Here is a 63143-nt window from a genome sequence, read left to right on the forward strand (position 1 = left end):
CACCTGTCTACCCTCCCCGCCCCAATTATCGCATTGCAACCCCTATCGTAGCACACTGAATTTCTATTGTGACTAGCCTTGAGTATAACAAAAAAATTGTATAGTTTCTATCTGTCAAGCCCCGAAACTGTGGGGCTATAATAAGCCCCTTATTTGTTTCCTTTTTTTTGGGTTTTTTTTTTATTTTTTTCCTTTGTTTTCTTTTGGGTTTCTTTTTCCCTTCCCTTCTTTTCCTTTGGCAGTCTCTCAAAATCTATACTTTTTTATTCCTCTATAATTGAATATGATTAGCTTAGTTTTGGGTAGCAATAAACTGCATTTGCTCCTTGTTCTACTCTTTTCTTCTCTTTGCTTTAGTTAAAGAATCATCAAGAGAACTTAACTTCTATTAGATCCCAAATGTGGCCACCTAGAGATTTGTAGGATTGTTTGCAAACTTAAGCATGTGCCTGCATTCTCCCCTTGTTATTTTATTGCTTTCCTATTCATTTTTCTTGCATGCTTGAACACTCACAATTCACACACTCTCATGTAAATAGAATTAGAATCTCAGTTTACTTATTAAGGGAATGATAGTAGGTGTGTGCCTCTAGACTTTGATTCTCAAAGGCTTCACTAAAACATTCAAACTAGTAACCAACCAAAGAACCCCATTTGTCCATGGGTGGAGGTTTGAAGGCTAGCAACCTTGTTGGAACCTCAAAGTCTAGAACCCACCTAACAACTTCGTGCATTGCACCTAGAGTGCCCATATATAAAAGCCTTAGATGAAAGTAGGATAGAAAAACAATAGTGTAATTAGGACTATGACACTTTGAGTGTTGCACTATGTGATTGACATCCTTAGAAGTAGGATAAAAAAAATGAAACTAAAACTCTTTCAACCCATTAAAAAACAAACAAAATAATAATAATACCATTAAAAAAACAAACAAAAAAATAATAAGAATCATAATAACAACAACAACAACAACAATAATAATAACAGTAATAATGCAAAAATCCAAACTGATTAAACAAACCAAAATAAAATGTGCAATTTTCATTCAAAATTCAAATAAAATCAACAAAAAACAAACAAACAACAAAAGGCAAACAAACAAAGAAGATTTGATTTTCCCTTAGAAGACACTAAAACATAATAAAAGTCACTGAAAGCATCACCTAGGCCTAAATCTCCAAATTTCATCCATGTCTAAGCTAGATCCCAAGAAAGCTTCAACATATCAAAATATAAAATCAAAGCCAAATAACAATAATAATGTAAGATAAAAAAAAATTGAAACTAATTAAACAAAATAAATCAAACTCAAATTTGCAAATTCAAACTATAATAAAAGATCATCAAAATCAAAACTACCATTACCAAAATTTAAAACCCTCAAATCCTAACCAAGTAGATGCATGACTCTATGAGCTCAACTCTTGAGAAAGCATTAAAAGACCATTTTTTACCCCTTTCATCATTTGTCTCTTGGATAAGTAGAAGCATGACTCCAAGAGCTCAGCTCTTGAGAAGTAGCATCAAACAACCATTTTGACATTTTCCATTATTTGTCCCATGTCCATCTCTTGGATAAGTAGATGCGTGACTCTATGAGCTTAGCTCCTAAGAAGTAGCATCGAAAGGCCATTTTTTTGAGGCATCTTCTCTCTTGTGACCATCTCTTGGCTAAGCAGGTATCTAACTATATCAAAATGCCACCTTGACCCATCCTAAGTGTTCAAAAGGGTCTAAAACCCTCCCTTGACCAGTATCAAATGATGCTTCATTCCCTTAATCGAATTTAGGCCGAGTAGACCTTTGGCTCTATGAGCTACTCTTGAGAAATAACATCAAAAGGCCACTTGGACCTTCACGTTTTCGAAACTCCAAGGTGTCAAATAGGTATACATATGGTGTAGGGGTTGATATTCCCCTAGCCAATATCGAAAGGACATTCTCATGATCCTTCATAAACTTTTGAGCTCAAATATCTTTCTTGCTCTTCTCCAAACTGAGTAGATGTTTGACCCAATGAATTTGCTCTTGGGGAGCAACATCAAAAAGGTTGTTGTTTCATAAGCATGGTACAAAAACTAATTATTCTCGACATTTCCTTCAAGCCTTGACTTTTTCAAAAACCTAAGAGTATTTTCTAAATTAGAACTTGGTCCTAATTACAACACTATTTGCCAAAGTCCCAAAATTAATAATAAAACAAGGGAAAAGAACAAATGTACCAAATATCATCAAATCCCAATATCTAACCCATAATAAAAATCTATCTATCAAGTTAACAAAAATAAAGGAAAGGCCCATTATCAAATCATGAGATTCTATTATCAAATAAAGTCTCTTTATCAAATCCTAACTCACATAATTTCAAGTCAATTGCGAGAATCAACATTCCACAAGATGAAGAAAATACCAAAGTCCATGAATGATCTTTCAAATCTTAATCGAATTCCCCAAACCCCAAAAGTTTTTTCAAAGTTTCTTTAACATTGTATTTGTTTGCCAACTACAAGTTCTATCTTAGTTTTAACTTTCTAAATGACTTTTTTTGTAATTTTCGACAAAGGTCCACTAATTTAAGGCATTCCCCTGGCATCACCTAGTCTAGTTGACCATAGATTCTTGCACATTTTTTTTGCACATTCTTGCTAGGTTTCCTTGACCCACTCTAAGGAAGCCATCCTATCTAATCACCTACACACCTAGCCTTCTTAGGATTCATTCAATCAGTAGCCACCATATAATCGACACCTCTGGAATCACATCAACCCTAGCACTTCACACCTAGTTTATTACCTCAACCTCATCCATAGCACCCGACACCTTCGCAAGTCAGGTTTAACCTCGAACCATTCTTGCTTAGGATCAAAGATCTAGTTAGCCTAGTCCCGGTAGCCTCGATAGCTCTAGGTGCATACTAGGGGCAAGTCGGTTGTGTTGTGGTTTTCCATTGTTTTAGCCTGCACTTCATCATTTGCATGAACACATTGCATGTCATCACATGTTGCATCCCTAGAACTAGTCCTTAGCCAACACCAATTTAGTCCGACCCATTAGATGCCTACAACCTAGATTGGTACCTTTGTGAAGGCCACCGGTTTAGCCAACCTTGCGAAGGCCATCAAGAAATTAGAGTCTCTCATGGAGAAGTGTGGGCAACAATGCAAGGTGGTTTCCGAGTTCGAAGTAGAGATCAAGGACCTGGATGCCTTTGAAGTCTAGGGGAAGGCTTTGGAAAATATTGTTATAATGAGAAAAGAGTGGGCCAATGTGTGAGCAATTGTAACCTTTTGTGAATTGTTTATGAACAATGATAGATTGTAAAATTTTTTCCTTAAATGAATGCCTTCGTTGCCTCACTTATTTTGTACCAAAGTAACTTTATCTCAAACTTTCGCTGGTTCTTGGCCTCTGCGTAGTACCATTGATCTTTTTTTAAGTCAACCATTTGGAGGAAAGTTTCTTAGTGTTTTAGGTGCTTTCGTTTGTGTAGAATCTCTATGGTAAGAGGCGCACAAAGTATTGTTCCCACTTCTACATAAGTGTTTGGGCATCACTGATAAGGAAGAAATTTGTAAGTGAGTGTGTGACCTTCTGCTAAGTGTGAGGCCTTTTGCTGAGTGCAGGTTTGCTGAGTTGTGACCTTTTATTGTTTCCACCCTTGTGTGAATAGGAGGGTGCTGCATGGGTGTTTTACGAATTTAGCACAATCAAATAGCACTAAGGTTGGACTATAAACATGAATTGACATAAGTACAACTCAGACTTTAATCACAAACCTCTAGGGAAAGAAATCGAGTGTTATATCGACTCCCGAAATATACTATATGTATGTTAACGTTGAGCCATGCCATCCTAAAAGAATCGAAGACTAAACATTATCACACCATAGATACTTATCAAAACATATTGGGTGTGCTTTTCGGGTTAAAGGCCTAGCGCGATTGTTGAGTAACATGGTGCAAGTAGGTATCAAATAAACCCAAGTAATCAATGTCAAATATTTTGTGGACCTTCACCGTGAGTGAACACCTCTATACGTTTCTTGGTGATCATAATTTACCTCTAATTGAAAATCATTAAAGAGAAGAAAGAAATCAACTATTTTTCATTTCTCAAAACATCGCTAGGTGTGATAAGGTTATCTCAGTATAATGCATATAGCTTAGCATGTGCATAGAAAAGGGGAATTGAACCTTTTCGTAGGAGGGTGTGACTTTTGTAAGTCTCTGTGTGGGCGATATGGTTAGGGCTCGAACTTGAGTCCTCTGTTGCCTTTTGCAATGAATTTTGGTCGTCACGTGAGAAAACTATTGGAACGAGTGTTGTTCTTAGCAAAATATCATCGTCTACGTGTGGGATGGCTTAAGTTTGTGTTTTTTCTCAGATCAATGCATTTGTAAGTTGGACAAAGTATCTACATTTGTAAATTAGGCAAAGATCATACCTAATGTCATTGAAGTCTCCCTGTGGTTGCCAGGGAATGTGAGCGCACCTAGGGTTGCCAGGGCCTTCTTGGAGTTTCTAAGGAAATCTAAGTGCAAGCCTGGGGTTACCAGGTGATGTGAGTGTGCTTGGGGTTGCTAGGGCCTTCTTAGGGTTGCCGGGGGAAACTGAATGCGCCTGGGGTTGCTAGGGCCTTCCTAGGGTTTCTAGGGAATCTGAGTACGCCTAGGGTTGCCAAGGCCTTCGTGGGGTTGTCAGGGAATGTGAGTGCCCTGGGGTTACTAGGGCCTTCCTGGCTTTGCCAGGGAATGTGAGTGCGCCTAGGGTTGCCAGGGAATGTGAGCGCCCTGGGGTTGCCAGGGCCTTCCTGGCTTTGCCAGGGAATGTGAGCACGTCTGGGGTTGTCAGTGCCTTCCTAGGGTTGCTGGGGAATCTGAGTGCACCTAGGGTTGCCAGGGCCTTCCTGGTGTTGCCAGGGCCTTCCTAGGATTACCAGGGAATTTCAATGCGCCTAACTACATGTGGCCTAAGGAAGTTGGCTATGTTCTCTACACAAATCCTTCATAAGGGTATAGCCTATGCCCACTTGGTGAAGTAACCTGTGGCTAGGGGTGCACAAAAAAACTGAAAAACCGAACCGATCGAAAACAAATCGAAAAATTGGTTAACCAAACTGGTCGGTTCAATTTTGGTTTGATGTTTTCAAAAACTGACAATTTCAGTTAACCATTTAAAAAACCGGTGGCTAACCGAACCGACCGATATATATATATATATTATTAATATTATATATTATATTTTTTTAAATCTACTAAGACTTTTCAATTCACCAGTCTGGCAGACTGGCAACTAGACTAGCAAACAGCCTGTCAGACACCCGCGCCTTTACCTTTTCCCTTTCTTTCCCTCTCTCTGATCTCTTTCTCCCAGACTCTCACTCTCTCAGACTCCCACTCTCCCAGTCCCAGTTCCCTTCTTTGTTCTTCCCCAACAAAACGATGGGGGATGGCCTTCAGCGCTTCGCCCTCAGACCGAATAACCGACGGCCTCTGATATTGGCAATCCCTCCTACTTCGGTGACACTAGCCATCCGTCATGCTTCCACAACAGCCTAACACCCGTCATGCCTTTCCCTTTTTCCCTTTCTTTCCCTCTCTCTCTGAGCTCTCACTCTCTCAGACTCCCACTCTCCTAGTTTTCTTCTTTGTTCTTCCCCAAAAGACTGATGGCCTTCGGCACTCCGCCCTCCGACTGAATCACTAATGGCCTCCAACACTGGCGATCCCTCCTACTTTGGTGACACTTTCCCTGTCTCCTAGTTCCCTTTTTTTTAATTTGGAGGGCATAAAAAAACCAAAAAACCGAACTGCAATTAACCGGTCCACCGGTTAACCAATCGACCGATTAATCGATTGCATCAGTTTGGTTAAATGTAAAAACCGAACAAGTTGGTTCAATCTAGAAAATCCCCCCATGGTTTGGTTAACCGAACCGTGGGCACCCCTATCTATGGCCACTATAATGAAACAGTATCCTCTGGAGGGGGGATGGATTTTGCTTATGAGATCTAGTCCTTGGGTGTGGAAGGGCCAAGGTGTGATGATAGGATGAAGGCTATTGGCAGGTTTGCGTAGCCTTTCAGCATGGATCTGGCACCTATGACATCTGCGAACATGTTTTTGAGAGTCTTCCATCAGAGTGGGCCAGTAGAAGCCCATGTGCAGGATGTGATTGTACAGGACTAATTGTCCTTGGTGTGGGGCTGGCTCAGAACTGTGGGCTGCTTCTAGTACTTCCTCAATCTCTTTGCCAACCAGGCATTGCAAGGGTTTTCCTATATGGGACTTCTTGTACAATACTCCTTGGAGGTAGAACCGCTTAGCTTTGGATAGGATTTTCCTTCTTAGTGTCGGGTCTATCGACAATGTGTTGTCTTCTAAGTAGATTATGTACATACTCCTCCAATCCTCCTTGCCCACCACGAGGCATTCTCTCCCATCCATCTCTGGGATACGCTTCCCGCATTCATGCTGTACTCTAGTGGAGTTTGACTTCATCGTAGGCCAGTAGTAACCCAATCTTTGTAATTTTCTATACAGGGTGCTAGTGATGTCTCCACAATGGGCTTTGTGGGTCGCATTCAAGACTACCTCTGCCTCTCTCTTCCCTAAGCATCTTGTTCTCAGCACGTTTGCTTATCTATGGTACAACACTCCATTCACCAGTTGAAACCTCAAAAGCACTTTGCCATCTTGTGTCCCTACTGTCGGGCTGCTTAGTTTCTGAATTATTTCGTACCTCCAATCGTCCGACATGATTTCATCCTCCTTTTCCACCCAACCTTCTAATGTGACAGTCGATGGCTTGGCAAGTGTCTGGATGGTAATTTCGATCAAGTCTTTGTTGGACTAAACTTTTGATCCCAGGGTAGCCAGTGCATCGACCAACCTATTTTTGGCTCTATTCTGGTGTTCAAAGTCTACATCCAGGTCACGGGTTAGCCTCTGGATCAAGGTCCTATATGGCAGGATGGTCAACTCTTTTATTGTCGTGCTTCCGTTAAGCTAGCCTATTACCAATTTGGAATCACCGATCACTTTAATCTTCTTTGCTCTAGACTCTATTCCTTAATCAAACCCAGAACTAAGCTTCATACTCAGCTATATTGTAGGAACAAGGAAATTGGAGTTTGAAGGAGTAAGCGGAGGTTTGACCTCTAGGTGAGGTTAAGGTGACTCTAGCACTGGTTGAGGTACTAGTACTGCTTCTGTCGAAAGTCAACACCCACTTTCTTCCTTCGGCTACTTTGATCATGGGTATGTCTCTAGGTATTTCTTTTGATATGGTAAAGTCACCATTGGAGGGAAAGACGGCCAAGAGGCCTGCCACTGCTTGACACTTAATGGCCCTAGGCTGGGTATACTCTATCGTGTACTCACTCAGCTGCATCATCCATTTGACAAGTCTGCTAAAAAGGAGAGGTATGTCCATAAAGAACCTGATTGGGTCATTACATGCAATGAGTCTCACCTTTTGACCTAGGATGTAATGTCAAAATTTTTGTGTAGTGAACACTAGCACGAGGCATTGCTGCTCCATGTGAGAGTAATTCTTCTTGGCTGGTTTAAGGGTCCTACTAGCATAGTATATCAGACATTCTACTCCTTCATCGTCTTCCTATGCCAGCAAATATCCTATTGCCTCCGAACCTAATGCGATGTATATCCTAAATGCACAAGCTTCCTTGGGTGGTAACATGGTTGGGGCCTTAGCAAGGGTAACCTTCAACTGTTCAAAAGTATACTGGTGCTCCTTTGTCCACTTGAATTCTACAAACTTCACTAGCTTCATTAATGGCATCGCCGCATGTGCAAGACCGGGGATGAACCTCCTAAGGTATGAGAGTTTTCCAATGAAGGTTTTTAATTGGGACTCATTGACTGGAGGCGGGAGATCTAGGACTGCTTTCACCTTGCTCTCATCTGGGTGTATCCCTGTTTGATCTGCTCTGTATCAATTGCACTCCGAATGTACATTTCAACAGATTAAGCCTTAAATTAAAAGTCCTGCATTGATTGAACACATTCCTCAACACATCGGATTGGTCTTTCCACCTCTTTTCTTTGACCACTATATCGTCCACATAGCATTTGATTTCCTTGTGTGGCCCCAGTGTTCTTCAAGACAAAGGGCATCATCTTGTAGTGGAAGCTCCCTATTGGTGTTTCAAAGGCCGTGTGAGGTGCATCTGTCGAGTCCATGAAGATTTGGTTGTAGCCACTGTAAGCATCTAGGACAGAGAAAAGTTCATTCTCTGCTATCGAGTCGACACAGGGCTTATTTAGGTCTCTAAAGTCGACACAACACCTACAATAAGGTTGGGATAGGTTAGTTTCCGATGATGTACTAACACTAGGTAACTAAGCTAGAAACACTAACCTGAGCTACTCGTTCTTCTTCTTCACTGGTACTATGTTGGCCAGCCACTGAGGGTGTGCTATTGGTTTGATGAATCCTACTTTCAAGAGTTGCTCGACTTTCTCTTTAATCTTCAAAGCTACTTCTAGTTTAAAGATCCTTTGTGGTTGCTTTACTGGTCTGAACTTGGGATCTATGCACAATGCATAACTTTCGAGGTCCAGGTCTAGGCCTGGCAACTGGTCATACGACCAGGCAAAAATGCCTTGAAATTTTGTGAAAGTACACACAGATTAGTCTTTTAATAGGTTTTAGTGGTTTGCGATAAAGAAAGGTCTTTACCTTACAATAGTGCAATCAACTTTTCTCTATCTTCGAGTCCTCACCTAGTTGATATGTATAGCGGTTTCTTCTTTGCTCCTTCTACCGCAAGGTTTATCTCCTCTAAGGGTTCTTCCACCGTATCAATGGAATCTATCATGCACTTGGGAGGTGTTTGGAGTTCATCGCAATATTCTAAAGTGTCCTTTCTCATCTTCTATCATTGTAAGCGTATTAGTGTCCTTTTATGTGTGTTACTAATCATGAGTCTATTACAGTTCATTGAAGTACCTCTGATGTTTGTGATTCATGTTTGGGTTGCAATTTATTGTTTAATGATGAAATTACAGCAACATCATTTTGTGGAAATGATCCATCGAAGTAGTTCTGGTTGAAACGTTACTTAGAGTTTTGTCAGAGAGGTAATCATGGTTGCATTACTTATGTTATCAAGAGATAATTTGGCCAAAAAGAAAGAATTCACACATTTTTCTGGAAATAGTGTTTTGTGATAAACTCAACATATTTTGAAGTAAACCATAACTTATATAATGCTTGATGGGCACATTCTAAAATAATGTAAAGTAAATCATAATTGGAACTCAAAACCAACTCATACCTCAAGAATGGCCCTCTTACTTGTCAGTGGCTCCTCACCATCGCAGTCAGCGACGATGTGTAATAGCTCTTCTCGTCGTCGCCAGTCACTCGTATGCATTTTGTTCTCTTTTTCTTTTCAGGAGCTGCTAGAGGCTTGCTCTATGCAAGGTCTAGTAGATTCATCCCTTCTACCATGGCTATCCTTGTTTCCCTTTCATTTGCCAATTTTGTGTAATAGATCGCACTCACAGGTGTGTCTCTGACTTATCGAAGGGCACTCTGGTAGCTAGGATTCTGATCACGCGCCCCTTGTGTTTGGCTTTAATGCATTGGTGATATGTTGATGGGACGAGAGCTAGGTTGTGTATCAGAGGTCGTCCTAGGAGGACATGGTAGGTGGTCCTCCCCAAGATGACTTGAAATCACTAGGTGATGGAGAATGGCCCGATCACTACTTGTAGTTCAATGGACCCCTCTATTACAGACACGTTTCTATTGAAATTTGTGACCTCCATCGATAGTCCTCTGACGGACTCTTGCTGTATGTTCATTAACTTCAACATATAGATGGAGATCAAATTAACAGAACTCCATGGATCTATCATTGACCTTCTCATTTCGAAGCCCCCCACTCTCACTGAAACATACAAGGGCCGATTGTGATGGGGGTCGGTAGCTAATATGTCTTCCACTATGAATTCCACGCTATTGTGATCAGGCCGATAAGGTTCTAATGGCCTCTTGAAAACTTCTGCCAGCGCTTTGATAGCCAGTTTCCTTGTCGATGTGCTTGCTCCCTATTTACTAAAGAACTATTGGAGTTCCTGTCTTTGCTCGAGTCTCTCTATCAGGGCATTAGATTGATATTGGCTTGTTGCTCCTACCACATTGACACTTCCCCCTTGGGTATGGGTCGGGAGGGGGTCAGTTTCCACTCGCACTAGGTCTCTTTTCATGAACTCATCCAATTTTACCTTCTGTACGAACAATCTTCTTAATGAGAAATAGTCCATCAAGTCATGGTATGGTGATTGGTGATAGTTGCACCACCTTTCGCCGCATTTATCATTCTTTGGGTCTACTCCTGCTAGCAGTGGTGGCAAATTGATCACCCTGTCTTCAATCAACTTATTCATTATCATAATCAATTCTTCTTTTGTGCAGGGGAAGGGAGGAGGGTTTGGCAGATCATTTCTCTTTCCTGGGGCAGCGTTACGGTAGTAGGGCCCCTATCGGGGTCCTCCATTGTTCCGAGGCTTCCAGTCGACTGCGTATGCTTCATTCCTTCCATATGGTGTAGGATGGTGTGAGGTGATCTTAATCATGTGCGTTGTTCTTTCTACACATCTCCATAGTTGGCTGAACGTCTCAACCTCCATGTTTTAGATGCCTATTCTATAAGCAGACCGCATCCCTTGTATGCATTGTTCGACGAAGCTTTTCTCTATGGCATGCTCGTCAAAAACGGAGTCAGTTTATAGAACCTCATGACATACACCAAGAGGTCTTCTCTCAAATCTTGTTCTATATTTCTCCATCATCCATCGTCAGCATCCTTTCTAGGGTGAACCATTTTGACAGGAACTTTTTGGCTAGTTCGCCCCATGAATCAATGCTTCCAGCGGTGAGGCTGACAAACCAGGTGTGCGTCGGGCCAGTTAGAGAATTTGAAAACTCCCAAACTTTGACATTCCCATCGAGAACAAAGGATCCAAGGATGTCTTCAAATTTGCTTATGTGTTCTTGCAGGCTGCCCTTCTGGCCATAATACTATGACCACTGTTGTAGAGGAACGTATCCAACGGGGTATGGCTTGTATAGGATCCAGTCAAAGTAAGGTTTCTGTAAGATTACGGAATCCTGCGCTCGAGTGCAACTTTCTACCACTAGTCCTTGGGCATTCTCTCTCATCTCATTTTGACTAAGTGGAGTCTCTGTTACTAGATCTACTTGGGGGAAGGTTCGTGGCTGGTTGATGGGGTGTTGCCCTGTTTGCACGGGCGTGGGATTTGTTTTGTTGGGTTGTTCTAGGGCGGCGGGAATCGGATTGGAAGCGTAACGGCTGGCAAGGACGCCAGCGGGAATGGCGGCTGGGGTGAAGGGAGACTATTCAACTTGGGCTTATCGTTGGAGGAGGATCTAGAGGGAGTTCCTTATTTCTTCTTGCATCTGCTTGAGTTTTTCAAACCGAGCCTCAAAGCGGGCCTCGAACTCATATACCTTGTTAGAGAGTATTTCGATGTCAACTTGATTGGTTGCCTCCATTTCGAATTGATTCTCCACCCCTGGGTTGGTATTCTCAAGGATTTTGTCAGGTTCTTCAGAGATGGGTGTAAGGTTGATTCTACGGGTTGCCATTCTTTATGATCAAAGATGGAACCAGAGATTCTACTGTAGGTAAGGTGGTGGTTAGGCTAGGGAGGTGGTCTCTTTGAAAGACAAAGAAAGCCGAGAACTGGGAGTCAACCAGGAGGTTAGGGCCAAGGGGCATGGTGAGACGGTTAAGTAGGGAAATTAATGATAAGGGTAATCAGTGACTGAATTAATCCTCTTCAATGTGAGAAGGATCTCTATTTATGGGGAAGATCTTGAGATCCTAAAAGGAAGGAACAAAAGGTGTTTGTTTTCAACTAGGAAAGGGAATATTAGATTTGTTGTCAATCACTAAGGAGCATTGCTAGGGTTTTGCAATGTGTCCCTATGGTGATCTTTTCGAGGATTGGCTTTCCTTTCACTCGGAGATCCTCATAACCCACGTGTACTACTGACCTTTTGTGCCTTACTTAACTGGCATGGCGTTAGTGACGTCACTGTCTAGCAAATGACGTCTTATTAGACCCACACAATGCCTTGTTACGTTTGTTACTTCGAAGTTATACGTGTATAGCCAATACTCGAGTCTGATTCTTGACGAACTGGAATCCCGTAACAGCTTTAGGGTTCATTGCGGGCAAGGTACGTGCAAAGCCTCATCTCTTGAGTTCATTTTTGGCTTGTGCTAAGTATAGGTTCATCGCAAGCGTGTGGCGAACCATGGGTTCATTGCATAGGAAATATAAGCTACTAGCCGATCACGAATGTCCATGTGGTATCAATCTAATGTCTACTGTGTTCTAAGGAACTGTGCGAGCACTATGTACCTACACATTTAATTTTTGATAAGCAATTTTAAAAAAAAGTACACCCTCCTTGTTAGTAACAAGGAAAAGAATGGAAAACTCAATTATTTTTTTATAAGCAAGTTACCATATAGCGCCCTTTCTATTTATACAAATTTCCACTATCCTATATTCAAATTTGTATATATTTAAAATAAAATACCCTTATTTTGTTGTTCTTTGTCTAATTCATTAATTCTAACCATTGATTCAGACTTTCATATATTATTTGTTTTGTAGATTTATAGCCACGCTTAATTGTGTTTGATATTATATTTTTTTAATCCATAGCAAAATGTGCTAGTATTTTAATTATAAAAATTTAGTCAATAGTAATGAATTGATTTATATTTTTCTTAGGTTAAGATATGATTAAGAGAAAAATAATTGATTCGTTCTTCAAGAGGAAAGAAAGAAATGTTGATAACAGACATTCACAAGAATCAAAATCTAGTAAACCAACTCCTACATCTAATATTAGTACAAGTCTTGAGCAACCACCTACCAATCAAAATTCTTCAACTCTAAGAACTGAACAAGAAAAGGTGGATATTACTTCTTTATTTCGTGATCTAGGATTATGACCTTAGATTTTAGGTTATCCAATTAATCAGCAAGATGAAATTCGAAGGGCATACATTAAGTTTGGGCCATATCAATTTCTTCAATCTTAGTATCCATTATTTGGTTCAAAAAGTCATCCTCATCGATTTTGCTCTAAATGGTTCAAAAGTTTTCCTTGGTTAGAATATTCCCCTACAAAAGATGCTACCTTTTGTTTTCCATGCTATCTTTTTGCAAAGGAACTAATTGGAAAGGTTGTATCAGATGCATTCACTGTTAAAGGATTTAAAAATTGGAGAAAGTTAATAGTGGCAAACATTGTGCTTTCTTAGATTATATAGGGAAAGTTGCTAGTTCAGCCCATAATTATGTCATTAGGTGTTATGAGAACTTAAGAAACCAATTGTGTCATATTGTAAAGGTGATAGAGAAGCAAACTTCAAAACAAGTTTTGAACAATCGATTATGCCTGAAAGCTTCAATAAACGTTGTTCAATGGTTAACATTTCAAGCATGTACTTTTAGAGGACATGATGAGCATTCAAATTCAAAAAATCTGGGTGATTTTCTTGAAATTATCAAACTTTTGGCATCATACACTGAACAAGTGAAGTTGTCTTGGAAAATGCCCCCACAAAATGCTAAATACACCTTACCAATAATTCAAAAGGAATTTTTGCATATTTTTGCTAGAAATGTGCAAAGTGCAACTCGCAAGGAAATTGGAGATGCAGAATTTTGCTTAATCGTTGATGAAGCTCAAGATGAATCTAGAAAAGAGCAAATGGCCATTGTTGTGAGATTTGTTGATGGAGATGGATATGTATGAGTGAGGTTCTTAGATTTGGTGCATGTCAAAGATACAACTGCATTAACTCTTAAAGAAGAGATTTCATCTATTTTATCTCGTCATAACCTTGATATTCAAAATATTCGAAGTCAAGAGTATGATGGAGCTAGTAATATGCATGGAGAATGGAATGACCTACAAGCTTTATTTCTTAAAGATTGTCTGGATGCATATACGTGCATTGATTAGTGCTTCCTGTAAGCATAATGATGAGTTGCAAGCTATCCAAGAAGTTGAAACTGCATGTCTAATTGCAATTAATGATCTTGAAACTAGAACATGGATTAATCAAATTGGCACTTCGCAACGACCTGGAGATACTAGGTGGAGCTCTCATTTTAATTCAATTTGCAGTCTAATAAGAATGTTTAGTGCAACATTCTCAGTTCTCAAAAACATAGCTACTAAAGGATCCACACATTCTCAATGCGGAGATGCTACTTTTGCTTTAAAAATGCTAATGTCATTTGATTTTGTATTTATTCCACATGTGATGAAGGAGATAATGGGAATCACATATGCACTTTGTCAGACTTTGCAAAAGAAAATCTCAAGACATTCTCAATGCTATGCATTTACTCTCTATAACAAAATTGTTGATATAGAAGTTGAGAGATGATGGCTAGGAAGCTCTTTTGGAGAGTGTGACATTGTTTTTCCAGCGCCAACATATTCAAGTTCCTTATATGAATGCTCATTTTTCATATATAATTCGATCTCATTGCCATAAGGATATTGTGACAAGGGAGCATCATTATCAAATAGATATATTTACATCTGCTATAGATCATCAATTGCAAGAGTTAATAATAGATCCAGTGAATAAGCAATAGAGTTTCTTATTTTGAGTATATCTTTGGATCCTAAATGCTTCTAAATCCTTCAAAGTTGATGATATATGTAATTTGGTTGAGAAGTTTTATCCTCTAGATTTTTCTGATCAAGAAAAAAATCAGTTGAGATATCAATTACAGCACTATAAGCTTGATGTGCCCAACCATCCAAATTTGCAGAATTTGTCTACCATTGGTGATTTATGTCGGGGATTGGTGGAAACTAGAAAGTCAAAAGTTTATCCTTTAATTGATAGATTGATTTGACTTATTTTGACTCTCCCTGTTTCAACAACAATTGCTGAGCGAGCTTTTTCAGCCATGAAAATTGTTAAAACTAGGCTTTACAATAGAATAGAAGATGACTTTCTGATAGACTATTTGAATGTCTACATTGAGAAAGAAATTGCTAAAAGTTTCACGGTAGACATGATTGATGATTTCTACATGGTGAAAGAGCGACGAGCCCAACTTAAAAAGTGAGGAGCTTTTTTTTTTTTTTGCATTCATTATACTCTCAGTCTTTCATGATAGAATATATAAGTTAGTTAGAAACCTAATTATGTATTTTATAATTGATAAATAATAGAATTCATTATTTTGATATTTAGAATCATGTATTGGATTTATTTGGATTGGCATTTAAGTAAATCATATTGCCCCCCCCCCCCCCCCCCGCCCAAGAAAAAATCTTGGCTCCACCCCTAGCAACAATTATGTGAATCTCCCTCATTTCTTGGGGAAACGGCAGGTGGTCAACTTAGTGACCATTCTCGAGTGTTCCCAAAGATTCTGGTGGTTGAGGCCCATAACCTCCATGATGTTCTATCCAATCCTAGAGACCTATATAAGGGCATCTCCTCGCCCTCAAACGGTACAGTCTTATAAACTCTCTAGCTCTAATTCTACTCCTCTCTGCTCTTAGCTCTCTCAGCTCGGTAGTAACTTGATCGTTTGAGCCCCCTTGCCTAGGTCCACAACCCGGGCTCTTTGACATCTATCCTCTTTGCAAATATGAGGCACTCCTCATCCAACTCACCACCCTAGAAGGGACCGATGCAGATTGAGCTACATCAATCTCCATTGTTCTCTACCTATGAAACCATCTATTTTGAGAACAAAGGAAGAATAGAGTTTTCTAAATAAACATGCAAGAAGACTCCCTTGGACTTCAAAGATAAAAAACATACATACCAATCATTTTTGTGGTCATTGCTAGAGGTAAGTTACCAAACCTCTCTCATTATGGTTTTCTTAATGTCATTTACATGCTAAGAGATGCATGCTAAGAGACAGGTTGGAGGTTTTATCAATTTGTATCAGATTCAACCCAGTCTCTAACATGCAATCAATGACTATAAGTTGGTATAAGGCCATGTTTGGGAGTGCTTATGTTAAAAATAAGTGCTTAAAAACAAGTGCTTATTCAAATAAGCACTTATTTACATTTGGTACCCAACTTTTTCAAGTACTTATTTTAAAAAGTAAGCACTTATTTCATATTGGGCGTTTGGTAGTCCTTTTTCTCTAATAAGAATTTGTAACTATTTTTGTCCATTTTCTTTCAAATTTTATGAAAGCACTTTTATGAAAGTACTTTTGTGAAAGAACTTTAATATAAGCACTTTTACAAAAACACTTTTATAAAAGTACTTTTACAGAAGCATTTTTATGAAAGCATTTTAATATAAGCACTTTTACAAAAATAATTTTATAAAAGTAATTTTTTAGAAGCACTTTTATGAAAGTACTTTTATGAAAGCACTTTATGAAAGCACTTTTATAAAAGCACCTTTACGAAAGCACTTTTAGGAAAGCACTTCTATGAAAGTACTTTTATGAAAACACTTTAGTAAAAGAGCTTTTATAGAAGCACTTAAAAGTACTTTTACGAAGGCACTTTAAAGTACTTTTATGGAAGCACTTCATGAAAGCACTTTTATAAAAGCACTTTTACGAAAGCACTTTTAGAAAAGCACTTCTATGAAAGTACTTTTATGAAAGCACTTTAGTAAAAGAGCTTTTATAGCACTTAAAATTACTTTTATGAAGGCACTTTAATAAAAGCACTATTACAAAAGTACTTTTATAAAAGCACTATTACGAAAGTATTTTTATAAAATTCAACTATGGATAGTTTAATAAGTGGAATTTTAAAATTCAACTAGGGATAATTTTGGAAGAAAAAAAATTGAACAAGTGCTTATTGTATAAGCACATAAAAAAAGCTTGAAATTTAGGCTTAAAAAATAAGTCCTTGCTTTTAAAATAAGCACTTATTTCAGACTTATTTCCCAAGCAACAATAAATGCTTAATGGTGTGGTCCTGGCCCAAATAAGCACTTATTTCGACTCTAGTACTCAAAAGGAAAAGGATCCATATGAGAAATGTGAGTGTGCAAATCGTTTAGGTTTAATACTTATGAAGACTTGTATATATAGCAAAGTACATTCGAGGTTCTATCCCTAAGTGTTCTAAATCTAAAGTCTTTCTAAATGTCATTGAGGAACAATTTGAAAGCTTAGAAAAGGCATTAGCTAGAAGGGGTGCAACTTTTCCGGGTTAGGGTTGGGATTTTGTCAAATTTCAATGGACCAAACCCCAAGTCCGGGCCCAAAATAGTGTAAATTGTTAACTTGGGGCAACCCAACTTGCACCCCTATAGCCAATACCTTGATGAACAAACTGTCCTCAATAAAGCAAACTCGGAATAGGGCATATGCATGAACACATAATGAAAATGAGAGATATAGTTTCTCAATCAAAATCCTTAGAGGTTAATATTTTGAAAAACATTAGTGAATATTGAATATGGGCCATTCAAGATTTCTTATAACACACATAAGGTAAAATGGTCAGTTAATTAATTACTAACCATGTGTGTTCAAGAGGAGGGGAAATTGTGCTAGGAGAAACTGGAAAGTGCTTATTTAATAATTCATGGAAAAAGACTCAAGAGTAAGGGGAAAGGTATGTCCTTCAAAGGGAATCAAAAAAGGAAAACAGGAGTAAGGGGAAAAGCTCAGCTCGGCTCGGTTTCAACCGAGCTTTGAGCCGAGCTCGAGCCCAATTTACAAGCTCATTTAACAATCGAGTCAAGCTCAAGTCTAATATATCTCGGCTCGTGAGGCTCGTGAGCCAAGCTCGAATAGCTACATATGTATATATATACGTACATACATACATATAATAATAAAAATAATAATAATAATAATAATAATATAAAATTATAAAAAATAATATATATAATAAAAATATTATATATTTTTTTATATATAATAATAACTAATTAGTATAATTCTTAATTTTTTAAATATCAAAAAAAAAATATTTTCATATATAATTTTTTATTTTTATAAAACATTTTTTCTCAAGCCGAGCTCGAGTCGAGCCAAGCTCGAGCTTACGAGTTTTTGACTCGAGCCGAGCTCGAGCTCAAGGTTCTAGCTCGAGCCTTGTACTACCTTGGCGAGCCGAGCTCGAGCCTCATACTATTTGGCTCAGCTCAGCTCAGCTCGGCTCGAATCCACCCCTATCTCCATATAGAGAATCAAGAGGTGCGATGGCATCCTTAAGGCACTTTACTTCTCTGACTTCTGTTATTGTATAGACCGAATAAAAGACAAGTAGACTAACAAGAGCAAGAAAGGTGCTAGGAGGAGTAGAGAAACATTAGAAATCATATACATTAACATTTGTGAATACTTCATCTCATTTATTGATGATCACACATGATTTATATAGCTCCATCTTCTATTTGAGAAAGGTGAAGCATTAGATGTTTTTAAAACCTATAATGTGGAATTAGAGAAACAAATAGGGAAAATATTAAAATTGTGAGATTTGATAGAAGTGGAGAATTTTATGAAAAGTACAGGTTTCATGACAAAAATAGGGTATAGTTATGTAGTGCACAATGCCAAGATTACCGTATCAAAATAGTGTGGCAAAAAGGTATAATTATACATTAATGGATATGGTGACAAGTATGATCAACAATTCTTCTCTACCATTATCTCTTTGGAGTAAAGCCTTAAAAATTGTTGCGTACATCCTTAAAAGGGTAACACCCTTTGAGTTATGAAATAGTTGGAAAGCTAATTTAGGGCATGTACACATATGGGGTTGTCTTGTTGAGGTTAGGGTGTACAATCCACAAGAGAAAACGTTGGACTCAAGGACAATTAGTGGCCATTTCATTGGCTATGAGAAAAGTCCAAGGGTTATAGATTTTTTTTGTCCTTCCCATAATGGGAGTAAACAATCATGGTTTTTAAAAACGAACCGGTGACCAAACCGGTCAGGGGTCTGGTTACCAGTTTGAACGGTTCGACCGTTTGACCCGAACGGTCAACCCATTCTGACAAAAAAAATTTAAAAATTAGAAAACGGTCAAAACCGTTCAAACAGTTAATCAGCCGGTTCAACGGTTTGCTGACCAAAATCAACGGTTTTGGAGGAAAAAGCGGTTTTGGAGGAAAATGGAACCGGTCAAGTAACCAGTTCCCGGTTTTTCTGGTCTGACCGTCCGATCTGGTCCAGTTTTGAAAACAGTATAAACAACAACAAAATCTAATTTTTGATAAAGTGTAGATTCCGGTTACTATACCTGCACATGTAGAAGAATTACTTGTTCTTCAAGATAATCAACAAGTTGTCATAATGGAAGAACAAGAAACTCGGAATGGGCACTCCTTGAAGATCAAATTGTTGTTGAACCAATTGATTAAAACCCACCAAATGTGGGTGAATCAATTAGATTAAGAAGATCCTCAAGAGTTAGAAAATCTGTAATTTCTGGTAACTATGTAGTGTACTTTCAAGAGTCTGACTACAAATTTGGGGTCATAGTAAATCCAAGTTCATTTTCACAATGATTAGGGGAAACTCCACACTTTGGCACCTTGTCATATTGGATGAAATGGATTCCATGGCTAAGAATCATGTTTGGGACTTAGTAGAGAAGACAAAATAATTGGTTGTAAATGGGTTTATAAAACTAAAAGGAACTCAACTAATAACACAAAATGATATAAAGCCAGACTAGTAGTCAAGGGATTCACCCAGAGAAAAGGCATTAATCATCATGAAACATTCTCTCCAGTTTCTAAAGGATTTATTTTGAATAATCATGGATCTAGTAGCTCATTCTAATTTAGAGCTACATCTGATGGACGTAAAGAATATTTTTCTTAAAGGTTTTTCATCAAATAAAGGAAGTCACCTAGTAATGTAGACTTAGAAAATCTATATATAGGCTAAAACAAGCCTCCTGCTAGTGGTATTTAATGTTTCACAATGTAATTTCTTCATTTGATCTTACTGAGAACATTGATCAGTGTATATACCCCAAGGTCAGTGGGAGCAAATTTATCTTCTTAGTCCTATATGTAGATGATATTCTACTTGCTAGTAAGGCTCAGTTTGGAAGGAGTACAAATACAAATATGTACAGTACAAATCTATACAAAATAATACAATATATAAGGTTTTTCACTCTACATATTTGTATTTATACTCCTTCCAAATGGAGACTTAGGCTTAGTTTGGAAGGAATACAAATACAGACAAAATAATACAAAATATATGATTTTGCACTCTACATATTTGCATTTGTACTCCTTCCAAACTGAGCTTAATGATTCGAGTTTGATGCATGAACCAAAGCAGTTTCTCTAACAAAAATTTCATATGAAGGATATGGGTGAAGCTTCTTTTGTCATTGGCATAGAAATTCACTAACATAGACATCAAGGAATATTAAGCCTATCTCAGAGAACCTACATTAACAAAGTTTTAGAGAAATTCGGCATAAAGGATTGTGCATCAAATATAGCACCCATTGTTAAATGTGACAAATTTAGTCTAGATCAATGTCTGAAAAATGATCTAGAAAGGGAACAGATGAAAACCATTCCTTATGGCTATGGGTGTTAATGGACCGGTTTTGGGTTGGACTCCGTCCAAATCAAAATCCATTTGGACGGATTGGACGGACCAATAAGACATATTGAATTTGGATGGATTGGATGGACCAATATGACATATTGGATTGGACTTGCTCCATCCATAATGAATTTATATTGGATTGAGCCAATATCTGGTCCATTGGTAGAAGATAAAAATATAGGTGTCAATGGACCAGGTTTGAGTTGAAACCAATCTAAATTAACAGGAATTTGAATATATTGGACAGTCTGGACCGATCCAAAATGGTCCAAAATATTCATTGGACTGGATTGGACCAGGTCCATTTGTAATGGACTCACATTGGACTGGACCGGATTAGACCAAATCCAGTCCAATTGACACCCCTACTTATGGCTATGTTTGATTTGAAGGAAAAAGTAGGGAAAGGAAGGGAAACCTTTACAAATCTTGTATAGGTTTCCCTGTATTTCCCTTCATTTCCCTATTTTTTCCTTCAAACCAAACATATCTACGGTGGAAAACTTAATGTATGCTCAGCTTTGCACAAAATCGGACATCACCTTTGCATTAGGAATGTTAGGTAGATGTCAAAGTGATCCAAGCATAAAACATTGGAGAGTTGCAAAGAAAATCATGTGATATCTGCAAGGAACGAAAGATTGCATGCTTATATAAGAACCAACCATCTTGAATTTGTTGGATATTCAGACAAATTTTTTGGTAAGTTATTTACCTAGGTAAATGCAGTTACCTGGGTAAGTTTTTCTTGGGAAACACTTACCCAGGTAAGTGCATTTACCCATGTTCTTTTATTTCTTATGCAAATATGGCAATGACCATTTTAGCCATAAAAATTCATTATTAAAAGGGGCACTTTTGTCCCATTTAAGTGTTGGAAATTTCCCCCTAGGTGGGAAAATTATTTATCCACCTAGGAGATGGTTATCACTTACCCGGATAAGTAATACGCAGAAAAATAAAATTTCCCTGATTCCCACATAAATCTGAAAAAAGAACATGGGATTCATGGTCAATGGGAATCAAAATCCCATTGACTGACTTTCCCCCCTCTCAAAATCCGAAAAAAAAAGAACACCCCTAAGTTTGTGGCATGCTATTAAGCAACTACACAGGCATTTGTGGTTACGGAATTTTATCCAGTGGCTTAGAGTTGTTGATTCTATTTCAAGGTTGTTGAGAATCTACCATAATAATTCTTCTGCAGTTTTTCTCTAGAAACAACAAGAGTGGAAGTTAAAATAACTATATCAAAATCAAATACCTTTGTTGTTAGAGAAAGTGTTCAAGATCATCCAGTAGCTATTGAACACGTTAGACTGAGCTAATGATAGTGGATATCATGTCAAAAGGGTTGATACCTAAATTGTATAAAGAGAATATGGGACTCATTAGCAAATCTTGTATTTGAACTGATGATATTGAAATTTATAGTTATGATGATCCTTAACATAGTTGTCTCTCTAAAGTTTGTACACATAAGGATATAATTGATGGCAAATTATCTTTGTTTGGATCTGAGTAGGCATTTGACAGTTTATTTATAAAATATTATACCACATAAAATGTTCAACTAGAGAGAATTAGTGGCATTGTAGTGCATGGAAGGTGATACTTTATTCACTAAGATGTTTGCCACCATGACTCATGCATTGAGATTTTAGACTTTTTGGTTGAACATCAGTTCTTTACCTACTAGAGTGGAACAAAAGATTTTATATGGTCATACATCCAATACTCCCTAAAACCCATAAAATTATCTTATATTAGTTTGGATCAAGTGGGAGAATTTTGGTTTTTCTTTTTTTCCTCTCTTCAAGAGAGCTAAGTGGTCCAAATTAATATGTGGGTCCCACCTATATAGCTAGTTGGGGTTTTAGGATAAAGTCTGCTCTCATTCAGAAAACCTCTGATTGGTTAGGTAGTTGTCCTTGGGGAAATTACCCATTACTTCCCATTCCATGTAGATGCAGTGCTTTACTTGATTGGAGGAAACACATAGAAGAAGAAATTTTCAAGAGTGTCCCTTGTCTAACAGTCTTTGTCCGTTATATGTCTGTGAATCCATTTTGAGAATAAAAGAAGAATAGAGTTTTATGAATAGACAAGAAAACTCCCTTGGGACTTAAAAAGACAAAAAAAAGGATGTACCAGTTATTCTTGTGGTCATGGCCGGTGAACCAAGCTTCTCTCATTTTGGTTTTGTTAGGCCATGTTTGGGAGTGTTTTAAAAAAAGTGTTTATTTAAATAACTGTTTATTCAGACTATTAAGCACTTATTGGTATTTGGAAAATAAGCCCGATATAAGTGCTTATTATAAGTGTGGTGGTCAAGCTACATTCAGGGATCTTCTTGAAGGACGAAGGAAGACTAGGTGCAGGTTTAGGGTTTGGAGATTAGGGTAAATGGAAGTGATAAGGGAGCAGGGTAGGAAGATTGAATGACTCGAATGAATGATCTCGTCATGGGATGGACTCTCATATATAAGGAGGGATCCCGAGGTCTCGAAAGGAAGGCATTGAAAGAGTTTGATTCCCATTAGGAAAGTGAATATTAGATTCGTTGTCGGTCATTAAGGGGCACTACTAGAGTTTTGCCACATGTCTTATGAGATCTCTCAAAGACTAACTTTCCTTTTGTCTGAGGATTCTCATAATCCATGTGTGCTACTTCCTTTCGTGACCTACTTAACTGACGTGGCATTGGTGACGTCATCATCCAACAAGCATGTTCTACTAAACCTACATGCTACATTATCACGCACGTGATCCTGAAGTTGCACGTGTAACCAATATTTATCTCCAGTTCACAATAACCCACGGTTCTATAATGGTCTCAGGCTCATTGCAAAATTGCGCATATCCAAAGTTCATTGCAGAACCGCACACATTCAAAGGTTATCGCAGAACCGCATACATCTAGACTTCATTGCAGGTTCACATTAGCTAGTGTTTACTCTGACTTGTGTCAAGTGCAAGTTTGTCGCGGGCATGTGATGCGTCGAACGTCCATCGCAATCGTTCAATGAGTTATAAGCTCATCGCAGGTAACCGATGAGATATGGACTCATCGCAAGTGTCCATGTAATGTCAGTTTAGTGTCTTCTGTACTTTGATGGTCTGAGCGAGCACTATGTACCTACACTTATTTTAAAAATAAGGGTTTATTTTTAAAGTCCAAATTTTCATCTTTTTTAAGTGCTTATTGTATAAGCATTTATTCAATTTTTGTCTTCCAAAATTATCCCTATTTGAATTTTAAAATAGCACTTATAAAATTATCCCTAGTTGAATTTCATAAAAGTACTTTTATAAAAGTGATTTCATAAGTGTTTTTATTAAAATACTTTCATAAAAGTGTTTTTATACAAGTAATTTAATAAAAGTGCTTCCAAAGGGTATATTTTGAAAATTTGAAAGAAAATAAAAGACAAAATAGTCATAAATGCTTATTTAAGTACTTATTAGAGAAAAAGACTATCAAACATCCAATATAAAATAAGTGCTTATTTTAAAAAATAAGCACCTGAAAAAGTTGGGTGCTAAATGCAAATACGTTTATTTGAATAAGCACTTGTTTTTAAGCACTACCAAATATAGCTTTAATGTCTTCTGCATGCTAAGAGAAAGGCTGGAGGTTTTATTAGTGGCATCCAAACTGTTTCCAATATTATCATTACAATCGTCCTGGTGAAAAAGGTCATTGGTACAAAAAGAAATAAAAGAGAACAAGAAAAATTTACCAAAAGCTACCTTTATTAATTTGTTATACTTTCTTGAAACTCTAGGCGCATCACAGTTTTATGTCATTCATCCTCAACAACATTAATCTCATGTCTTTGTTACTAGCAGATCCGGACTTAGACATTTTCTATCACATATGTTTGGCAAACGTATGTGATGAGGATTGGGGAATACCATACAGATAATAGGTGAAGTTTGAAGTCTGAACCTAGCTTTTAGAATTTTCGGCTAGAATGAACCAAAAGGAATAAGAGCAGATATTACTGGAGGGGAGTTCAAATCAGCTCCCCACAAGACTGCCCCTCACAACGTCCCACAGCACATCTTCGCCGTGTATTGGAAACATCTTCTGATGATAATATCTAGAATGATGATGTCATCATCGGGAGATGTTCCCAATACATGGCAGGGATTTGTTGTGGGCCATTGTGGGGGACAGTTTTGTGGGTGGCTGATTCGGTCTCACTAGAGGGTGGCTGTTAAGTTGTAATTGTAGTGACAAAGGGAAAATTCCCAATTAGTATCCTATACTTTGGGTCTAGTGTCACTTTGGTCTCCGAACTTTAAAATGTGATAATTCAATATCTGAACTTTCAAAATGTGTCAATCCATTACCTGTCATTAAATGACATTTGAAAAGATATAAATACTCTTCGAGTGTCATCTAAAATATAAGAGGAGAAAATGTAGTCTACAAGTTGCAAACCAAGCTGCAAGAACGCTACCGGTTATATTTGATTCATGAGCAAGGAGCATCGATTATTTGATTCATAGCCATTATCAATAAACACTCTGGGTGATGCCCCTGGCGTCCATGAAATAATACGGGCTACGGTACCACATCCCTGAAGCAGGGATTCAGACCTCCTACCAAGTACCATCTTCTAACTTTCAATCAAATCAGCCCCCAACAGCACATCCCTGCCGTGTATTGGGAACATCTCCCGATGATCATTCCTAGTATTATCGTTGGTTTACAAGTACATTTTCGCTTGGTAACTTGGTCACTCACTGGAGTTTTGGAAGGCAAGAAGACAAGAATATACACCATTCCCAAAAGGAAAATTGTAAAAGGTATATCACATCAGCGCCCCACATGCACATCTCAATGTGCATTTTGAGCATCTCTCTGTATTTATGGAGACCAAATCAGCCCCCCAGAAGACTGCCCCTCATAACGTCCCACAGCACATCCCCACCTGTATTAGGAACATCTCCTAAAGATGACATCATCAGGAGATATTCATAATACACGGCAGAGATGTGCTGTGAGACATTATGGGAAGCAGTCTTGTGGGGGGCTCATTTGAACTTGTATTTATCATTGGGAGATATTCCCAATACAAGGTTGGGATGTGCAGCGGGGAGTTGTGGAGAGCGTCCTGTGGGGCGCTGATCTAAACTCTTCTATGAAACCATGTCTTGAAATTATTATATCTTGAACTAGATCTTTTACATTTAACATAGATTGTCAACTCAAGTGAAACCTCTCGGAAAATGATGCTCTTGATCACCCAATCGAGGTTATTACAGTGGAGAGGCTTGGTAACTTGATCCAATGACAATATGTGAAACCCATCTTTTTTGAAAAACATATAAATTGCATTGCAGGAGAGAGAGAGAGAGAGAGTTAACTTCCTCTTTCAATTTACTGGAATTCTGATGTACATACAATAAATTCAGTAGAAAATTCAACAGTTCATAAAATGGCAAAAGAGAGAGCAGTACATGCTCGACGAGTTCCAAACTCCTTGGTTACAAAACCTGGACTCTATCCATTTCCCTATCTTCTGTACAGTAGTTTTAAACCGAAGGAAAAGTTCAAAAAGGGAAGATACATATATTTTTTTGATGGGGGGAGGGGGGAGGGGGGAGGGGGGAGGGGGGAGGGGGGAGGGGGAGTAGAAGAAACATAGAAAAATGGATTCCTAAAAGTGCAAATAGCTCTTCCGACATTTGTCTTTTTGTGTGAACTGAAAATGTACAGTTTTTTTTCCTCAAGGAATATTTTTCACTGCAAGGGACTGCAGAGTTTCTGATCACTGGAAGCCTTCTTCCCTCTGCAAAATCAAGATTTAAAATCCTGCATTAGTCTAAACTGTGACAAAGGCTTAAAACAACTGAATTTCATAAAAATTAATAAGAAAAATGCAATAGCTTTGCATGTATGAAATTTATAGGCAGGATCAAATGAGTTTTACAAGAAGGAAATTTGATTACTCATGAGTAAAAATTCCAGCCATATGCAACTGCAGCTTAGTTGTGTCCATACATGAATATAGCAAGATGACTTACCATTTTAAAGAATTGAACACTCAAGGCAGTAATGAGACTTTTATCCCCACAGTTACCAGCTTCAAAGATCCAGGTTTTATTTCACATATTTCCACCTTTGCTCCTTATTATACAAATGGGTTTCCTTAACCAATAATATGTTCATAAACCAATGTTGCCAAAATCAGGAAAAATAATCTGATATGATCAACAGCTTTTTCAAACGATCAGGTATACATGAAGTTAGATACCATTACTGCGGCCCAGCATTGGAGAGACAGGGCTAAGGTCTAGAGATGGCTTCGATTTCACATGATCTTTCAGAAGTTGCTGAGATACACGATCAGCCAACACTGACTGTCCATCATAAAATTCCCTTGAGTCCCCATGGGCATGTCTTCCAAACTGCATTCCAAGAGCATCACTTTCAGATGACACTAAATCACGAAAGACCTGAGAACCTGGCTGCATTCCTCGAAATAGATCTTGTCTGGGGTCATGGAAAGTGGTGGAACCATTGACATACATACTGTTTGGGGACCTAGGCATGCTTCCAAATCCATCATGCATGTAAGCTGACTGCTTCAGATGATGAAATGGGATGGCACCATTTCCACCAGTGAGAGGTGTGGATGAGCCAGACATAGTATGAGGGCTGGATATCGGAGAAGGAGACATCCTTGGTGACCTTGAATGTAGAAGTGGGCTTCCAATAGGAGAAACTGGACAGGAAATGTTCCTTGGCATATGGCTATCACTGAAAATCAAAAGAAAGAAATGAGAGAAATACATAACTCCTCATGTAGATCTTAATACAAGCTGATAACTATCACAAACTTGACAATTTAAGTCTTAAGGTTTTCCTTTCTGATGTTCAAAAGAAAACTGGTCTGTTAATCAAGATAGCAAACACAAACAAAGACATTGACTGAAAACGACAACTCAAAGTACTAGAATTTAAAAAGCACATCATCACACATCATAATCTATCTAGCACCAAAAAGCCAACTACGTGAAACAACCAATTGAGACCTAACATTTGAAATTTCTATCACAGACCAGTGCTAAGTTGTTTAAACAAGACACGCACATTGCAATCTTCATCTTTCAACCTTTTTTAGGGGAGGGAGTTACAATTTCAGAGACAGACAGAAACAGAGAAATACCTGAATGTTGAACCATTTTTCACACCTCTGGACTGATGAACCCCCATTCCTTCTGAGTCCAAGGAGGAAAGGTTTCTTGCATGACCAACTCCCTGAAAGATGACCACATGTCACAGAATCAGCCAAAAAGTTCAAAATAAACCACACAAGCTGCAATAATCTCCACATGAATGTAAACACATGCAAGTAATAAGAAATTATATTTAAATGAAATATTAGATAACCATATTACTTAGCACAAGTTCCATGTTGTGAAGTTGCAGTAAACAGGGCATGAATTGCAGGAGGAAAAAAAAGGAAGTATTACTTAACTGCCCAAGTAGAAAATGTATAACATTATAAACAATGTGGAAACTTAGCGATTAAAAACTCTATAAAGTGAATTACTCAAACTAGGATGCATTTGATGGTCTAATCTCTATGACAAATAGCAAGGGTAGCAAAAGGAGGCAAATCTGTGGAAAACTAATTATTGAAGGGGATTACAAATTGGTTGTGGGATGGTTGTTAAGTAAGGAGGCAAATCTGTGGAGCTTTAACAATGAAAGGAAGAAATTTAAATGGCTCACACAAAATATGGAAGTGAGAGTTCAATGTGTCAAAAGGAGTGCAAATTCTTTTGATGATGCTCTTGCTGAAGAAGGGGTGGGTAGAGATCAGCTGTTTTGGGCTCAGTTGTAAAAAGAAGTCATGCTAGAATAAGAGAATTTCTCTCTTTCTCTCTGTTTTTTGTTTCTTTATTGTACTCTTGTAATCTGTTTTTAATTTTAATGAATTTTCAGTTACCAATAAATATATATATATAGATATATAGAGAGATAAAGATAAGGTCCAGTCTAGCCTAACATTTCATTTCTAATCCATTGTTTTTCTTAAATAGATACTATTTCCGGTTAAAAATAAAAACAGTTATGTATTCTCAAGGATGAAAGATGGTTTGGTGGGAGCTGGGCCGACCAATAAGTAAAAAGGATTTACAAAAGAAGAGGGGTTAAACTCAGATCTCTGAGTCTTGAGAACCCGGCCTGGAGTCGTCACTCTCCCAAAGGGGCTAGAAAGATATCCCCTACAGTGGATTCTCAAAGAGTGGAGTTGAAATAGTCTTATTATTAGAGAAAAAAAAAATCAGACTGATTCTAATTTGAAAGACGTTTCTGTTGAAGTGACATCAAGGAAATAAAGAAAAGAGGAGTGGACTTGAAGACTCTAGTTGACAAAGAGGTGGCAATCAGCAGGTCTTTGGGCTTGTTCCTTTTAGGAGGAGAGGAATTTGCTAGAAGAGCTTTTGAAGCATCTGAGAGAAAGAGGAAGGTTGAAAGCATGAGAAAGGTTCCTGAAGTTCTACGGGGAGAAATTTGGAATGAGGAAGGAGGCCCAGATGAGTTTGATGAGGTGGAAGATTGATCTGCACATAGTATCTGCTTGGCTGGAGTAGTAATTGTTGTTGTTGGAAGATTGATCTGCACACAGTATCTTCATTGATGTAGGCGGTTAGCTGAAGTTGTTGTTGTTGTGTGTAAAGGGTTTGGGGGTGTTATCGTAACACCTTTTTTTTTTCCTTTCTTAATAAAATTTTCTTGTTACTTATCAAAAATATAAAAATAAAAACAGTTATGGTTTAGTGCAACCCCCCTCCAAAAAAAAGTAATAATAAACTAAAATAAAAATAAATAAATAAAACAAAACAAAACGCATATCGTTTTGTGCATCCTTTTCACATGTACATCTTAACTCTCTTCTTATACAGTAATCGTTTTTCTAAAAAAACAGAACTTATGGTAAAGAGAAGTAAAGATAAGTAAAAAAAATACTATTACAAGAAATGGACCTACAATGCATTAACTCCTCGTTATAGCAGAACACACTGCTCCAAACAACTATGGAAACCCCAGCAGTCCTCTTCAGTCATCACATACTCGAGATGTCCTCTAAAATACCTTTGGTTGATAGGCAACAAGATTTCATTGAAAGAGAAAAGGGTCAGTGATTTAAAAGGCACGCCTCAAGCGCGCCTAGGCATAGTCCTTTCAAAAGGTGCATGCCTGGTGCACCTCGGCGTGTGCCTGATGCGCCTTGTGCCTTAGCCTAGGCATGCGCCTTTTGAAAATTTGCCACTTTTTTGCCTTTTTTGAACATAGCGTCTAGGCCAGGGGCTCCGCCTCCGGACCCCCCCATGCCACACCCCTTGAGGCAAGCCTAAACAAATCCACATTAGGTCTTAAATTCTTAGTTTTCACACAAAAAATAATGATTTTATAGTTTTACTTGCTTTTCAAGAAGACATTTTATTAGGATGAATGAATAAACAACATTACCAAATTGGGGGTTCGCTCGCTCACCGAAGCTCCGAGAACCCCCAATTTGGTAATGTTGTTCATTCATTCATCCTAATAAAATGTCTTCTTAAAAAGCAAGTAAAACTATAAAATCATTATTTTTGTGTGAAAACTAAGAATTTAAGACCTAACGTGGATTTGTACAAGGCTTGCCTCGAGGGGTGTGGCACAAAGGCGGCTCATAGAATCAGGAATGTAATATGTTTTACATTACATTAGCTATGTAAAGTAATGCAATTGAGTGAAAAAAGATATTAGAGATTTTAAATGCTTGAAAATGTTTTACATGTTTGATTTTATTTTTAAATTCTCATTTGGATATGCTTTACATAATTACATCTTATGTTTATGTATTTTAATTTTAGATAATAGGTTTTTTTAAATTTAAGTTTATATTTTTTTATTAATATTATGTTTAGTATTTTTTTTATAATTTTTGGCATTTTTTTTGAATTTTCTGACAACCTTGCTTCAAAAAGGTGAGCACCTCGCCTTGCACCTTGTGCCTTAGGCGCAAATGAACCCCTACGCCTTGTGCTTTTAAAACACTAAAAAGGGTATCTTCCCAATATGGAAACCCCTCTTCTTATATACTCATCTAGTTGAGTGGCACAACAGGGGCTCAACCGAAGCCAATGTTTGAGCCTTTTACATGGGGATCTGAGCTGCACAACAGTTGCCCTTACCATCGATGGTTGCATGGGAACTGGGAAGTGGTCGTTCAAGGCTTAGTTACTCCCTTGACAAAATCAAGGGAAATCTTGTACAGAGAACCGAACCAGAGGATTAGAGGTTCAACTGCGGACGTGGTATATATATATATGAGTCACATAAATACTATGTATTAAAGCAATATGTGCATTAAATATTCATAAATAAGCACAAATAATGAAGTGGATTAATGGTAACAAGTCAATATACAAAAAGGACATGGGTACAAATCTTATCATTTGCATTTTGAAAAATTCTAAACATTTGAGACCATAGTTTTCAAGGCGCCAAGGCAAGGCTAGGCAACAAAGGACGTCTAGTTGCCTAGGCGATGGATTTTTTTAAGTAAAACCCTAGATCCTAGGGTAGTTCCCTAGGTTCCATAACCATCTTTCCTTAATAATTATTCGTAATTTTCATAAGAAAGTATAAATTTCATGTTTAAGTCTAGAAAATCAACATTTTATGAGAAGAAAAAGAACAAAGTAAAGAAAATTCAAAAAATATAAGGGCTGAACCCCTACTTTTGTTATAGGAAAGAAGAAAAGAAAAGGTGGAAGAAGAAGAAGAAGAAGACGTGGAAGAAGAAAAGGTGTTGATTAGACAAAATTTTAAGTCCTTCCCTTGCTCATAGGTTCAGGTTTTGAAATTTTTGAGGGTTCAATCAGGGATCAAAATTTTGATACGATATGCCCCGTATCGGGTGTATTATATTGTATCTTTGGGGTCCCAATACCTGTTTACAGGTGTTTTCGGGGACCCATTTTTTTAAATAATATATATTTAAAAATGAAATTGAAAACCAAAGAAATAAAAAAATAGGGGGAGTATAGTTAAAAGTACCGATGCACCTCTGCCAATACACAGAGATGTATCGATACTGTGAACCATGGGTTCAATACAACAGTTAGCAATGTTTGCATTGATTAAACCCTAACAAAATAAGAAAATAATAAAAAGAAATTAGTATATAAACACATGAAATGAATATTCTAGTTTAATAATGTCTATTTTATAATTATAAAGTCAAAAAATTAAAAATCTAAAAGTATTTTATAACCCAGTGCACAAAACGGCTAGGCAACTGGGCAAGGCGAGCCTCCAAGGGCGCCTTGTTGCCTTGACAACTATGTTTGAGACCCAGGCAGTTTTAAGAAACCGAGACCAGTTCACCGGTTAAACCGGCAGACTACCCGGTTTTAAGCAATTTTCTACATAGTCCGGTTTCTAGGATACAACCAAACCGGACATAGGTCTAAGCCACAGTTCAACTGGTTCGGCCCAGTCCAGTTTCCTAAACACTGGTCCACGCAGAGTCCTACTAAGCAGAACTTTACCACCAATATAGACAAATTTGATAGAATTTTTTTGTAGTGACAGATCCTGAAATGAGTAGAGTTCTTTTGGTTTGGGAGGGTTGCAGCATTGATCTGTCTGGCCCATGTTCTGTATACTGCTTAAATCCTCTTATACTCATTTTTTCTTGCTAGAGGCAAATAATACAAATATTACAGTTATCCTTCTCAAAAAAGAAATCAACCAATTTTCTTTTGTTTCTTTTGATTAACTAATCAATTCCTCTTTCTTTATTGATTTCAGTCTCATCAATCCCACATGTCACTCTGAAGTAACATACCCGTGCAAAAATAAATAAATAGTCCCATTCTGCGAACAATATATACAGGATGCACAAGAACTAAAATAAAAGAACAGCCCAGTGCAAAAGGCTCCCACCTCCCACCAATGCACAAGAATTAAAATTATTCCACATGCCAAAGTAGATGTGCAACAATGCTCCATTATTATGTCATATGAATGTGGAACTGTACCAAAGTCAAAATGAAAGGTAACTAGTGGAATTTAGGTAAGCAGAATCATGTTCATACCGGAGATCTCACTACATTTGCAACTCCTGGAGGTGCTTCTGGAGGGTCCAGAATAGGTCTTTCCAGTGGCGCTGCATTTTTCACAAAAGGATGCTCTAAAAGCTTAGTAGCTGTAGGACGATCTTGCGGATTGCGTTGCAAGCATTGCCTTAAAAAATCTTTGCCCTCATCTGAGAGATGATCAGGGATTGCTGGAAGTTCCTTACTATTCCCAATCTTAAACATAGCAGCAACCTTTTGACCAGAAGAAGCAAGATGTTAATTATTAATACAGTAAAAGAACATGACAAACCCAATCTCTAAAATCCAAGCATTGTTAGTGAGATCTGTATTTCAGTTAGAAAGAAACAAGTTGACACAATTAACAAATTCAAGAGCAAAAGAAATATAAAATCATATACTGATACTAAAGTTACTTACCCCTTCATATTGGCTCCAAGGTGGTTTTGTTGTAGCCATCTCCAGAACAGTACACCCAAGACTCCATATATCAACAGCAAGATTGCAATTCGCATTCTTAATAACCTGGATGACAATGAAAGTGAGAAGGGCTACAACAAGGTGTCAGGAACCAGGACATAAGGAGCAACAAGGAAAATGCCCTGACCTCAGGTGCCATCCAGTAAGGGCTTCCCTTAAATGATAAAGGACATGACTGCCCAGCAATCTGCAAATATAAAGCGCTAGTGAGATTTGGCATGAACAGGAATGTGAAACCTGAAAATACAAGTAAAATGGATTTCATGCATATGGTATTATTCCTTTCCCCATCAAACATCTCCACAAGTAAACACCCAATCACTAAAACTAACAAGTAACTTGTTAATCAACACCTAAAACCTTCCATTTACACCAAAATTAACTAAGAAACATACAATTTAATTTAATCAACTTAGTTGTCAAGGTGACACCTAGGTGGATCACCTTAAATTAAAGAAAACAGGACTCCACCCATGTTCTTCTCTTTTTCTTTCTAACTTGAATTTTATCATATAAAAAAATGGTATATGAAACAAGGAACTAGGCAAATTTTACTTTTTTACTTTATGAAATCCTATCACCTAAGCAACTAAGCACCCCACTGACACCAGAACTGCCTAGCTGCCTTGACAACCATTAATCAACTCTTTATCGCCTTTCATTTACAAAATGTCACTCTATGCAGTTCAGAAACCAACTTACATTTGCAGTAGACACTTTTTTTTAGAAATAGGCAAAGTAACTTTTATTAAAAATCAGATAGAGTACAGCAGGCCCACCAAGGAAAGTACCCTGGCCGAGCACGATCAGCAACAATACAATAAACTATAGCTCCCACAGACTTCCAGACCTCAATACAGCCACCAGATTATGCTGCTGAAACCCCTTGGCAGCTGAAACCCAGGATACCAGCTTCCCAAAAGAAAAGGAAATTAATTCCTCCACTTCTTTAGAGGTCTTCTGGAAAAGCCTGTTTTTTCTTTCAGTGCAGATTGTGCTGATCACAGCAGCCAGAACAGAGAACCAAATACTGCTTGCAATCTTTGAAAGACCTTGAACTTCCCAGCCCCAAAGAAGGTCCAAAAATGTGTTAGGTATAGCCCAAGCCACTCCCAGTGCTGAAATATAGTGCCAAACCGCCACCATAGATGGAAGGCAATAGAGCAATGGAGGAACAGGTATTTGTATCCTCCAATGCCTGCCTACACAGCATACAAATCTGGTCAGCAACCTGCACCCATCTTCTGAACAGATTTGATTTAGTTAAACATCTATTCAGAACAGCAGCCTACACCAGAATAACAGGTGAGTTGCAATACACTTTTGCTGCCCATGTTTCAAACCCCTCTTGATGATAATCCTTTAATTCACCTAGTTTCTCTTGTGGTGATAAGTAATCATTCAATAATTCTAGTTTTAAATGCATAGGTTGGTTTTTTTTTAAGTTTTGTTGTACATTTAGGGAGTGGAGGAGAAGGATAAGCAGGAATAAAAGCTTACATGTTTTGCCATTCCAAAATCTGCTAACTTCACACGTCCATTGGGGTCTACAAGTATATTTGCCCCTTTAATATCCCTGTACATCCATTAGGATAAAGTTACTGAAGCTGTTCTTTTGTTTACCAAATCAACAAAGAGCACTAACTACACTGACCTATGGACATGGTTCTTAGCATGCAAATATGCAAGGCCCGAAAGTATCTGCTGAGTATAACTACGAATTGCTAGTTCACCAAACTGTCCATAGTCCTGAAGAAGCTTATAAATAGAACCACCAGATACATACTCCAAGTATATATACATTTTATCATCTACCTGTTCAAGAATAAATGTTCAAGTTCAGGTGAATAAAACACTCTGATACATCGAAACAAATTGGAAAGAATTCAGAGAAATTAGTAATAACAAAAATTAGTCTTTCAGGACATGGTAATAGCAAATGGGCCATCCAACTGCACATTGTTTGCAATGAAGTTCAACCGGCAATAGAAAAGACAAACAATTCAACATGACACGATATCCAGTAGCAAGCTAAAGTAAATAAAACAATTTGAAGCATCTAACCAAATAGGAAATAATTCAGAAATATTAATAATAACAAAAGGAAACCTTTCAGAACATGGTAATGGCAAAAACGAGAAACTCAACTGCAAGTGCTTGCTATAAGTCCAACTAGCAATTACAAATATAAACAATTTACTGTGACACGATATCCACTAGCAACAAAAGGAATATATATATATACATATATAGTAGTTGAAATTTGAGGCTAAACATTGCATTTCTAAGAAAATTTCAACACATAACATGCATCTCAATTAGCCAAATTGAGATGACTACATGTTGGCAGGGAGAAAGCGAATAAGAAACAAAACCAAAGCACAGATTCTGGTGTGCTTCAACGACAGAATTAGGATGAGAAAGCAAGGTTATTGTTATCCAGTACTTCTGTAAGAATTCTCTATAAGCACTCTTTGGAAGGATAATTCAGAGAATGTCACATTAACTTTGAGTATGCAAACCCCACATATGTGCAAGCACACTAATTGGCCTTCAGTTTTCAAAGACTTCGCCAATAACCTGTTAGTTCAATTCAATCTCTGAATGTCTTTGCCTTTTATGATTTACCTTGTTGTAAGATCCTAGAACTTAAGTATAATGGTCATCAATCTTGATTCTATATCTCAAGACTTCAGAAAACAAAAGTTGCACCATCATTAAAGATGGTATTCAAAATGTATTCACAAGATTTTTACAACAGTTAGCATTACAGGTCCTAGTTAAATGATAGTTTTCACAGTTTGGACAGATTAACCAGCAGGTTAACAAGTAAAACCATGACCCAGTGAGCATTGTGGTTTTCTATATGGTCCAAATCTGATAAGATTGCCCTGGATCAACTCAGGTAACCAGAAAAACATCACTAGCATGACCAGCAATAACAAGCCACCCAATCATATAGGCATCAGCCCATTCAGTGGCAACCATCAAATTGTGCAGCTCTACGAATCAAAAGCATCTACCATCCACTTCAGAAGTCAAGCTGCTCATGGCCAATATTTCAATTGCTCAATAGATTACATCATTTTCTGATCCAAGGTAAACAAAATAATGAATGATCTCACAAAAACAAGTATCAGAACTCACCAATACTTGCAATCGAAAAGGCTTATATACCTCAGATGCCAAACTAGGGCTTTGTTGTTATTGCAAGTTGATGCCTTGATGGACATGGTTTTGGTGCACTAGATTTCAAAGGGTTACCTTGAACTTGAGATTCCAAGTTAATAGATATGGTTAAATGGAAAGAGGATTTTCTCTCCTTGGTTAAAGGATTGAGGTTAAGGTTTGGTGCTGGACCTCCAGTGTGATAGAGTCCAAGACAGAGAGAAGAAAAGGGCCAAAATCAAATAAAAAGAAAGGATAGGGAAGGGGAGGGTGGATTTGGTCAAGAATCCAAGATAGGGTTAAGTTTTTATGTATTATTTTGTGAGAAGTACGTACCCAATTTGGTATTCATATTAAAATTCTTCGCTCCGATAATGCCAAAGAGTACACCTCAATACCATTTCAGCAATACTTAAAGCACCATGGGATAATTCATCAAACTTCCCCACAACAGAATTGTGTAGTTGAACGGAAAAATCGACATCTCCTTGAAACTGCTCGGTCTTTGATGCTTAATATGAATGTCCCAAAGCATTTTTGGAGTGATGCTGTCCTCACACCCTGTTTTCTCATCAATTGGATGCCCATGTCCATCCTTGGAAGTCAATCCCCCTTCTCGGTGTTGTTTCCCACCTTGTCTCCGTTTCCTCTCACCCCAAGAGTCTTTGGATGTGTTTGTTTTGTTCAAAACTTGGGGCCTGGTTTAGACAAGTTAGATGCACGAGCTACTAAGTGTATCTTCCTTGGCTACTCTAGGACTCAGAAAGGGTATAAGTGTTATAACCCTAACTTCCATAAGTCATTTGTGTGCTCCAATATCACCTTCTTTGAATCAGTTCCTTTTTTCTCGGATACTATGGTTTCTTATCCTTCCCCCGTAGTTCCTCTTCCCATCCCTGTTGCGGATCCCCTTCCCGTGGTTCCCATTCCAGTTGCAGATTCACCTCCCGTGCCAATTACTACTGAGAGGCCACCAATCAGACAAGTGTATACTCACAAAAGAGCACCGGCCCCTCCTCCAATTCAACCCTCGTCGACAAATCCTATCATTGCTTCTTCTCCCTTGGACATTAATCTTCCTATTGCCCTGCGGAAAGGTAAACGCACTTGTACTTCTCATCCTATTTCACACTATGTTTCAGCTGCTCACTTTTCTGCTTCTCATCGCAACTTTATATCATTGTTATCATTTGTTTCCATTCCCAAGACTGTCCAAGAAGCCCTTACCTCCCCAGGGTGGCGACAAGCTATGGAAGAGGAACTCTCTGCTCTACAACACAATCACATGTGGGAACTCACTGCTCTTCCTCCTGTTAAGCACGTTGTTGGGTGTAAGTGGGTCTACACAATGAAGTATCTTCCAGATGGCAATGTGAAGTGATTAAAGGCCAGGTTAGTGGCCAAGGGCTATTCTCAGTTGTATGGTGTGGACTATATGGAGACATTTTCTCCTGTGGCTAAAATTGGATCAGTTCGGGTGTTGATTTCATTAGTTGCTATGTATGATTGGCCTCTTGTGCAACTTGAAATAAAAAATGCTTTCCTATATAGTGATCTCATTAAGGAAGTGTATATGAAGCAACCGTCAGGGTTTGTTGCACAGGGGGAGGATGGTAAGGTTTGTAGACTCAAAAAGGCAATTTATGGACTGAAACAGCCTCCACGCACATGATTTGGCAGGTTCAGTGAAGTAGTGAAAGATTTTGGGATGAAATAGTGTCAGGTAGACCATTCTGTGTTCAGACACGACTCAAAAGATGGGAAAATCTTGCTAGTGGTGTATGTGGATGATATTGTCATAACTAGGAGTGACAGTAATGGGATTGACAGGTTGAAGAAATTCCTACAGGACCACTTTAATACGAAAGATTTGGATAAGCTGAAGTACTTTCTAGGAATAGAAGTTGCAAGGTCAAGGCATGGAATTAACTTATGTCAAAAAAAATATGTTCTTGACCTACTTGAAGAAACATGACTATTAGGTGCTAAACCAGCAGAGACTCCTATGGAACTTAATGTCAAATTGAGTGTTGATGCAGGTGAAGAGTTTGATGATCCTGGAAGATACAGGAGGTTGGTGGGAAAGTTGAATTATCTGACTATTACCCGACCAAATATATCATTTGTTGTGAATATGGTGAGTCAGTTTATGCAACATCCTCGCATTCCTCATTGGGAAGCAGTTCTAAGGAATGTTAGGTACCTGAAGGGTGCTCCAGGTCGTGGTTTGCTATACCAAAGTGGAGGGGCTCTTGAAATAGTAGGGTATACAGATGCTGATTGGGCTGGTTCTATATCAGACAAGAGATCAACTACATGATATTGTACCTTCCTTGGTGGCAATCTTGTAACTTGGAAGAGCAAGAAACAAACAATGGTGGCAAGGAGTAGTGCAGAAGCTGAGTACAGAGCTATGGCGCATACCACATGTGAACTAGTATGGTTGAAGAACTTGTTACAAGAGATGGGGTTCTCAGTTGACAAACCCATGAGACTATACTGTGATAACCAAGCTGTTATTCACATCTCTTCCAACCCAGTCTTCCATGAGAGAACCAAGCATATTGAGGTCGATTGTCACTTTGTGAGAGAGAAAGTGATAAGTGGAGTGCTAACCACATCTCATGTGAGCTCAGGAAATCAATGGACAGATCTCTTTACAAAGGTATGGTCTCGGGGCAAAGTAGATTATATTTGTGACAAACTGGGACTATATGACATATACTCTCCAGCTTGAGGGGGAGTGTTAGAGTACACAAAACAGGGGTATTTTGGTCATTTCGGTTTATCAATTTGAGAGTGAAAGGTCTGTTTTATTTAAGTTTAAGTTATGTGTCCCATCACTTATGAAGGACAATATGGTCTTTCTTGTAACTATGTTATTGGAGATAAATACAAGTGGGTCGACTAGAGAGAGGACAGATTTTCCTCTACTGGCTGAACCCTTCTTCTTCTTCTTCTTCTCCTTCTTCTCTATTGTAACCTAGGACTAAATAAGGTTCACACATATGATGCATAATGCACATACATACTAATGTTATTGGATTCAAATCTTAATTAGATTGGAGTGAATCCAGATTTGTTCCAATTAAAAACAGATCTTATTTTCAAGAACAAAATCCCAGTTTAATCGGATCAAATTTTGAACCCAGACTTAGATAATTAGGTACCATCGTCAGCCCAACATGTAATACACTTTGTGAAATGGTAATAAAATGCAATTTGTCAAGCCTGTTACTAAAAAAAATAAGAAATAAGTAGTGATGGATGTGTATTACAAATGCATTAATGAATACAAAGACAGAACAGGAATTGTAAGAAACGAAAAGGAACAGCACATACCATCTCAGTCCCATAATACTGCACTATATTTGGATGTCGCAAGCGACTCAGAAGAGAAATTTCCTGTTATAATAACTCAAGAATTACCTTAAAAGTGACAGAGCATTTCATATGGCAACAATAATGTTCAAGGAAGAAGAAAATCATCTTCCAGATGAACAATTTCTCAGAGTCATCATCACCATTAAGGAAAAATATACATACTTGCATCAACTGCTTTGCACTTTCCCTTGACTTGGCATCATCAGAAAATAGTGTAACCTCCTTCATTGCACACATCTCACCGCTCTCACTAAAAGCAACAGAAATCAAGGAATCCAGAGTAAGAGAAGCTGACAATGAATGACTTTCAGAAAACAAGACCAAAGCAATATTAATTGGTATTAGTAATCGCAACCAATAAAATACTTAAAATATGAAAGAATGGATATCCTGAGCAGAGTAGAACTACTGCAATGAACTCTGCATGCTAAGGAAATAGAAATATGAAATTAGAAGGTAGAACGCAATCATGAATCCCACCTGTTAAAACCAACATAAACATGGCCAAATGTTCCTCTGCCTAGCAGCCTTCCCTTCTTCCACCGTGAACCAGGGCTTGTTGGATTCTCTGCCCTCCCTGGGCTTCGTGGGACTGAAGGAGACATGCATGCTGCTGAAGTTGTAGGAGTAAAAGGAGAAGAATTGGAAATTGTTATAGGAGGAAGAGGCAAACGGTGACTTTGCTGTTTTCCATCATCTTGCCAGCTTGTTGGTGATTCTATGGCTGCACCTCCTGCCCGTGGATGCAGGGGAGTAACAGCACCACTGTGAATTCGTGAGCTAGGACCAGGACTTGTCATTCTGGGACTAGGTATTGGAGAACACTCAGGGCTGCCCCTGCTGTGCTGCCAAAATAACTGTCCAGACAAATCTGCTCCCATTGAATTATGTCCAGAATTATGACCCGAACCTGGACTAGAGCAGTGGCCAGAACCACCAAATGCAACATCACCAAAAGGTTTTCCTCCCCAAAAAGCAGAGCTTGTCATCTGGTCAGCACCAACTACTCGCATAGGACTTCTAGAAGGGCTTGACAATGAGCTGTCTGGAGCACTCCCGAAAGCACCATGATGTGGGATCTGTAAATTTGGTGCATAAGAGCTCAAGGGCCCCCTTTTAGGTGATGTAGAGAGTACTTGATTATTGAACAATGGGCTAACTAACTTTGGCACCTCTCTTGAGCCCTTTCGATTGTAGGTAAGAGAATGATCCTTGTGCATCAAACTTCAGTAAACAAGATAAATTGTTAGGGATCAATCCAAGCATAAAGGAAATGAGGAAAAAGGTGACTAAACAACACCCAATAGTTTCATATGTAACCATGTTGTACTTCACAATGAGAGCCTTATTAGGACATTACAATATATAGTAAATTCAAATATCGGGTTACCTGGAAGGACTGCTCAAGGCAGTTTTTGGTCCATTTTCGTTGTCAATTGCCTGGGAACTAAGAAGACGTGAATCAACTGGGTCATCACTATCAATTGAGCAATCACTAGAAATTGATGCAGTAGCCAGATCTCCATCCACATCTGTCACATCTGGCCTGTGTGGAATACAACCAGGTTTAGGGAGGGTATGTAATGAATGCTTAGCATATTTCTCCAATCCTGGTTTTGTTATGCTGATCCCAGAATCTGTGCGTCCAATGCTTGCAGGGTGCAACCCAGGGAGTGGAAGTGGTTGTGCAAGAGACCTTTCTGCAAAACTTTGACACCGTGATACTTGTGTGGAGGGTGATTGTGATCTTGACTCCACTCGGGATAGAGATCCCTTTTCAGAAACCACATCACTGCTATGTCTTCGAGACCCACATGATCTGCTGTTACTTTTTTCTTCAGAAGGAATTTTAAACTTACGATGTAATGTATCAATAAAACTTTCCTTGTGTGTTTTCTTCTTTACTTCTTTAGATAAAGACTTCCCCCACCATGAAGGCATGTTTTAATAAAAAAAATGAAATAATGGATATGTTGTCCCAACTTCAACACTCCAAAGTTACAAAAAGAGGGTGAGTTACTTAGGCCAAAATGCATACACCAGGTCAAGAATCAAAGTTAGGATTAATAAGATGATGAAAAGGTTTGCTCAACAGTATCCTCCTCAACAAAATCAGCACCTTTAGGCAGCTGCACCTATCAACTTCAGAACACCATTCAGCACCATGAGAACATTGTTCAGAAAGAGTGGGTGGTAGCAACCTGGTAAGAAGTTCAAAAACAGAAAACAACTATAAGTTGTCCTTTTTTTTTGAGAAGAGAGAGAAATCAAGAGAGTAAAGTATGCTGTATTGATTTTGTAAACTGAGATGCTGTACATGGGGTGAGGCTTTTTCCCAAGAGTAAATCTTTGCTAATATGTTGTGTACTACTTCATCTATTTGAGAGGATTAGCCCAAGAGAATCTATAAGTTGTCCTATTTGCTTTTTCATAAAAATTAAATCCTACATAGCAAAAACAAATATAATTTTAGCTATGTTAAATTCTACTTAAGTTTACCAGCAGAAGAAATTGTTGCAGAATTCAGGTGCACACAAACACAGGTTCATTCCCTCTCATGGTTGAGAGCAGCGGTTTGTTGATATGTTAAGTTGATTTAGTAGAGGACTAAAATATGTGTAAATATGTTAAGCTAAATAAAACATAGAGGACTAAAATAAGTTGATTTAGATTTTTTTATCAGCAATACAGAAAAGATTCATTAATTAGAAATAAGTTGATTTAGGTTTTTTTTTATCAGTATAAGTTGATTTAGATTTAGGTATGAAAGAAGAATTGGATTGCATATGCATGAACAGTACATATCCAGCACAAATTAGAATGAGCATAGGTGCAGAGAACATACACCATCCAATTGGTGGACCACATATTATATGGTTATAGACCCAGATCAACATTTTTTTTAAGATAAAATAAAATTTTTTTAAAAGGAAAATAAGAAAGTTACAAGAAAATCAACAAATATGAATAGCCCAGTCAACATGATTGCTTGACTACCTTCTTATCATTAACACTTTAGTAGCTAACAAAGTTCTAACCTTGATAGAGTGGTTAGTTAATCTTATCAATACACCACAGACTTTCTGGGCTAAAATTAATAACATTCACAAGTTCAAAGACGTGGATATGGAAGGTAGTAGTATATGTATACTGTATGGATCACACTGTATAAGATCCAAGTGGCAACACTCTTTCCCCAATTAAACACAGGATTGCTGTAGTTGACCTGACCCCTTATAGTTGGGACAAGGCATAGATGATGATGAACTCATCATTGACTTTCCTAAATGGTACTGATATTTCAATTCTGACATCCTTCAGATGTCATATATTAAACAGATATTGATGGATAATTCTCAAAGAGAACTTTAACAGAACCAATTTTTTCGTGAAGCAGTGCATAATGCAGAAGCCATTGGCCCATATAAACCTAAAGATTCCACAGAGTTTATGAAACTGCATTTGATTTAACAAAGAAAAATATTGCAAGGAAAGATGATAGAATTGAAATTACAACAAAATAATGGCATTGTCTGTACATTTAGTTAAAATGGTGCTCATTTCCATCAAGCTTTGGTATAGCTACAAACTTACCAGTCAAACAAAAAAAAATATAGATGCATTGAACTTGGAAATACAAATTGTATTACTTGAAAACAAAAGTGTGAATTAGTATATTCAAAAATAAAAGTTTCATTATACTTGAAGCAAATAAAATTTTACTAATTTAGTAGCACCATGGCTAAATAGGTATAGGTCACACCACTGCTTGAATTTAATAATAAATAAAACATTAAAAAGAAAATGCAGTTAGAATAAAAGGTGAAAGTTTTCACCTTAGGCACAACAACGTTTTCCTCTCTCAGTTTTTTCTCTGAGCACTAGATATTTCAGAATGAAGATTGAAGTGAATCCTAATGAGTAATTTCTAAAATAGAAACTTTTAGATGATCTTCCAAGTTTACAGAACACCCTGGTTCCGCCAAATTTCAAGCTGACAACCCCATTTCCTGTGAAAAGGGTTAAAGGAAGAATCAACCAAAATCTCTTCAAGTTACTGAATCAAATTAATTAACGTCACCTAGAGAACACCCCCCCCACACACACACACACAAAATAAATAAAAATAAATAAAATAAACTTTAAGAAGGTCCGGAAAGCTTTACTTGGATCCAACTAAAACCGCACCACCTTGCGTCAACTTGTTCTTTTGGTTTGTAGACAAGAGTTGAACTGTTGACAGCAAGGTAATGACCATGCAACTAACACGCTTAACTAAGTTAAGGTCCCAATATCTCACTCTATATAATTCTAGCACATCTCAGTGCCATGAATAGGTGATATATTTACTCCCGTACAACACCAATCACGAACCAAGCTCTTTAGCATCTTGATATCCACATTCCTTGTTTGCTTAACCAAATGTCTGCGAAAAAAGAATCACTCTGTGATAAATTCAGTATCCGCTTCACTTTTCTTGTTCGTTGAGTGCGAACATTGCCACCAATCATGATCTTTAACCAATTCACAATTATGTTTCTTTCTATAAAATACGTTAACTCAAAAGACCAAGACTTCAACCTGCTCATCCACAATCGAGAGCTCGATTTGATTCTTTTACTCATTGCCCAAAAAAAAATCCGATCTCTATTACCCATTCCATTCCACTTTACCACATAGTCCACAGCAACATTGAAAACCAAAACGAAAATTTTCCACACAGATCTAAGAGTTAAAGCTTTCGTCGCAAAAGCTTAACTGAAGATGCAAAAGGAATTATAAATTTAAATTGCTGGAAACATATCTATTAAAATTAAAAAAAAAAAAAACTCACTCTACTACTAACCTTAGACGCTACGGCTTCAACGAAACTCTTGAAAGAGAACAAATCATTTTAAACTACCGACAATTCGCAAGACTGTAATTTTCTCCGAATTGAAGAACCAAACAGGGCCAAATAATCATGGAAAGGGCCACCAACATCCTGGGAGCTCAGAACCCTAACAAAACCATAAGTTAACCTTGCAAATCGACTGTAATTGCTCTCAAATCCATCGATTTTGTTTTCTTTTAGTCCAGCTCAGAAGAGCAAAACCAAACCCTAGAAATCTAAAATATGAGTAAATGCGAAAGGAATATAAAGGCCTTGCAGAATTCGAAGCGCTGGTTCAAGAACAGAACTTGTAGAGAAGGAGATGGGGAGTTCTGAGCAGGAGAAAAGGAATCGAATGTGTAGACATAGAGAGAGAGAGAGTATTGTAATAGGGACAGAGTATGATGTCTGATGAGTTGAGAAGAAATGGAGTTGTCCGAGTGTTGATTTTATTATATTGTAATAGATAAATTAATAAATTATTCATAATTAAATAATTATTATCACTTAATTAAACGGACAGATAAGAAACCGATAGGTCCGCTATCGCCTTATGGTCTACGCAATTTCTTTCTATGAAATGTCACCTATGCCCGATTTCCTAGTTCGTTCGTCTTTTCACGAAATCCCAAGCATGCCCCTGGTTGAGCTCCTCGTTTTCCTAATTTGTTTGTTGCTCTTTTCCGTGGTCAATGATACAGTGTGGAACACGTATAGGAGTTCTAAATGCAAGTGACTCTAGAGCCGTTGTATTGAATTAAGTTGACCGTCAAATTTTGGCAACGGCAAGTGTAGGGTTGTTCTATATAGTCAGGCAGTTGTAAACAGTGAGTTGCAATTGAATTTCTTTGGTGTTGGGTTACGTTATCATTCTCATCTTGGAAGTCAACAGCCGTCGCACAGATCTCCGAGGTTAAGGTCAAGGAAAACGTATAGATTCTAGAAACATATTTTCAAGGGTCTCACCTTTTTCTACAAGGAAAACAATTGCATAACTCGTTGCTTGCTGACAATTTATCTAGTAAACACCCCCAATAGGCAGCAAAGCTTATGCAACTCTGGATGATTTGCCATCTGTGCCTAATTTTATCACCATGCTCATAGGGCAAAAGAGTCCAGGGAATTGCATAAAATCTTTATTACTTATTAAAATTCTTGATGAAGTATAAGGTAGTAGCGCTAGGCTGCTAGCACTCCTTCACATGTTTGTTATATAAAGGCTGCATTTTCATTTTTCACATTCCAAGTTCTCTTTTATGAGCATGCATATCATGCGTGGTTTTGCCTCTGCCGCCTGCACCCTCCTTATTCAGTTTTTCTATTGGGGACTTTTGGTTTGATGACAACTGACAACACAAGCAATTTCTACTTTCTGCCATCAGTAGTCACTTTTTTTCTCTCTCAAAATAGCCCTACTTTATTAAATATTAAATAAAACATGACCAATTTGAGGATTTTCCAAAGAGAGAATGTCACTGCTTTCAACCTAATATCAATTTACTTAATAATTAAATAACCTCCTCATCAGCACTTCAGCTGTTATCACAAACAGCCCCTAATATTATATAATGCCGAAGTTGGGATTAAGGGTAGAAAAAGGGGGGTGTTTGTCATATTAAAAATGATTTTTTTTTCATATTACAGTTGTTTTTGTTATAAAAATAATAATAAATAAATGTCTCTCTATAAAATTCCATTTCTAAGGTTACCCAATTTTCAGAGGAGTCTTTTTACGTTTGGTTGTTGGAGGCGTCTAGTCATCTGAATTCCATGGATGTAGAGAAGGAAAAAGGCAAGTGGAAGTTCTCGGATGATGTGGTCCAAGCTATGCTGTTGTGGGGGACTGGATCCGGTAGTCATAACATAGGAAGCACATTCAGTGAGCATTTTGTAAATATTCTGACAACTGTTAAAAAAATTTAGTGTCTTTAATCTTTTCAAAAGTAGGTTGAGGGTATTTCAAGGGACAGGTGTAAAAAAATTTTTGCTTACAATAATGTGCCTACCTGACCCGGACTCCTGTCGTGGGCCATATACACTAAAGCCTAAGATATATATTGTGCCCATGTTAAAATATATGAAACTTGAGTCATATCTTAGTCTAAAGTTCGACTGGCCTTCAACTGCATTTGGCATTCTTTGTTTTAAGGACTTATTTCCTTTTTGCAGTTAAAATGCTCTTATGAACACTGAATTTTTAACAACAAAAAGGAGATAAAATAAGGAATGCCAAATGCAGCCTTAAATAACAAGTTAGGTGGTTTTTGTTGATATAATAATTGTTTTTGTTTTGGAAAACTAATTTATATATGTTGCCAAACATCCTCTGATGTCCCACTTTAATATATTCTAATAAAGTTTGACCAAAACCTGAATCATTAGTAGCCTAACACTCATTCCTCTCTATCTTTTAAATTAGCAAGTAAATCCATGCAAATGCACGGGGTTGAATATAATTTTGGTTAAGTTTGAGTTGGAAATTTTGTATTTTGGAATTAATTTGGGTTGAAGTAAAGTTCTATGTACGAGATTGGTCTTGGTCTAGCTCTTAACTCGACTACCCAATTCATGGGTTGGAGAGTCAAAAGGAGTTCTAAAAGTTCTAAGAGAAAATAAAACTATGTTTAGTTTGGGAATCATGAAGTTGAGGAAAAGTGAAGCATCACATATGAGATTTAATGTGAAAGAATAGATTTTACAAACATGCATTGGCTATTTGGGGAGAAAGAAAGAGAACTTCATTAGAGAGAGTACTAAAGGATTTTTATCCGAAAAGATTAGAATTTATATATCTTAATAATTTAATTAAAAAACCCACATGTTAGAGAAATTAGAGAAAAAAGGAAATTACTCTATTAAGGTTTCTCTTGGTATTATATGTTACACATTATTGGGGGATTAAGGAATAAGGTTGGACTATAACCAATCAACCATTATCATGAAAATGGTAACCAATTAGGTCATATTCATCAAAATTCAAAAGATCATGTCTTTCTGGCATCGTTGTGGGTACATATGGCGCACATAAGGCCTATCGTGGGTACATATGGTGCACACAAGGCCTACTTACATTACCACAAAGAGCGTACAGTTATAGGCATTTTGGAAGACTCCATAGCAACTGTTTCAACCAATGTTTTAAAAATCAAAATCAATTTGGAATTAGAACCATTTTGGCCACTCGTTTGTAAGTTAGCGGTTCAATCATCCGTTTTGAAGATGGATTATTCTAAATTAAAAAAATAAAAAATAAAAAATCATTAAAATAAAAAGGCCAAAAAATGTTGTCCTAATTGAATGCGTCGACAATTTGACCACTTGAGTCAATAGGTCGTTGATGTGGCATAATCCGGCTACTCCTTGTTGGAGGTAACATGGTTTCCAGCGTCGATGAGGACGGGTTCCTGAAAGAGGGGAGCTCAGAGATCCCGGGGTGACTCACCCGCCGTGGATACTCCGATGACTAAGTTAGAACACAGGGATAGTGTAGAATTTGGAGGTAATAACAGTGGGAGCTCAGAGAGTAGAGATTCCACACAACAATAATAGTAAAAAATAGAACATATCTTCACCCCTGGTGAGAGCGGGGTCTTTATACACTGGCTCAAGTGGGTAGGTGGAACGGTCACTGAACCCCTGTTACGATGGGACCTGTCGCGTGTTAGGTGGTTGAAGCGCCATCAAATAGTAAACTGTCACTTCTCGTCAGAACGGGGAGTTGGTGAACTAATGTTACCGTTATAAGTATGGACCTGCGAGGTTCAGGGATGGGGGTGTATTCCTCGAGATGGCCATGCGGAGATCTGTATGGTAGATAGGCTACCTGTAGGATACTCATTAGCTCGGTAGCGAGCTTCTTGAGCTCGCGCTTTGGTCTATCCTTGCGAACGCCGAAGTGTCCTTGGGCCGAGGTGACCCCAGTTCGGAGCACTAGCATACCCGAGCTCGCTTTATACTGAGCTGGCTTGTGCCAAGTTGTCACTTGCGTCGAGTCACGTACACGCGTCGTCTGTCTATGAGGTCAGGCCAAATCACCCTTCATCAATTGTCCCCCACTCCCCGAACTAGGGGTCCTGACCTGGTGCGGGGAGTTCATGATGTGACAAGTGGATTTGGCTCAGAGTTTAGGCTGATCTGGGACGGGCCCCGTGCGATTCACGCGCGGACGTCAGGCAATCTTATAGGCTCTGCGGACACCAAAAAACGCGCTAAATTGATTTCGGTCTCGAGGGTCGTGCGGCCGGTTTTCTTAGGAGCCGTCAGATTGCTTTAATCTTGATCGTTACTTTCTCGGCACAGTGGCTATAAATAGTGTCACCCGGGACCCATTTTCCTTTGGCAAAAATCCATCAGCTCTTATCTTGAGGTCGCCCTTGCTTCTTCAGCTTGGATTTTCCCAGTTCGTCGTTCCCTCCTAGTCAGGTCGTCCACCTTTGGTGAGTCTCCCTTCGCTTCTTCTTTTCTTTCAGTTTTATCTCTATGTCGCCTTCTAGTTCCGATGGCCCTTTCGACGAGGGCAGCTCGTGGCCCTTCTGAAGCACAGACTCCTCGAGAGGCCCAAGAGGCCTCGGGTGGTCAGGCATCCACCTCTAGCCAAGGTGAGGAGCCAGACAACTTCGGTCCTTCAACCAAGACCTCGGACCGACTTCAGGCCCTAGTTCACCAGTACCACCTCCCGAGGGAGTTCTCCTATAGCCTTCCTCACGGTAACTTCCCTTGGGAGCACGATCATAATGAGATTGTGTTTTTTGAAGAGCAGCTCGCGGCTGGTCTTCGTTTTCCGTTACATCCTTTGATCATCAAGGTCCTAAAGTCCTTTAATATAACCATAGATCAATTGCACCCGAGCTCTGTCCGTAATGTGGTAGGGACCATTTCGCTCTTTTACAAGTACTGTCTTCCCCTTGACCTCGACACCTTTTCCACTATCCTATCCATCAAGAAAAACTCCTCCTGCATTCTTCCCGAGCACAGGCGAACCTACTACCTATCTCCTCGCTCGAGGTACAAGCTATTGTACAAACTTCCTAACAAGATTCCAGCCTGGAAACGGGGTTACTTTGTAGTTTGTAACCCCGAGGGGTGGCCCTTTTTGACCCAATGGAGGCCGGCAGTCCAGGTACCCGGTGTTAGGCTGGGCCTGAAGACGAGAGAGATGCTTAAGTCTTGGGCGGAGCTCGGCTTCCTCTGCTCGAATTACCTTGCTGAAGACAAGCTTGTGCAGGGCGGCTTGAGTCCTGGTAGGTCGTATTGGGTTTTACTTTCTAGAGATCCGGATCTGTTCGTGACTAATCTTACCTTTCATTTTTGGCAGATACCATGCCGATCAACGCTAAAAGCCTTCTGAGGAGCTCCCAGAAGGGGAGAAAGAGAGGTGCCAAGAGACCGCGTCCGGAGGCCGAGCAATCTCCCGAGGTTGTTATCGTGGAACCGTCCTCCATACCTCAGGAGGAGGCCCAGTCTGCTGCCCCTGAGACCTCGGCTGAGGTCCAGTGCGAGGAAGTTTGGTCTGAAGAGCTGGGGAGTTCGTCCATACCTGTGGATGGACCAGAAAGTTATCTTCCAGCTGTGAAGGACAACATCATGGACCATGTCAAGGCCATGCGGAAAAGTCGGGAAGCTGTCTTCGAGGAAGAAATCTTGAAGTGGGCCGAGCTGGCTCCGAGCGCCCTCCTAGGACTAGTTGCCAGCCACTGTATGGTGGTGAGCCTTCTACCTTTCCTCTTCCCCTTTCTCTTCTTTTTTTTTTTTTTACCTTGGCTTTCTGGTTTCCAGGTTAACTCCGCGGGTCGTGCGTTGGCTTGCTAGGTGGCGATCCATACGAAGGAAGCTTTAGACTCCAGAACGCAGATGCAGAGTCTCCACCGCGATTTGAACCATGCTCGAGGCGAGGCACTTAGGGCCAAGAAGGGGGTTGAGGCCCATAAGGAGCTTATCCTAACTCAGGAGAGGCAGATTTCCTCACTGAGCGAGGAGAAAGCGTGTCTGGAGCGGGAGATCATGGACCTCGAAGCTTCTATCCCGCAGGAGAGGGTCAAAGCTATGGAGAGCTTCAAAGAGTCCACAGAATTCGAGGCTCTATAGGTTGAATATGGATCGGACTCCTACCGCGCAGGGTTCAAGCTGTGCCGATACTTAGTTCGTCAGAAGTTTCCTAACCTTGATCTTGGTGGGATCACGATGGCGAGCTTGGACCCCGAAGTGGCCAGGGAGGCGGATGCAGAGCCCGACTCTTTGGGGGAGGATGGCGACACTGAGGTCGAGGCGGTGGGCCCTTCTGAGTGATGGCTTCTTTCTTTTTTCTCTTTCTGAACCGTGAATGTACTATCCCGAGCCTTTGAGCTCGGGTAAAAGTTCTTGTATTCGAACTCCCTTTAATGAAATGTAATTTCTTGAGTATTTATGAGTGCAAAAAGTACTTCCAAGTGTGAGTGGACTCCGAGCTGGGCAATTTACCGTATAGGTTGTCTGAGCTGTCGAGCTACTGAGCCGGCAATGAGTAAGGATAACCAAAAGTGAAGTTATGTCACTTCGGGGCTGCGCGGGTTACCCCGGACTATCGGGCTACCGAGCTAAGTAGGAGCAACAGGGGTGGAATAGACACCGTAAGGTTCATAACCGAGTTGTCCTTTCCTTAGGTTAGAGATAACTAAGTTTTTCGTAGCGTCCATGTCCTTGTCAGTTCGACATTTTGTGGCCCTTAGGCTTTGGAGAGGGACCCGTAGTCCGCTCCTGGATTTCACCCAGGCCGAAGTGGCAACTGGGGTCTTCTTGTGGCCCTTAGGCTTAGGGAGGGACCCGTAGTCCGCTCCTGGATTTCACCCAGGCCGAAGTGGCAACTAGGATCTTCTTGTGGCCCTTAGGCTTAGGGAGGGACCCGTAGTCCACTCCTGGATTTCACCCAGGCCGAAGTGACAACTGGGGTCTTCTTGTGGCCCTTAGACTTAAGGAGGGACCCGTAGTCCACTCCTAGAGTTAGTTGCTCCTTGGAGACCTGTAAGGAACTAAATGTCAGAGGACTCGGGGTACTAACCCGACGGGGTTGCTCCGATGGCGAAGTTAGTACTCCCATATTAGACTACGGGCTTAGAAATTACAATTTAAGAGTTAGAGCCTGCTTACTTGTTTTTGGGGCTGATGCTTTGATTCGTAATCAGAGATAATACTGCCTTAGGTTGCTGATGTTCCATGCGCGTCTAGGGTTTCAAGCTCATACGTGTCTTCTCCTAGTATCCGCTTCACTCGGTAGGGACCTTCCCAGTTCGGTCCGAGCTTACCTATACCGGGCTCGGGCACCATAACTTTCTGGAGAATTAAGTCTCCAACGCGGAAGTATCGCTTTCTGACTTGGGCGTTATAATATCAGGCTACTTTTTGCTGGTAGGCTGCGGTTTGGAAGTATGCAAGGTCCCGCACCTCTTCTATTAGGTCGAGGTTGGTGCAGAGCTCGTCATCATTTCCCTCTTCGTCGTAGGCTTCCAAACGTAGTGTGGGTACCTCAATTTCGGCTAGGACTACTACTTTTGTGCCATAGGTAAGCTTGAAGGGGGTTTCTCCTGTGACGGTCTTAGCTATAGTTCGGTAGGCCCATAGTACACTGGGCAATTCTTCTATCCATAACCCCTTAGCTCGGGATAAGCAAGCCTTCAGTCCGCGGAGTATGGCTCTATTCGTGACTTCTGTCTGCCCGTTCGCCTGGGGGTGTGCTACCGAAGTGAAGTTATGTTGCATCCCCATTTCCGCACACCAGTTCTAGAACTTGATATCTTCAAACTGCTTACCATTGTCGGAAATGAGCACTCGGGGCAATCCGAAGCGGCATACTATCTTCTTCCAAAAGAAGTTATGCACGGTTCGAGCTGTGATTGTTGCTAGGGGTTTCGCTTCTACCCACTTTGTGAAGTAATCTACTGCTACTACTAAGAATTTTCTCTGTCTTGTTGCTGGTGGGAATGGTCCAAGGATGTCGATTCCCCACTGTGCGAATGATCATGGGCTGGTGAGTCGGCAGCCGATCGGTGATGGATGTTGGCATACCTTTGACATTTATCGCATTTCTTGGCAAGCTCGAGTGCGTCTACCTTCACCGTGGGCCAGTAGTAACCTTGTCGAAGTGCTTTTTGCGCGAGAGCCCTGCCCCCCAAGTGTCCGCCGCATAGGCCTTCATGGGTGTCGTGGAGAACGAGCTCAGCTTCTGACGGTCGCAAACAGCGCAAGTAGGGGAGCGTGTAGGATCTTCGATACAATCGTTCATCTATCATGACATACTTGGCCGCTTGTCGTTCTATCCTCTTGGCTGCGTTGCGATCTGCAGGTCGGGTCCCACGAAGTAGGTAGCTCGCGAGCGGGTCGATCCAGCTTGGTTCTGTTTATGTAACAGGAGCGACCTCTTCTGCCCCCCTAAGAATGCTGGGTCGAGGCAAGTTCTCTATGTGTATGATCCTCATGGTGTTGTTGCTCGTGCTGGCTAACCGGGACAGTGCATCGGCCTCAACGTTCTCAGACTTTGGAATCTGCCTAATAAAATAAGATCGGAAGCCTTGTAGGATTTCTTTAGCTTTGGCCAAATAGGCGGCCATGGCAGGATTGCGGGCGTTGTAGTCTCTGGTGACTTGATTAACTACAAGCTGGGAGTCACTACAGATGATGACATGCTTTGCTTGTACTTCTTTCGCTAAAGCGAGTCCAGCTAGTAGTGCCTCGTACTCAGCTTCGTTGTTGGACGCCGCGAACTCGGAACGAAGTGCATATTCTAGTTTCAGCCCACTTGGTCCGTGTAGTATGGTGTCGGCTCCACTTGTTGGTTGGACGACCCGTCCACATGAAGGATCCAAGGTTCCTCATCCCAAGTTGGCCTTGCTTTGACCGGGCTCGGTGCCGTACTAGTTAAGGCCTCTTCTCTGTGTCTGATCTCTGTTAGTTCGGGGCTTGCGGTGTTGAAGGTACACTCTGCTATGAAGTTGGCCAAGGCTTGGGCCTTAATTGCCGTCCGAGGCTCGTATTAGAGGTCGTATTCGCTAAGTTTGATGGCCCACTTCGTAAGTCTGCCAGATACCTCGGACTTGAGTAAGACTTGTCTCAGAGGCTTGTTTGTGAGGACTACAACAGTGTGGGCTTGGAAATACGGGTGAAGCTTCTGAGCTTCCGTGACTAGTGCACACGCCAACTTCTCGATCTCTGGGTACCTGATTTCTACATCCTGCAAAACTTTACTCACATAGTAGATAGGTCGTTGGACCCAATCTACTTCTTTTATTAGTACTAAGCTGACCACCTCATCACTCGCGGAGAGGTACAACTTTCAAATATCACCCTCCTCGGGTTGGGTCAGAACCAGGATACTAACTGAAGGGATGAGAGATTCATCGTATGGACGCCCAAAAGTTGCGGAATTAGGTGGGCGAATTTAATTTTTTTTTTCTCTCCCTTCAACTAGGAATCGCATTCCCTATTTAGAAAATCATATTTTCAAGGATCAATCTTGAACCATAAACTGAACCAGATCTGAACAAAAGCAGTAGGAGAGGATTATACCTGATACGGAGAAATAATATCTCCCAACTAAGGTGTTCACGCCAAAGGAAGGATCCAAAAACTGCTCCCACTGAAGATGGCGTAGTGTAGGATGGAGCAGAATCAGCAGTGTTCTTCTCCAAGAACCTAGTCCTTCGCAAGAAATAGCACTTATCAGTCCCTTCACAAGGAACTGATATCAAGATCGAATCTTGATTTCTCCCACTGAAAAGGAGGTCGAACTGGCAGGTGAGGCGGCGGCAGGAAGGAGGCGGCAAGAGAGAATTTTTGCAGGTATGCTGAATTCTCTCTTTTGTGATTTCAGCTCTAAAGACTTGCAGTGATCTGATGATCTTGTGATGATCTGAAGGTTGCCGCCCCTGCCTTCTTTTGAAACCTTAAAGGATCAGCTCCTACTCCCATTAGGAGTTGTTGATCCAAATCTTATTTGGATTAGACATCCCTTTAGGTGATAAGGATAAACCCTTATCTTATCTGCAGATTAGATCAGCCTTCTCCTAATCTCATTAGGAGGTTTCCAGATCTGAATCACATTCAGATTTGGACTCTCTGAGTGGATAGGGTCTATCTGCTAATCCATTCCAAAATTCGCCTCATATTTAACTACTTAAATTAGCTCAGTTCGAAATGGGCTTTAGGCCCATCAAGGTTATGTGCTCACTTAACCTTCCTAACTGCTGCCCAGTTGGGCTTCCTTGTATGCCGTGGGACCCAAACATTGATCTACGCATCAGCCACATGGGTTCAACCCAGCCTTTGTTACAAGGCCTGGCCGAATACACTGTTATGGACAGTGCACCCCCTGAAACCAATCACATGGGCTCTATGGGCCCAACACTTACCCTAAGTGGTCCCTGGGCCAAGCCACCTTGTAACACCTAGGGACTGTGGGCAGATGCAAGATTAGCCCATCAGGTATTACCCTCTATGGTCTTACACTCAACCTCTCAGCCCATAATGATCAAACACTGCCCGACAAGAGAGGACCTCTCCCTTGGCTGCAAGGAACAGTGTTGCACTCTCTGCTTATATGGATCCTGGGAATTAAAACATTCTTACAAACATTTTGGAAACCGTAATATATATATATATACTTTTATATCTCATATAAAATATATTTTGCAAAACAAATCTCAACGATTGAAATCGGCTGCCAACAGTCTTGGTTTCCATCAGTGAGAGTGCATCCCCGATCATTACCTTTGTCCGACAAAGGGGTTGATCCTATCACTATGATCACCCACTCAGATGAATTCTTAGACTACCCCAATATACCCAGTTCTTGACCCCCGCTAAGGATCTCATTGATTGGTACATCAAAGACAGCCTAATCTGACACCTAGTGTAGTATCATAATCAAGTCTAGGGGTCGGGTGTAACTTTCCAGTTTTGCCCATTAATCTCAAGGTCCAGGGAAATACTAGAAATCTGGTCTGGTTCAAAGATTCAATTAATCCTATACTGCATGTGCCTTGGGTCTCACCCTGGCGGCTGAGACAGGCCACCCCAACCAACTTGGTGGCACATCAGTGTCAGCCTTATCAGGATAGGTCTCCCCAGACTGACCCACTGGCTGTGAACATTCTAAACTAACACGAGTCTCATTATGTGTTCAGTTTAAGAGGATTACACAGACGCATACCAAAGGAACATGAATCAAATATGTACTTTATTCATTTACAATAAACTCATAATGTACATCATTCTGATTGACGCTAAGGGCATACAAAAACTGTCTAATAGTAGGTACTTCTTCAGCTCGTTAAAGGCGAGTTGGCACTCTTTAGTCCATTCAAAGTCTTTACTTTTGTTTATTGCCTTAAAAAAGGGAAGGCAACGATCTGCCGACTTGGACATGAAGCGGCTTAAGGCAGCCACGTGGCCATTCAGCCTTTGAACCTCTTTCAACTTGTGAGGTGGCTTCATCTCTAGGATAGCCTTGACTTTTTCGGAGTTTGCCTCGATTCCACGCTGGTTAACTATGTAACCAGGAATTTACCCGAGGTGACACCAAAGACACACTTACTAGGATTCAACTTCATATTATACTTGCGTAGGATTTCAAAAACACACTGCAAGTCACTTATTAAACAATCTGAAAATCGGGTTTTGACGACCATGTCATCTACATAACACTCAACCTTATCGCCGATCAACGGCTCAAAAAGTTTATTGATAAGCCTTTGAAAGGTTGCCCCGGCATTTTTTAGTCCGAAAGGCATAACCTTATAACAGTACAAGCCTAGCTTGGTTATAAACACTGTCTTTTCCTCGTCGGAGGGGTCCATCTTGATATGGTTGTAGCCCGAGTACGCATCCAGAAACCTCGGCAACTCGTGCCCTGAGGTCGCATCCACTAGACGATCGATCTTAGGGAGAGAGAAACAATCTTTCGGGTAGGCTCGATTCAGGTTGGTGTAATCGACGCACATGCGCCATTTACCGTTGGCCTTTTTTACTAGAACGGGGTTAGCCACCCAGCTCGGGTAGTGGGCCTCCCTGATGAAATCGGCCGCGAGGAGTTTCCCGACCTCCTCATCGACTATCTTCTAGCGCTCCAGGGCTAGGTTACGTTTTTTCTGTCTAACTTCCCTAACTAAAGGATCAGTGTTCAACTTATGAGTTATAACCTTAGCATCTATACCGGGCATTTATGCCGCGGACCTGGCAAATACATCTAAATTTTCAAGTAGAAAACTTACCAGCCGAGAGCGAAGGGGCTCTTCGGTCATGGTTCCAATTTGGAGAGTTCTGGTTGGATCTTTCGTTGAGGCCGGTATGTGGATTGCTCCTTCGGTGGTAGTGGCTCATTCCTCAAAGTATTCCGTAGGCCGCTCTAGTTCGAGGTCATCCGCTAGTTTGCCTTTTCCTTTGAGAGCAGCGATATAACACTTTCGGGACTCGAGTTGATCGCCCCGGGCCACCCCTACCTCGAAGTTCGTGGGGAACTTCATGGCCAGGTGGTAAGTTGACACTATTGCACGAAGTGTGTGAGTGACGGGCCGCCCTACAATGGCGTTATATGGGGAGGGCGTTGCGACTACTAGGAAGACATGCTCGAACCTCACGATGTTGGGCCATGCACCGATCTCCACAGGTAAGGAAACTCGTCCGAGGGGTTTGACCTCTTCTCCACTGAAACCCACTAAAGGAGTGCTGGCGGGCTGGAGGTCGCCTTCCCGGAGTTGTAGCTTGTCGAAGGTGCTTTTGAACAAGATATCGGCCGAACTTCCCGAATCTACCAGGATGCGCCTATCTTCGAAGTCATTGATCTTCATTCTTATGACCAGCGTGTCATCGTGGGGGTATTGAATCCCTCGTGCGTCGTCCTCGATAAAGAATATAGGGTCCTTAGTTCACGGCCGCTTTGGAGGGTTCTACTCCTCATGTTCTAGCTCACGAGCTGAAGTCTTTCCTGTTGTCGTGGAACAGCCCGCAACAACTGACCCGCCGGTGATCGTATTGATTACCCCGTGAACTAGTCTTTCTTCAGGCAGTTGTCTCTGTTCACTCGACCTGTTGTTGGACTCGGGAGCATCTTTCTTTTGCTCCCCTCGCTGGTCTGTCTGGCCCTTAATACTTCTTTGTACAAAGTTTCTCAGGTACCCGCGATGGATGAGCTCCTCAATCTCGTTGCGGAGGTTCTTACAGTTTTCGGTGCTATGACCGTGGGTCGCTTCTCAACCTAGGTGGCCACTTTACAAAGGAAGCGCCCTTTATGGCCATGAGAATTTCCCCATGCTTCGCGTTGAGGGGCGTGAAGCTTGTTCTTTCAACCGGGGGAGCTCGGGGGTGGAAATCTGACCTGTTCCCCCTGATAGGGGACCTGCTTTTCTTTCTCTTGCTGACTTTGTTGTTTGAGTTGTGGTCTTCCCTTTTCCTTTTCTCCGTTGGGGCTTCAGTCCGTTGGTTCATCTCTTCTTCAGTGTCGATGAACTGATCTACGAGCTTCAGGAATTTTGTAATGTCCTTGGGTTTGTTCGCCACCATGTGCCATTTAAACTCTCTGTGAGTAATCCCCTTTTTGGCTGCCGCAAGTCTCACGACCGGGTCTAAGTCTGGGATCAGCAGACAGGTGTCGTTGAAGCGTTTGATGTAGCTTCTGATTGACTCTCCTTCCCTTTGGACTATACTGAGAATGCTTTCTTGTGACCTCGGGCACTTCTTACTGGTGATGAAGTGCGAGGTGAATGATTGTACGAGCTGCACCCAGCTTTTAACTGTCCCAGGTGTAATGTTTCTATACCAAGTGCGGGCTACTCCTTTGAAAGTCATGGAGAAGGCGACGCACATGCAGGCCTCGTCAGCCCTGGCGAGATGCATCTGGGACTAGAATGAATCTACGTGGTCATTGGGGTCGAAAGACCCGTCATACTTGTCCAGGGGAGGAACCTTGAAGTTTGTCGGCATCGGGGAGGCTAGGAGCTCAGGGGATAGCGGAGAGGGTACCGACAGGAGGGGAGCGACTTTGGTGATCTTCGAGCTTACCCGTGCTCTACCATTAGGCTGCTTAGGTCAGGTGGATGCTTCGGTAGGCCTTTGGCGCTGCTTGGATGGTTCCGCAGCAGTGCTGCTGACCTCTGTACTATCGGATGGTGCTTTGGTCGGGTGTGACTCGGACTACCGGCTGTTGCGGGCCGAGAGGCTTTGCCTGGAGTCCTCAGCTAGGACCTCGAACCAATTTTTTGCAAGAAGGCCTTCAAGTCGTGAAGGCCGAGGCGGGCTGATTCTGGTGGGTCGAGTACCTTTCGACCTGCTCACTTGGAGTGAGGTGGGGTGAACTTGTTTCTCTTTTCTACAGCGAGACGAGGCCTGGGAGGTTTCCTCCCGGTCAGGGCGACTGCCTTGGCGGTGAGGCTTGCTCGGGGTGATTGGGCACTGAGGTGGGGTAGGTTGTTGGTTTTGCCGTTGCAGTGGAAACTGCTACTGGTACATGTGGTGCAGAACTTGTTGTTGGTATTGCTGGAACTGTTGGACCTGCTGCATTTGGGCTTGCATAGCCCGCACGCAGTATACTAGGTCGTTTAGTTGGTTTTGTCTTGCTCCCGGGGGAACTACGGACGATTCAACGGGGGTAGGGCCTACTACCGGAGGGAATGGGGCACCCATAGGCCCAAATGGTTGAGGCACGGCAGGTGCTAGGATCCCATCCGCGGGAAGCGGTATGATGAACTGACCTACACAGACAGTTGGAGGCTGAAGTTGCCCCCCAGAGGTGTTTGTGTCCCTGAGTTGTTCGACATTGCTAGAAGAAGCCATATGTCTGGTTTCTAAGTTTTCTAGGTGTCTAGAATGGGGATAAAAAGGCTTTTTGTAGGAGTTCCCACAGACGACGCCATATGATGTGGCGTAATCCGTCTACTCCCTGTTGGAGGTGACCTAGCTTCCAGCGTCGATGAGGACGGGTTCCTGAAAGAGGGGAGCTCAGAGATCCCGGGGTGACTCACCCGCCGTGGATACTTCGATGACTAAGTTAGAACACAAGGATAGTGTAGAATTTGGAGGTAATAACAGTGGGAGCTCAAAGAGTAGAGATTTCGCACAACAATAATAGTAAAAAATAGAACATACCTTCGCCCCTGGTGAGAGCGGGGTCTTTATACACTGGCTCAGGTGGGTAGGTGGAATGGTCACTGAACCCCTGTTACGATGGGACCTGTCGCGTGTTAGGTGGTTGAAGTGCCATCAAACGGTAATACTGTCACTTCCCGTCAGAACGGGGAGTTGGTGAACTAATGTTACCATTATAAGTACGGTCCTGCGGGGTTCAGGGATGGGGGTGTATTCCTCGAGATGGCCATGCGGAGATCTGTACGGTAGATAAGCTACCTGCAGGATACTCATTAGCTCAGTATCGAGCTTCTCGAGCTCGTGCTTTGGTCTGTCCTTGCAAACGCCGAAGTGTCCTTGGGCCAAGGTGACCCCAGTTCGGAGTACTAGCATACCCGAAGTCGCTTTATACCGAGATGGCTTGTGCCATGTTGTGACTTGCATCGAGTCACGTACACGCGTCGTCTGTCTATGAGGTTGGGCCAAATCACCCTTCTTTAATCGCTGACCAAGTTAATGGTTTTTGACCAAAGAATATGTTAAGAGTGAAATGAAACTGATTGCTTGAACACTTCTCGAACTAAACAATCTGACTGTCCAAGTCAATGACGATTTAAAAACACTAGTCTCAACTAACTTATTGCATTTAGATGAGACATGAGAGGCCTCTTGCCTCCTTGGTCCCTCTCACTTTACCATAGACCAAGTCCTGTATGACTAGTTTTTTTTTTTTCCTATTGAAATACGACCAAGTTATTAGCTAAGGCTGCCATCTCTTCATAAGGCAAAATAGATGAATGACATTTTGTCACTATTATTATAACTATAACACATCCCATCCAAACCGATTGATTTGATGCCATATTCTTGGACAAAGGTCGACGAGTCCGGATTTACGAGGCACAACATTGTAAAAGCATTCAATGAGCACTTAATAAAAGTTCTAACAACTGAATCAATAGTTGTTTTTAATGTTTTTCAAGGGTAATCTGGGTGATTTATCAAAAAAGGGTAAGTTGGGGGGTATTTTAAGGGACATGTGTCAAAAAGTTCTTCAAATGCTTACTCAGTGTGCCCATCATGTGTGCCTATTTGATTCAGACCGACGATTAATGCCTATATTATGATTTTTGGTACATAAAGAAGAATTAGAGTTTCTGAAATTTGTTGGCACATAAAAATGTTAATCTTGGATGACGAGTATTTTTTTTCTTCTTTGGGGGGGGGGTGGGTGGGTTTGAAGGCAACCCTCAAGGAGAATACAAAGCCTCAAATTCCTCCTTTCCTCACTTGTCAAAAAAAAAAATTCCTTTCCTTCCGTGGTATAATCTAGGGGTAATTTGAATATCAAGTTACAAAGCAATCAAGGAATAAATCTACACCACTTCATAGGCCAACCTATTTGCTTCCGTCCGAGAAAAAATAGACTCATAACATGCTAGAATGACATTACCATTTGTTTGACATCTAGAAGCACATTGTGGCTAATTGGCTCCGTAACAACGGGTTGCTCCAGTCTGAACTTAGGAACTCAATTGCCCCCTTTGAGTTAGTCTCCAATTCCACCCTCTACAATTCCTCGCTTCCATTCAATTAGCCTTCAAAGCACCTAACTGTCAGATCAGTGCTTTCACTATAAGAGTGTAAGAGAGCTAATCACTCAATGTTGTCTCTTTACAAGGTGTAGTTTGCCTTCATGGTTTCTAATATCACTTGTTGATAATGATTGCTTGTCAAAACCTACATTGCAATTGACTTTATACTATCCTTTTATATGGGCGATGGGTTTCCTTGCAAGCAAAAACTTTGCACACAACCAAGGGCAGAGGAGAGTCATGGCCCCCCTATGCCTTGAAAATCTCCACAACACTCATTTAAATCCAACTTATGTGTTTGCCCCCCTGGCTCCCCTATCCATGTTTATTAATTTTGCCCTCCTCCCCAACAAAAAAATCCTAGCTCCACCCTTGGAAATAACCATCTACAAAGATCGAATAACCATTCACTCCGTGTAATATATCAATGCGATTATATATTTCAGTAGGCCTATTTATACCAGATTGATGATAAGTTAGTTTCTATGAGATTAAATATGTATTCATCTTATCTAGAATGAGTATAAGGGTATGCACACAAATAAAAGGCTAAAGATATAAGTTAACATTATATAATCAACTTTATCTTTTTATGACTTACACCAAACCAAGACAAGTATCTGCTTTATATAGTATAGATCTGCTTAGGTTCAGGTGTTGCTCTTTGAAATAATAATCCACTTCTTGTGTCTCATACCAACCTTATAAGTATCATCCACTTATCAGATAGCCATTCCTGGTCAAGGTGAAGTATATGTAACCATTCTTTTGCTACCTACTACTTGGATTGGTTACCATAGAGTCCAATATTGAATCCTGAATTAGTTTGGATATAGATTGCTCTAACAAATGGACATTTAGCTGATGTTAGACAACATGGTTGTTTTGAAAACAAAAACAACTTCACATCAGCAAAATTGTATTATTTTTGCTGATATGGCAGTTGTTTTTGTTTTCAAAAACAAAACCAGCCATGTTGTGGAACACCCCCTTAACCATCACATGGTACTCAACTTCTTGCTCCCCACTAATCCCCATTTTTATCCCATTTATATTTTGGCCCCATTCATGTTTATTAACTTTTGGCCTCCCTAATCCATGTTTATTAGTTTTTGCCCCCCTCCCCCCATAAAGAATCCTGTTTCTGCCCTGTGCACACTCTATAAATATGAGTGTCTAGTAGTACATTGGAAAATCTGCACATGAATTTAACATACATGTATGGGAGATAATCCCAATACGCAGCTGGATGCCATATGCACAAAATTTTTGCTTATATGAGATCAGAACTTTGGAAGCATCTCTATGCACAATTGTTCCCCAAATGTGGGTTTTGAAAAATCTCATAAAAAAGTCTTTAGACTTTGAGATTGCGAGCAAGGTTCAAAGTATTGGAAACACAAGGTGTATATCGGAAAGGTAATTTTAAGAAAAGTATTGGGATACGCTTTGGAAACGTATAAATACAGGCGAAAAATCAAGATACGCATGGATACACTAGAAAATCCAAAAAAAATCCTGAAAAATATGAACAATAATAAAAATGAGTTTTATATGAGTATAACTAATTTATTTCAACATAAAAACTATTCTTTAATGATTTATATAAAGTATCAGGATATAATTAGTAACCACTGAAAAATAATAGAAGAACTAAAATGTGTGTATATATACTAATATTTATTAGTTAATATTATTTTGAAATCATTTATTAGTTAATATTTATCATATATAGATTTAGATAATATTTATTATGTGTACAAGTTAATATATACCTTAATTTTCAATAAATAAATATAACTTG

General features: G+C 39.9%; 1 protein-coding gene and 1 pseudogene across 2 annotated transcripts; one reads left to right on the forward strand and one right to left on the reverse strand.

Annotated features, from left to right (window-relative positions):
* The first annotated feature begins 7661 nt into the window (after window positions 1-7661).
* On the forward strand, window positions 7662-14474 carry LOC109115704 (uncharacterized; annotated as a pseudogene).
* An 11533-nt stretch (window positions 14475-26007) lies between these two features.
* On the reverse strand, window positions 26008-45093 carry LOC104610620 (mitogen-activated protein kinase kinase kinase YODA-like). Of its 2 annotated transcripts, XM_088890673.1 has the most exons (14): window positions 44634-45093; window positions 43624-43797; window positions 41178-41988; window positions 40268-41011; window positions 39950-40037; window positions 39746-39808; window positions 34890-35050; window positions 34736-34811; window positions 33363-33422; window positions 33176-33280; window positions 32756-32989; window positions 27823-27914; window positions 26678-27413; window positions 26008-26442 (listed from the first exon to the last, which is right to left on the reverse strand). In XM_088890673.1, the coding sequence occupies exons 3-13, from the start codon at window positions 41726-41728 to the stop codon at window positions 26900-26902; spliced, it is 2688 nt and encodes an 895-aa protein (XP_088746799.1). In that variant the 5' UTR covers window positions 41729-41988; window positions 43624-43797; window positions 44634-45093; the 3' UTR covers window positions 26008-26442; window positions 26678-26899. The 2 variants fall into 2 exon arrangements, with proteins under 2 accessions (XP_088746799.1, XP_088746798.1); XM_088890672.1 differs by lacking the exon at window positions 43624-43797.
* Window positions 45094-63143: the final 18050 nt, after the last annotated feature.

The sequence above is a fragment of the Nelumbo nucifera genome, chromosome 6 (assembly GCF_055504915.1).
Source record: "Nelumbo nucifera cultivar China Antique chromosome 6, China Antique-T2T, whole genome shotgun sequence".
Taxonomy (NCBI): domain Eukaryota; kingdom Viridiplantae; phylum Streptophyta; class Magnoliopsida; order Proteales; family Nelumbonaceae; genus Nelumbo; species Nelumbo nucifera.

Bases quoted from the DNA above. Each gene is read 5' to 3' on its own strand.
- LOC104610620 (XM_088890672.1), bottom strand. From the start codon at position 41,728: ATGCCTTCATGGTGGGGGAAGTCTTTATCTAAAGAAGTAAAGAAGAAA. The intron at 33,281-33,362 runs GTCAGGGCATTT...ATTGTCATCCAG, and splicing joins CTTACTGGATGGCACCTGAG to GTTATTAAGAATGCGAATTG. The intron at 27,915-32,755 runs GTATGAACATGA...GTCATCTTTCAG, and splicing joins CAAATGTAGTGAGATCTCCG to GGAGTTGGTCATGCAAGAAA.